The sequence below is a fragment of the Abramis brama genome, assembly GCF_963993115.1.
Source record: "Abramis brama genome assembly, chromosome: 1".
NCBI classification, from domain to species: Eukaryota; Metazoa; Chordata; class Actinopteri; order Cypriniformes; family Leuciscidae; genus Abramis; species Abramis brama.
The window spans coordinates 70,945,676-71,017,764 of record NC_139963.1 but is presented as its reverse complement, the minus strand read 5'-3'; the positions used below and the strand labels follow the sequence as shown (position 1 = coordinate 71,017,764).

Sequence of the window (72,089 nt, the reverse complement as noted above, 5' to 3'; positions counted from 1 at the left end):
CTGACACGTATACAATAATGCAGTTTCTGTAATTCCATCTGATGTTAGTGTTTTTATGACATTGTGCTATGATTGACTAAATCTTCCTGTTGGACAGCTATGTTACATATGTTAGTGTTTTGAAAAATGATTTGATTTGGAGACATGTTTGCAGTGTTCTGGTAGGCATAGTGTATTATTGTATTTAGAAAATTAGTGTTGGAGTTTAGTTTACAGTGTGTGATTTTGAGCATGAAATAAACTGTTTTGCCAATTGTGTGTTGCAGGTGTGTTGGTGCGTTAAGAGTTTAGGAAAGTTGTTAAAAGTACTGAAAAAACTGTACTTGTCTTTGAAGGCAGAAGTACAAATTTCTGAGGGAATGATTCTTCTATGGCAGGGATAGGCAACTCCGGTCCTGGAGGGCCACTGTCCTGCAGAGTTTAGCTTCAGCCCTGATAAAAACTCACCTGTCTGTATCTATCTAGTAATCCTGAAAACACTGATTGCCTTGTTCAGGTGTGTTTAATTAGGGTTGGAGCTAAACTCTGCAGGACAGTGGCCCTCCAGGACCGGAGTTGCCTATCCCTGTTCTATGGCATCGATGTTAAAATCCCCTTTTAGTAGATTGAATGCAGGTAAGGTGGGACACTTGTCATTTAGATAGATACAGTACCTAGATGTTTATTTCTTTTTATTACTTTTGTTAACCTTAAGGTCCGACTTTAATATTTCATTTTGAATACAGTTGATATGTGTTATTTGCAAGGTATATACCAATAAACATTTTGAGATCATGCACTCCTGACAAATTTTTTTTCAGGTAATGTGACCCATCCCTAATTTATCAAAAATGGATCTTAAAAACACATGATTTATTAACACATCACACAAACATATACCACAGCATATTTAACAGACCCAAAAGCACATAGATGGGCTATGATGAGTAATACTCATCAGTTCACTCAATGCATGTGTAAAGTTCAAAACAACTAGAACATGTTGTGTTGACATGAAATTGAATGAAATTTGAATTTCAAATATCTTAATGAACTCTACAACATATTACAAATGGAACTACAACACATGCAACAACAAATAGGCTAACAAAAATTCAATAAGAGGAACATTTTAAATGGTAACCATATTGTAAAACTTTTTTTCTGTCTGTTGTCTCTAAACACTGGAGATGAACTTAAATTGTGTCCACATTTTAAAGCGTTATATTCTGCATCTACATTTTAATAATAATAATAATTTGTTACATTTATATAGCGCTTTTCTGGGTACTCAAAGCGCTTTACATGGAAGGGGTGCAGCATCCATATTGGGCCAGAACGCCCACCACACACCAGCTTAATGGTGGAGAGGAGACAGTGATGAAGCCAATCAGTATATGGGGATGATTAGGAGGCCGTGATGGACAGAGGCCAAGGGGCAAATTTGGCCAGGATGCCGGGGTTACACCCCTACTCTTTTTCGAAGGACATCCTAGGACTTTTAATGACCACAGAGAGTCAGGACCTCGGTTTAACGTCTCATTGGAAGGATGGTGCTCTTTGACAGTATAGTGTCCCGATCACTACACTGGGGCGCTAGGACCCACATAGACCACGGGTGAGCACCCCCTGCTGGCCTCACTAACACCTCTTCCAGCAGCAACCTGGTTTTCTCAGGAGGTCTCCCATCCAGGTACTAACCAGGCTTGCTAACCTCTTACAATAACAAAGGTGTAGGTTGATGACGCATAAGCGTAATTATGGAACTTGTCGTCATTGCCAATGAGAGACAGATATCAGAGTCACATGCGAGTCCTGCGGATATAAAGGAATAAGGACATTTCATTCTACTGATCTACCCGCAAGTGTTGAATTAATACTCACAAATACCCCTTTTCCACCAGCATGAACCAGGTGCCAGTTCAGAGCCAGAGCTACAGTATTGCCAGTCCGGAGTTGGTTCGTCTGACGAGCTCTCTAAGATCCGGTTTGCCTTTCCACAAGGTCACTGTATACATCTCATGTTGCCCAGCAATGCTAGCGTGGCAGCGCCAAACACAAACACACCAGGCTTGTTCGAGATGGTTCGGCTTCTCGCAGACCGATCGGCTCATGACATCAAAGCACGGCGAAAGCAATCCAAAAGCACAAGGACTCGTATGCTCTCCAAACACTCCTGCAGCTCCGATTGGTCCGTGCCGCTCCGATGCATCTCGAACAAGCCTTCCATCAACAATGGAGGTCATTGCGTTACTATTGATGCTCATGGCTTTGCGAACCTACATCGGCATCCAAACACGGCGAATCCAACGTGTTCGTGCAGCTAGACCATAATTTGCATAGACGGAGATTACAATCAAGCTGTTATTAGCTTGATTAGCTGCTATTTGAGAAATGGCGGTCACAAGTTTCTGTTCGTCTTGTTGGTCACGGTAACCCCGTCCCCAGGCCCTGACGCAAGCGGTTCTTACTTCTAGACCAGCAATGTTTTGGTGCTACTTAAGAACCACTTTTCCTGGTTCAGAGCTGGTGCTCTGGGTGTCGAAAAACAAAGAACCCATTTGAAACTAGGCTCTAGCTCTGAACCAGCACCAGCACTGCCTTGGTGGAAAAGGGTTAACAAGTCAGTTTATTTGGTGAATTAAACTTGTGAGGTAACGCAGAGCTGTTTCACTTGGTCTACACTATCACACTAAACTGCATTTGAGTGTGTTGAAAGTTATTATTCTATGCGTTTGTTTGTCTGTATGAGACTAGCAGTAAGCTAGATGAACATTAGAATAACATACTGATCATATTCTAACATTTCATCATGTTGAGCTATATGACATTGATTAGTTTTATGTACATTTGCTCAGCTGTCTAATAAAGTACATGCAAGACGCCTCTGTCAAGTTGAAGTTTGTGGCATCTTCTCCTTTTGTCCCAAAGTCTACTTGCCATGGTCCATAATGTTTGAGCGAAAGTGAACATGGACGAGCAATTATTAGGGGTTCAAGCACAAAGTGCTAAAACTTTTGAACTTTTACATTTGGACGGCTACAACAGGGTCATTTAGAAAATGGGCGTGGCAAAATTCACTCGAAAGCCTATAAATCCTAAACGAAAACTCAGAACTTAACGAAAATTGGTGAGCATATGTGAAATAACATTGTAAACAAGCATGCACAATTTTATGGAGATCGGACCATAGGTGGCGCTATAACTGTTAAAAAAGCTTTGAAAACCATATTTTTCCTATGTTAAATTGGCTGGAAATGGTCTTTTCCATGTATGACGTCAGTGGTTAAATGGTTGCCAAATAAAACTTAAGCTGTTTCTCAATTTGCGTTCTTGTCTGTACTTGTGTTCTTGTGGACTTGTGAAACGTCATCAGTCGCTGCCCAAGTACTGTTCCAATTCAAAGTTCACATCTAGCCAAGTCCAGTTCAAATCCCCGGATGTGTTCTTGATCCGCCCCTTTTACCGAGGATGCATCAAGAGGTGACTTGTGCGGACTTGACAAGCCAGGTATCCCAGAATGCATCTCACACCACCAACCAGCAAGCGTCAATAGCAGAGGAGAAACCCCGCGTAATTTAAAAATACTGCTATAAATGTGTCACGAAATGTAGTTTTAAGAGTATTTCAGGCGAGAATGTAGTTGTTTAAAGCTCAAATCTTTGGTTTATTTATAAAGATAGCGCCTATTTGAAAATTTGATCTGACGTTTTCGGAGTTGTCGAGAACCAGGAAATCGGACGCTCGGCGCTCGTACCCCGCCGAGAACAGCCTTTCCTCGGCTTCTGCTGCTGACTTGCCGCTGTCTCGGATGTCTCTAGTCTAGTGGTATAACCTTTTACAGTCTATGGGTATAACATGAGATTTAAATCGTCTTGTGTATATCCAACAGGCGATTTATTTATTTTATTTGTCTCATTAATGTATTATTTGTTCCCTGGCAAAACGTTTTAGCTGAGGGCAAAGTGAAGTTATAGCTTTATTTAACGTTAGTCTATATAACTATGTAGCCTAGAGAGCTGACTTATGTTTGACTGAATCGTTGGCTTTATTATTGTATAGCTTCTTATACCTTTTAGGCTACTTACACTTTTAGAATGGCTATTATTGATCATTAAAACTGACATTTAGCAAAAAAGGTTATGTGATTTTATTTTATATATTTAAAACATAAAATATTTTATTATAATAGCCTACATGTTGCCTTCATTCTCTTCACTGTACAGGATATACATATATGACACAACCCTGTCTCTTTTTGCTAAATGTTCGTTTTAATGATCAATATTATAATGTTTTTTATTCATCATATTTTTAAAATGAAAACAAAAAGAGTCAGGGTTGTGCTTTATATTTCGTGTTGTTGTAAATATGCAGTGAAGATAATCAATTGCGTTGCCTGAACCTCATTTGTGTGGCCATTATGTTAAAGATCTTTTTTAAATGAAAATGAAAAGAGGCAAAGTGGTGGTTTATAACATATTGTTTTATTTGTAGCCTATAAAGAGATAACCGGAGTGGCCAGAGCAAGCTGAGTGACGCTATCAAGTACGCCGCTGTTCCATTTGCAGAATTATCGGACTTGCGTCCTCCCGTCCTCGGGAGTTCGTTCTCCTGAGTCAAACTTGTCAGTCCGAACTACCAAGGACTCAAGTCCAAACTTTGTGTACTCGGTATTGAGAAACGTCTTTAATGTCTTTTTATGCATTTGTGCTTAAAGGCCTTAAATGCTTGAACCCCGATAAATGCTGCTTGCAGCTTTGATTTAAAATGGGAATTTCTCTGAAATTAAAAATCTTTGGGAACTTTTGGGATACTGGAAGTACACAACTGCAGGAAATATATATCATACTTTGCAAGTGATTTTTGGTTATTTTATTACAAAAATCTTACATATTCTAGCTTTAAACACCTTACAAGAAAACCAAGACATTTTGCATTTTGATTCCCTGTTAACTGTAGTAACAAACTGTCAGAATAATATACCCATTTGTTGACATTTAGCGAGAAACCTTATAATTTCAAAAATAAAATCTTATGTCAGAGGTGATGTCTACCTTGAACAATAAAGGTGTCCTCCCTTGAGATCTAGCCACACCCTCCAGTGTCATATTGCATCAACCTAAACCATTGTATCATTTAAAGAAATAGTGTATCTTTAATTAAAGGCCATTGTCATGCTCTGAAAGTGTTAACCCATTGAGCACAGTAAATCAAACTAAACAACCCATTTTGCCTGCATTCACCCTACATTTTTTTTAAGAGTGCATTTACTATTGGAAGCTTTGGCCAAAAAGCCTCTGAAAAGACCAAGAAAGAAAACATGGGAATGTTCAGGTTCTGAAATATACTTTAATGTAGGACACATACAAAGAATACACAAGGAAAATCATGATTATCCTATTTTAATCTGCTCTTCCACCATATCCGACTCCCTCATCTTTGACTCTCAGTGCCTTCCTCCACATGGTTTCTTGGGGGGCACTTCAGTCTTCTGCCACAGACTTGGAGTAGTAATACCAATCACACCGAGAGCAATTATCGGTCCAGCATTCCCACTGAGTTTACTCTCCTCATCTGAACCCATTCCCAGATCATCCTCCTTCTCATGAACCGCCACCGCACGTCCCAGAATGGAATAAGGCCCAAAGAGCTTGGCGTCTGGAAGCGTCAGGAACTGCCTTATAACTCCTTTCTCGGAAGCAAAGTTGCCCAGGTCTCCAGGATGATGAGGGTGGTCAACGCCGTTTGGATTATAATGAGGACCAACAGTGATGCTGCCTTGACTGAGGTCTCCATACTGATGGATGTGCATGGCACGCTCTTGACGATCGATGGCAGGCAAACCACGGAGGTTGATTTTCACTTCTAAATCTCCATTGGGGAAGACCTGCTTGAAGAGGATTTGCCCAAAGATCTTTGGCTGGTTACGTGGCAAATTGGGGCTGGGAGTTACTTCACAAGTGGCATAGATGGTGTTGTCGAACTCCACGACTTCCGGCTGTGGAGCTTCGGCAGGCAAACACTCCTCCGTGTGGAACTCTCCTCCTTGTATATGCAGCACCAGCAATATCAGAGGGAATATTAGGATGATTTTCTCCATGTTGATCTTTAAAGCCTACAATGAAAAGTGGATTCAGTGAAATCATGCCATTGGTTTAAGAACGTAATATTTTTGATAAAAGGTCAAAGCTTTGTTGCAGGGAGCTTTGAGAATAGAAGTTGCATTAGGTAAAATAGCACAACCAGATTAGTTTGCAACGGATAACCATACAAGAACCCAGACAGCAACCAGATCTGGCCCACATCTGGGCCGTGTGTAATCCATGTGTACCAGATGTGGGCCGACACCATGTTGCTGTCTAGAAAAGTCTAATTTTTAAATTGCTATGTACCCTTGTGAAAATAATAATAATAATAATAATTAAAAAAAAAAAAACTTATTTGTATTGGATGTGTACCTGTAGTATCTTGAATGTACAATAACAATAATAAATAAAACTTGCAGATAACACTGATGAATTATAAAAAGCCACTTAAGTGTACATACATATACTTTCATAAGCGTCACACCTGCCAGCCAAAGTTCCCATGATACAAACCAATGACATACAGGTGGATGCAATCACACTAAAATGAGTCCAGGCAAAGGTTCATGGAAATGGAAAAGGTCTAGGGAGAAGTGCCCTCTGGTGGCCATGATAGGGCTTCTGCTGGCAGGAGTGACATTAAGTACATGTACACTTTAAAAAAAAATAATAATAATAATAATGCCAAACTAAGAGTTTCACTTTAAAGTATATTATGTTTTGAAAATCTTTTTGTTGTGCTTTAAAAGTACACTTAATTTGAGCTGTTGTTGCCTACATGTTATTTAATATTAAATATAAAAGTTAAGATTTTCTGATTCTGATATTTTTCACAAGGACAGGTAAAATAAAAGATAATATCTATACTTTTGCTTAAACTAAACTTTTTTTAGTTGTACTAAATCAAGTCAGTTGAAGGAGAAATTGGAATGGAGAAAACAAAAACAAAACAAGCCTAAAACAGCAAAGGTGCACTACCGTACAGCTGAAAAGTTGTCCTCAATCCGTGTGGAGCCTGAATATTGCAGTCACAAAAATACTACAACACTTAATCCGTGTGCAGTCCTGACCTGGGGTTGAAAGAATGTTCCTTTTGGTTGCTCTTATAGGAACTCATGTTGAGCTACAAGTTAACCATGATAGTCTGTTAGTCACTAATTAAGTTCACCTGTGTTTCATTTAGCTCCCTTTGTTTGCCTGTTTAAATATAGCACTCAGTTTATTCAGTTCTTTGTCTTGCACAATGTGTTCTCCAGTGTTTTGTGTTTATTAAAAGAAGTACTGCTATAGTTTTTTTTTTACGATTGCTATGACAGATTTTTCAATACTTTTAACAATTTTCCAAAACTCTTAACACAGTTAGCACTACATCCGTCTATGTAACCTATACTATTAACACATTTCTCGTTGCTTTAACACAAAATGCATACAATTAACACAAATTTAAAATGCTTGAACTTCTTTTACACACAAGCTCAAACAAGACCAAAACAATGGATTTTTACTGCCAAATTTACCGATGCTTTAAACAATGTGTGTCAGAACAGATAACACCATGTTCTGAACCTAACAGGCTAAAGTCAAGGTAAACAGCTGTTTATATTGTGAATTGAAACCCAAATATATCCCCTGTATTTTATCCTATTGTTACTGAGAAACAATTATGCAATAATATAAATCACAGCTGATTCCCATCTAGGAAACACACTCAGGTGTTGAGGTTCTTTCAATCGCATGATCATATGGTATACTGTAACCGAACATTCTATAAAGCACTCTGAGATGGGTCTTTTTTTATTGAATTTCTGCAGCAAAAGACCTACAGTAAACCCAACAAAACAAAAATGTAGAGAGGCTTCAAAAGAAACTGCAGTGCAAAACACAATCTATGATCAATACAATATACTGTCTGTTGTATAAGGGCATACCTGACACGTATACAATAATGCAGTTTCTGTAATTCCATCTGATGTTAGTGTTTTTATGACATTGTGCTATGATTGACTAAATCTTCCTGTTGGACAGCTATGTTACATATGTTAGTGTTTTGAAAAATGATTTGATTTGGAGACATGTTTGCAGTGTTCTGGTAGGCATAGTGTATTATTGTATTTAGAAAATTAGTGTTGGAGTTTAGTTTACAGTGTGTGATTTTGAGCATGAAATAAACTGTTTTGCCAATTGTGTGTTGCAGGTGTGTTGGTGCGTTAAGAGTTTAGGAAAGTTGTTAAAAGTACTGAAAAAACTGTACTTGTCTTTGAAGGCAGAAGTACAAATTTCTGAGGGAATGATTCTTCTATGGCAGGGATAGGCAACTCCGGTCCTGGAGGGCCACTGTCCTGCAGAGTTTAGCTTCAGCCCTGATAAAAACTCACCTGTCTGTATCTATCTAGTAATCCTGAAAACACTGATTGCCTTGTTCAGGTGTGTTTAATTAGGGTTGGAGCTAAACTCTGCAGGACAGTGGCCCTCCAGGACCGGAGTTGCCTATCCCTGTTCTATGGCATCGATGTTAAAATCCCCTTTTAGTAGATTGAATGCAGGTAAGGTGGGACACTTGTCATTTAGATAGATACAGTACCTAGATGTTTATTTCTTTTTATTACTTTTGTTAACCTTAAGGTCCGACTTTAATATTTCATTTTGAATACAGTTGATATGTGTTATTTGCAAGGTATATACCAATAAACATTTTGAGATCATGCACTCCTGACAAATTTTTTTTCAGGTAATGTGACCCATCCCTAATTTATCAAAAATGGATCTTAAAAACACATGATTTATTAACACATCACACAAACATATACCACAGCATATTTAACAGACCCAAAAGCACATAGATGGGCTATGATGAGTAATACTCATCAGTTCACTCAATGCATGTGTAAAGTTCAAAACAACTAGAACATGTTGTGTTGACATGAAATTGAATGAAATTTGAATTTCAAATATCTTAATGAACTCTACAACATATTACAAATGGAACTACAACACATGCAACAACAAATAGGCTAACAAAAATTCAATAAGAGGAACATTTTAAATGGTAACCATATTGTAAAACTTTTTTTCTGTCTGTTGTCTCTAAACACTGGAGATGAACTTAAATTGTGTCCACATTTTAAAGCGTTATATTCTGCATCTACATTTTAATAATAATAATAATTTGTTACATTTATATAGCGCTTTTCTGGGTACTCAAAGCGCTTTACATGGAAGGGGTGCAGCATCCATATTGGGCCAGAACGCCCACCACACACCAGCTTAATGGTGGAGAGGAGACAGTGATGAAGCCAATCAGTATATGGGGATGATTAGGAGGCCGTGATGGACAGAGGCCAAGGGGCAAATTTGGCCAGGATGCCGGGGTTACACCCCTACTCTTTTTCGAAGGACATCCTAGGACTTTTAATGACCACAGAGAGTCAGGACCTCGGTTTAACGTCTCATTGGAAGGATGGTGCTCTTTGACAGTATAGTGTCCCGATCACTACACTGGGGCGCTAGGACCCACATAGACCACGGGTGAGCACCCCCTGCTGGCCTCACTAACACCTCTTCCAGCAGCAACCTGGTTTTCTCAGGAGGTCTCCCATCCAGGTACTAACCAGGCTTGCTAACCTCTTACAATAACAAAGGTGTAGGTTGATGACGCATAAGCGTAATTATGGAACTTGTCGTCATTGCCAATGAGAGACAGATATCAGAGTCACATGCGAGTCCTGCGGATATAAAGGAATAAGGACATTTCATTCTACTGATCTACCCGCAAGTGTTGAATTAATACTCACAAATACCCCTTTTCCACCAGCATGAACCAGGTGCCAGTTCAGAGCCAGAGCTACAGTATTGCCAGTCCGGAGTTGGTTCGTCTGACGAGCTCTCTAAGATCCGGTTTGCCTTTCCACAAGGTCACTGTATACATCTCATGTTGCCCAGCAATGCTAGCGTGGCAGCGCCAAACACAAACACACCAGGCTTGTTCGAGATGGTTCGGCTTCTCGCAGACCGATCGGCTCATGACATCAAAGCACGGCGAAAGCAATCCAAAAGCACAAGGACTCGTATGCTCTCCAAACACTCCTGCAGCTCCGATTGGTCCGTGCCGCTCCGATGCATCTCGAACAAGCCTTCCATCAACAATGGAGGTCATTGCGTTACTATTGATGCTCATGGCTTTGCGAACCTACATCGGCATCCAAACACGGCGAATCCAACGTGTTCGTGCAGCTAGACCATAATTTGCATAGACGGAGATTACAATCAAGCTGTTATTAGCTTGATTAGCTGCTATTTGAGAAATGGCGGTCACAAGTTTCTGTTCGTCTTGTTGGTCACGGTAACCCCGTCCCCAGGCCCTGACGCAAGCGGTTCTTACTTCTAGACCAGCAATGTTTTGGTGCTACTTAAGAACCACTTTTCCTGGTTCAGAGCTGGTGCTCTGGGTGTCGAAAAACAAAGAACCCATTTGAAACTAGGCTCTAGCTCTGAACCAGCACCAGCACTGCCTTGGTGGAAAAGGGTTAACAAGTCAGTTTATTTGGTGAATTAAACTTGTGAGGTAACGCAGAGCTGTTTCACTTGGTCTACACTATCACACTAAACTGCATTTGAGTGTGTTGAAAGTTATTATTCTATGCGTTTGTTTGTCTGTATGAGACTAGCAGTAAGCTAGATGAACATTAGAATAACATACTGATCATATTCTAACATTTCATCATGTTGAGCTATATGACATTGATTAGTTTTATGTACATTTGCTCAGCTGTCTAATAAAGTACATGCAAGACGCCTCTGTCAAGTTGAAGTTTGTGGCATCTTCTCCTTTTGTCCCAAAGTCTACTTGCCATGGTCCATAATGTTTGAGCGAAAGTGAACATGGACGAGCAATTATTAGGGGTTCAAGCACAAAGTGCTAAAACTTTTGAACTTTTACATTTGGACGGCTACAACAGGGTCATTTAGAAAATGGGCGTGGCAAAATTCACTCGAAAGCCTATAAATCCTAAACGAAAACTCAGAACTTAACGAAAATTGGTGAGCATATGTGAAATAACATTGTAAACAAGCATGCACAATTTTATGGAGATCGGACCATAGGTGGCGCTATAACTGTTAAAAAAGCTTTGAAAACCATATTTTTCCTATGTTAAATTGGCTGGAAATGGTCTTTTCCATGTATGACGTCAGTGGTTAAATGGTTGCCAAATAAAACTTAAGCTGTTTCTCAATTTGCGTTCTTGTCTGTACTTGTGTTCTTGTGGACTTGTGAAACGTCATCAGTCGCTGCCCAAGTACTGTTCCAATTCAAAGTTCACATCTAGCCAAGTCCAGTTCAAATCCCCGGATGTGTTCTTGATCCGCCCCTTTTACCGAGGATGCATCAAGAGGTGACTTGTGCGGACTTGACAAGCCAGGTATCCCAGAATGCATCTCACACCACCAACCAGCAAGCGTCAATAGCAGAGGAGAAACCCCGCGTAATTTAAAAATACTGCTATAAATGTGTCACGAAATGTAGTTTTAAGAGTATTTCAGGCGAGAATGTAGTTGTTTAAAGCTCAAATCTTTGGTTTATTTATAAAGATAGCGCCTATTTGAAAATTTGATCTGACGTTTTCGGAGTTGTCGAGAACCAGGAAATCGGACGCTCGGCGCTCGTACCCCGCCGAGAACAGCCTTTCCTCGGCTTCTGCTGCTGACTTGCCGCTGTCTCGGATGTCTCTAGTCTAGTGGTATAACCTTTTACAGTCTATGGGTATAACATGAGATTTAAATCGTCTTGTGTATATCCAACAGGCGATTTATTTATTTTATTTGTCTCATTAATGTATTATTTGTTCCCTGGCAAAACGTTTTAGCTGAGGGCAAAGTGAAGTTATAGCTTTATTTAACGTTAGTCTATATAACTATGTAGCCTAGAGAGCTGACTTATGTTTGACTGAATCGTTGGCTTTATTATTGTATAGCTTCTTATACCTTTTAGGCTACTTACACTTTTAGAATGGCTATTATTGATCATTAAAACTGACATTTAGCAAAAAAGGTTATGTGATTTTATTTTATATATTTAAAACATAAAATATTTTATTATAATAGCCTACATGTTGCCTTCATTCTCTTCACTGTACAGGATATACATATATGACACAACCCTGTCTCTTTTTGCTAAATGTTCGTTTTAATGATCAATATTATAATGTTTTTTATTCATCATATTTTTAAAATGAAAACAAAAAGAGTCAGGGTTGTGCTTTATATTTCGTGTTGTTGTAAATATGCAGTGAAGATAATCAATTGCGTTGCCTGAACCTCATTTGTGTGGCCATTATGTTAAAGATCTTTTTTAAATGAAAATGAAAAGAGGCAAAGTGGTGGTTTATAACATATTGTTTTATTTGTAGCCTATAAAGAGATAACCGGAGTGGCCAGAGCAAGCTGAGTGACGCTATCAAGTACGCCGCTGTTCCATTTGCAGAATTATCGGACTTGCGTCCTCCCGTCCTCGGGAGTTCGTTCTCCTGAGTCAAACTTGTCAGTCCGAACTACCAAGGACTCAAGTCCAAACTTTGTGTACTCGGTATTGAGAAACGTCTTTAATGTCTTTTTATGCATTTGTGCTTAAAGGCCTTAAATGCTTGAACCCCGATAAATGCTGCTTGCAGCTTTGATTTAAAATGGGAATTTCTCTGAAATTAAAAATCTTTGGGAACTTTTGGGATACTGGAAGTACACAACTGCAGGAAATATATATCATACTTTGCAAGTGATTTTTGGTTATTTTATTACAAAAATCTTACATATTCTAGCTTTAAACACCTTACAAGAAAACCAAGACATTTTGCATTTTGATTCCCTGTTAACTGTAGTAACAAACTGTCAGAATAATATACCCATTTGTTGACATTTAGCGAGAAACCTTATAATTTCAAAAATAAAATCTTATGTCAGAGGTGATGTCTACCTTGAACAATAAAGGTGTCCTCCCTTGAGATCTAGCCACACCCTCCAGTGTCATATTGCATCAACCTAAACCATTGTATCATTTAAAGAAATAGTGTATCTTTAATTAAAGGCCATTGTCATGCTCTGAAAGTGTTAACCCATTGAGCACAGTAAATCAAACTAAACAACCCATTTTGCCTGCATTCACCCTACATTTTTTTTAAGAGTGCATTTACTATTGGAAGCTTTGGCCAAAAAGCCTCTGAAAAGACCAAGAAAGAAAACATGGGAATGTTCAGGTTCTGAAATATACTTTAATGTAGGACACATACAAAGAATACACAAGGAAAATCATGATTATCCTATTTTAATCTGCTCTTCCACCATATCCGACTCCCTCATCTTTGACTCTCAGTGCCTTCCTCCACATGGTTTCTTGGGGGGCACTTCAGTCTTCTGCCACAGACTTGGAGTAGTAATACCAATCACACCGAGAGCAATTATCGGTCCAGCATTCCCACTGAGTTTACTCTCCTCATCTGAACCCATTCCCAGATCATCCTCCTTCTCATGAACCGCCACCGCACGTCCCAGAATGGAATAAGGCCCAAAGAGCTTGGCGTCTGGAAGCGTCAGGAACTGCCTTATAACTCCTTTCTCGGAAGCAAAGTTGCCCAGGTCTCCAGGATGATGAGGGTGGTCAACGCCGTTTGGATTATAATGAGGACCAACAGTGATGCTGCCTTGACTGAGGTCTCCATACTGATGGATGTGCATGGCACGCTCTTGACGATCGATGGCAGGCAAACCACGGAGGTTGATTTTCACTTCTAAATCTCCATTGGGGAAGACCTGCTTGAAGAGGATTTGCCCAAAGATCTTTGGCTGGTTACGTGGCAAATTGGGGCTGGGAGTTACTTCACAAGTGGCATAGATGGTGTTGTCGAACTCCACGACTTCCGGCTGTGGAGCTTCGGCAGGCAAACACTCCTCCGTGTGGAACTCTCCTCCTTGTATATGCAGCACCAGCAATATCAGAGGGAATATTAGGATGATTTTCTCCATGTTGATCTTTAAAGCCTACAATGAAAAGTGGATTCAGTGAAATCATGCCATTGGTTTAAGAACGTAATATTTTTGATAAAAGGTCAAAGCTTTGTTGCAGGGAGCTTTGAGAATAGAAGTTGCATTAGGTAAAATAGCACAACCAGATTAGTTTGCAACGGATAACCATACAAGAACCCAGACAGCAACCAGATCTGGCCCACATCTGGGCCGTGTGTAATCCATGTGTACCAGATGTGGGCCGACACCATGTTGCTGTCTAGAAAAGTCTAATTTTTAAATTGCTATGTACCCTTGTGAAAATAATAATAATAATAATAATTAAAAAAAAAAAAACTTATTTGTATTGGATGTGTACCTGTAGTATCTTGAATGTACAATAACAATAATAAATAAAACTTGCAGATAACACTGATGAATTATAAAAAGCCACTTAAGTGTACATACATATACTTTCATAAGCGTCACACCTGCCAGCCAAAGTTCCCATGATACAAACCAATGACATACAGGTGGATGCAATCACACTAAAATGAGTCCAGGCAAAGGTTCATGGAAATGGAAAAGGTCTAGGGAGAAGTGCCCTCTGGTGGCCATGATAGGGCTTCTGCTGGCAGGAGTGACATTAAGTACATGTACACTTTAAAAAAAAAAAATAATAATAATAATGCCAAACTAAGAGTTTCACTTTAAAGTATATTATGTTTTGAAAATCTTTTTGTTGTGCTTTAAAAGTACACTTAATTTGAGCTGTTGTTGCCTACATGTTATTTAATATTAAATATAAAAGTTAAGATTTTCTGATTCTGATATTTTTCACAAGGACAGGTAAAATAAAAGATAATATCTATACTTTTGCTTAAACTAAACTTTTTTTAGTTGTACTAAATCAAGTCAGTTGAAGGAGAAATTGGAATGGAGAAAACAAAAACAAAACAAGCCTAAAACAGCAAAGGTGCACTACCGTACAGCTGAAAAGTTGTCCTCAATCCGTGTGGAGCCTGAATATTGCAGTCACAAAAATACTACAACACTTAATCCGTGTGCAGTCCTGACCTGGGGTTGAGAGAATGTTCCTTTTGGTTGCTCTTATAGGAACTCATGTTGAGCTACAAGTTAACCATGATAGTCTGTTAGTCACTAATTAAGTTCACCTGTGTTTCATTTAGCTCCCTTTGTTTGCCTGTTTAAATATAGCACTCAGTTTATTCAGTTCTTTGTCTTGCACAATGTGTTCTCCAGTGTTTTGTGTTTATTAAAAGAAGTACTGCTATAGTTTTTTTTTTACGATTGCTATGACAGATTTTTCAATACTTTTAACAATTTTCCAAAACTCTTAACACAGTTAGCACTACATCCGTCTATGTAACCTATACTATTAACACATTTCTCGTTGCTTTAACACAAAATGCATACAATTAACACAAATTTAAAATGCTTGAACTTCTTTTACACACAAGCTCAAACAAGACCAAAACAATGGATTTTTACTGCCAAATTTACCGATGCTTTAAACAATGTGTGTCAGAACAGATAACACCATGTTCTGAACCTAACAGGCTAAAGTCAAGGTAAACAGCTGTTTATATTGTGAATTGAAACCCAAATATATCCCCTGTATTTTATCCTATTGTTACTGAGAAACAATTATGCAATAATATAAATCACAGCTGATTCCCATCTAGGAAACACACTCAGGTGTTGAGGTTCTTTCAATCGCATGATCATATGGTATACTGTAACCGAACATTCTATAAAGCACTCTGAGATGGGTCTTTTTTTATTGAATTTCTGCAGCAAAAGACCTACAGTAAACCCAACAAAACAAAAATGTAGAGAGGCTTCAAAAGAAACTGCAGTGCAAAACACAATCTATGATCAATACAATATACTGTCTGTTGTATAAGGGCATACCTGACACGTATACAATAATGCAGTTTCTGTAATTCCATCTGATGTTAGTGTTTTTATGACATTGTGCTATGATTGACTAAATCTTCCTGTTGGACAGCTATGTTACATATGTTAGTGTTTTGAAAAATGATTTGATTTGGAGACATGTTTGCAGTGTTCTGGTAGGCATAGTGTATTATTGTATTTAGAAAATTAGTGTTGGAGTTTAGTTTACAGTGTGTGATTTTGAGCATGAAATAAACTGTTTTGCCAATTGTGTGTTGCAGGTGTGTTGGTGCGTTAAGAGTTTAGGAAAGTTGTTAAAAGTACTGAAAAAACTGTACTTGTCTTTGAAGGCAGAAGTACAAATTTCTGAGGGAATGATTCTTCTATGGCAGGGATAGGCAACTCCGGTCCTGGAGGGCCACTGTCCTGCAGAGTTTAGCTTCAGCCCTGATAAAAACTCACCTGTCTGTATCTATCTAGTAATCCTGAAAACACTGATTGCCTTGTTCAGGTGTGTTTAATTAGGGTTGGAGCTAAACTCTGCAGGACAGTGGCCCTCCAGGACCGGAGTTGCCTATCCCTGTTCTATGGCATCGATGTTAAAATCCCCTTTTAGTAGATTGAATGCAGGTAAGGTGGGACACTTGTCATTTAGATAGATACAGTACCTAGATGTTTATTTCTTTTTATTACTTTTGTTAACCTTAAGGTCCGACTTTAATATTTCATTTTGAATACAGTTGATATGTGTTATTTGCAAGGTATATACCAATAAACATTTTGAGATCATGCACTCCTGACAAATTTTTTTTCAGGTAATGTGACCCATCCCTAATTTATCAAAAATGGATCTTAAAAACACATGATTTATTAACACATCACACAAACATATACCACAGCATATTTAACAGACCCAAAAGCACATAGATGGGCTATGATGAGTAATACTCATCAGTTCACTCAATGCATGTGTAAAGTTCAAAACAACTAGAACATGTTGTGTTGACATGAAATTGAATGAAATTTGAATTTCAAATATCTTAATGAACTCTACAACATATTACAAATGGAACTACAACACATGCAACAACAAATAGGCTAACAAAAATTCAATAAGAGGAACATTTTAAATGGTAACCATATTGTAAAACTTTTTTTCTGTCTGTTGTCTCTAAACACTGGAGATGAACTTAAATTGTGTCCACATTTTAAAGCGTTATATTCTGCATCTACATTTTAATAATAATAATAATTTGTTACATTTATATAGCGCTTTTCTGGGTACTCAAAGCGCTTTACATGGAAGGGGTGCAGCATCCATATTGGGCCAGAACGCCCACCACACACCAGCTTAATGGTGGAGAGGAGACAGTGATGAAGCCAATCAGTATATGGGGATGATTAGGAGGCCGTGATGGACAGAGGCCAAGGGGCAAATTTGGCCAGGATGCCGGGGTTACACCCCTACTCTTTTTCGAAGGACATCCTAGGACTTTTAATGACCACAGAGAGTCAGGACCTCGGTTTAACGTCTCATTGGAAGGATGGTGCTCTTTGACAGTATAGTGTCCCGATCACTACACTGGGGCGCTAGGACCCACATAGACCACGGGTGAGCACCCCCTGCTGGCCTCACTAACACCTCTTCCAGCAGCAACCTGGTTTTCTCAGGAGGTCTCCCATCCAGGTACTAACCAGGCTTGCTAACCTCTTACAATAACAAAGGTGTAGGTTGATGACGCATAAGCGTAATTATGGAACTTGTCGTCATTGCCAATGAGAGACAGATATCAGAGTCACATGCGAGTCCTGCGGATATAAAGGAATAAGGACATTTCATTCTACTGATCTACCCGCAAGTGTTGAATTAATACTCACAAATACCCCTTTTCCACCAGCATGAACCAGGTGCCAGTTCAGAGCCAGAGCTACAGTATTGCCAGTCCGGAGTTGGTTCGTCTGACGAGCTCTCTAAGATCCGGTTTGCCTTTCCACAAGGTCACTGTATACATCTCATGTTGCCCAGCAATGCTAGCGTGGCAGCGCCAAACACAAACACACCAGGCTTGTTCGAGATGGTTCGGCTTCTCGCAGACCGATCGGCTCATGACATCAAAGCACGGCGAAAGCAATCCAAAAGCACAAGGACTCGTATGCTCTCCAAACACTCCTGCAGCTCCGATTGGTCCGTGCCGCTCCGATGCATCTCGAACAAGCCTTCCATCAACAATGGAGGTCATTGCGTTACTATTGATGCTCATGGCTTTGCGAACCTACATCGGCATCCAAACACGGCGAATCCAACGTGTTCGTGCAGCTAGACCATAATTTGCATAGACGGAGATTACAATCAAGCTGTTATTAGCTTGATTAGCTGCTATTTGAGAAATGGCGGTCACAAGTTTCTGTTCGTCTTGTTGGTCACGGTAACCCCGTCCCCAGGCCCTGACGCAAGCGGTTCTTACTTCTAGACCAGCAATGTTTTGGTGCTACTTAAGAACCACTTTTCCTGGTTCAGAGCTGGTGCTCTGGGTGTCGAAAAACAAAGAACCCATTTGAAACTAGGCTCTAGCTCTGAACCAGCACCAGCACTGCCTTGGTGGAAAAGGGTTAACAAGTCAGTTTATTTGGTGAATTAAACTTGTGAGGTAACGCAGAGCTGTTTCACTTGGTCTACACTATCACACTAAACTGCATTTGAGTGTGTTGAAAGTTATTATTCTATGCGTTTGTTTGTCTGTATGAGACTAGCAGTAAGCTAGATGAACATTAGAATAACATACTGATCATATTCTAACATTTCATCATGTTGAGCTATATGACATTGATTAGTTTTATGTACATTTGCTCAGCTGTCTAATAAAGTACATGCAAGACGCCTCTGTCAAGTTGAAGTTTGTGGCATCTTCTCCTTTTGTCCCAAAGTCTACTTGCCATGGTCCATAATGTTTGAGCGAAAGTGAACATGGACGAGCAATTATTAGGGGTTCAAGCACAAAGTGCTAAAACTTTTGAACTTTTACATTTGGACGGCTACAACAGGGTCATTTAGAAAATGGGCGTGGCAAAATTCACTCGAAAGCCTATAAATCCTAAACGAAAACTCAGAACTTAACGAAAATTGGTGAGCATATGTGAAATAACATTGTAAACAAGCATGCACAATTTTATGGAGATCGGACCATAGGTGGCGCTATAACTGTTAAAAAAGCTTTGAAAACCATATTTTTCCTATGTTAAATTGGCTGGAAATGGTCTTTTCCATGTATGACGTCAGTGGTTAAATGGTTGCCAAATAAAACTTAAGCTGTTTCTCAATTTGCGTTCTTGTCTGTACTTGTGTTCTTGTGGACTTGTGAAACGTCATCAGTCGCTGCCCAAGTACTGTTCCAATTCAAAGTTCACATCTAGCCAAGTCCAGTTCAAATCCCCGGATGTGTTCTTGATCCGCCCCTTTTACCGAGGATGCATCAAGAGGTGACTTGTGCGGACTTGACAAGCCAGGTATCCCAGAATGCATCTCACACCACCAACCAGCAAGCGTCAATAGCAGAGGAGAAACCCCGCGTAATTTAAAAATACTGCTATAAATGTGTCACGAAATGTAGTTTTAAGAGTATTTCAGGCGAGAATGTAGTTGTTTAAAGCTCAAATCTTTGGTTTATTTATAAAGATAGCGCCTATTTGAAAATTTGATCTGACGTTTTCGGAGTTGTCGAGAACCAGGAAATCGGACGCTCGGCGCTCGTACCCCGCCGAGAACAGCCTTTCCTCGGCTTCTGCTGCTGACTTGCCGCTGTCTCGGATGTCTCTAGTCTAGTGGTATAACCTTTTACAGTCTATGGGTATAACATGAGATTTAAATCGTCTTGTGTATATCCAACAGGCGATTTATTTATTTTATTTGTCTCATTAATGTATTATTTGTTCCCTGGCAAAACGTTTTAGCTGAGGGCAAAGTGAAGTTATAGCTTTATTTAACGTTAGTCTATATAACTATGTAGCCTAGAGAGCTGACTTATGTTTGACTGAATCGTTGGCTTTATTATTGTATAGCTTCTTATACCTTTTAGGCTACTTACACTTTTAGAATGGCTATTATTGATCATTAAAACTGACATTTAGCAAAAAAGGTTATGTGATTTTATTTTATATATTTAAAACATAAAATATTTTATTATAATAGCCTACATGTTGCCTTCATTCTCTTCACTGTACAGGATATACATATATGACACAACCCTGTCTCTTTTTGCTAAATGTTCGTTTTAATGATCAATATTATAATGTTTTTTATTCATCATATTTTTAAAATGAAAACAAAAAGAGTCAGGGTTGTGCTTTATATTTCGTGTTGTTGTAAATATGCAGTGAAGATAATCAATTGCGTTGCCTGAACCTCATTTGTGTGGCCATTATGTTAAAGATCTTTTTTAAATGAAAATGAAAAGAGGCAAAGTGGTGGTTTATAACATATTGTTTTATTTGTAGCCTATAAAGAGATAACCGGAGTGGCCAGAGCAAGCTGAGTGACGCTATCAAGTACGCCGCTGTTCCATTTGCAGAATTATCGGACTTGCGTCCTCCCGTCCTCGGGAGTTCGTTCTCCTGAGTCAAACTTGTCAGTCCGAACTACCAAGGACTCAAGTCCAAACTTTGTGTACTCGGTATTGAGAAACGTCTTTAATGTCTTTTTATGCATTTGTGCTTAAAGGCCTTAAATGCTTGAACCCCGATAAATGCTGCTTGCAGCTTTGATTTAAAATGGGAATTTCTCTGAAATTAAAAATCTTTGGGAACTTTTGGGATACTGGAAGTACACAACTGCAGGAAATATATATCATACTTTGCAAGTGATTTTTGGTTATTTTATTACAAAAATCTTACATATTCTAGCTTTAAACACCTTACAAGAAAACCAAGACATTTTGCATTTTGATTCCCTGTTAACTGTAGTAACAAACTGTCAGAATAATATACCCATTTGTTGACATTTAGCGAGAAACCTTATAATTTCAAAAATAAAATCTTATGTCAGAGGTGATGTCTACCTTGAACAATAAAGGTGTCCTCCCTTGAGATCTAGCCACACCCTCCAGTGTCATATTGCATCAACCTAAACCATTGTATCATTTAAAGAAATAGTGTATCTTTAATTAAAGGCCATTGTCATGCTCTGAAAGTGTTAACCCATTGAGCACAGTAAATCAAACTAAACAACCCATTTTGCCTGCATTCACCCTACATTTTTTTTAAGAGTGCATTTACTATTGGAAGCTTTGGCCAAAAAGCCTCTGAAAAGACCAAGAAAGAAAACATGGGAATGTTCAGGTTCTGAAATATACTTTAATGTAGGACACATACAAAGAATACACAAGGAAAATCATGATTATCCTATTTTAATCTGCTCTTCCACCATATCCGACTCCCTCATCTTTGACTCTCAGTGCCTTCCTCCACATGGTTTCTTGGGGGGCACTTCAGTCTTCTGCCACAGACTTGGAGTAGTAATACCAATCACACCGAGAGCAATTATCGGTCCAGCATTCCCACTGAGTTTACTCTCCTCATCTGAACCCATTCCCAGATCATCCTCCTTCTCATGAACCGCCACCGCACGTCCCAGAATGGAATAAGGCCCAAAGAGCTTGGCGTCTGGAAGCGTCAGGAACTGCCTTATAACTCCTTTCTCGGAAGCAAAGTTGCCCAGGTCTCCAGGATGATGAGGGTGGTCAACGCCGTTTGGATTATAATGAGGACCAACAGTGATGCTGCCTTGACTGAGGTCTCCATACTGATGGATGTGCATGGCACGCTCTTGACGATCGATGGCAGGCAAACCACGGAGGTTGATTTTCACTTCTAAATCTCCATTGGGGAAGACCTGCTTGAAGAGGATTTGCCCAAAGATCTTTGGCTGGTTACGTGGCAAATTGGGGCTGGGAGTTACTTCACAAGTGGCATAGATGGTGTTGTCGAACTCCACGACTTCCGGCTGTGGAGCTTCGGCAGGCAAACACTCCTCCGTGTGGAACTCTCCTCCTTGTATATGCAGCACCAGCAATATCAGAGGGAATATTAGGATGATTTTCTCCATGTTGATCTTTAAAGCCTACAATGAAAAGTGGATTCAGTGAAATCATGCCATTTGGTTTAAGAACGTAATATTTTTGATAAAAGGTCAAAGCTTTGTTGCAGGGAGCTTTGAGAATAGAAGTTGCATTAGGTAAAATAGCACAACCAGATTAGTTTGCAACGGATAACCATACAAGAACCCAGACAGCAACCAGATCTGGCCCACATCTGGGCCGTGTGTAATCCATGTGTACCAGATGTGGGCCGACACCATGTTGCTGTCTAGAAAAGTCTAATTTTTAAATTGCTATGTACCCTTGTGAAAATAATAATAATAATAATAAAAAAAAAAAAAACTTATTTGTATTGGATGTGTACCTGTAGTATCTTGAATGTACAATAACAATAATAAATAAAACTTGCAGATAACACTGATGAATTATAAAAAGCCACTTAAGTGTACATACATATACTTTCATAAGCGTCACACCTGCCAGCCAAAGTTCCCATGATACAAACCAATGACATACAGGTGGATGCAATCACACTAAAATGAGTCCAAGCAAAGGTTCATGGAAATGGAAAAGGTCTAGGGAGAAGAGCCCTCTGGTGGCCATGATAGGGCTTCTGCTGGCAGGAGTGACATTAAGTACATGTACACTTTAAAAAAAAAAAATAATAATAATGCCAAACTAAGAGTTTCACTTTAAAGTATATTATGTTTTGAAAATCTTTTTGTTGTGCTTTAAAAGTACACTTAATTTGAGCTGTTGTTGCCTACATGTTATTTAATATTAAATATAAAAGTTAAGATTTTCTGATTCTGATATTTTTCACAAGGACAGGTAAAATAAAAGATAATATCTATACTTTTGCTTAAACTAAACTTTTTTTAGTTGTACTAAATCAAGTCAGTTGAAGGAGAAATTGGAATGGAGAAAACAAAAACAAAACAAGCCTAAAACAGCAAAGGTGCACTACCGTACAGCTGAAAAGTTGTCCTCAATCCGTGTGGAGCCTGAATATTGCAGTCACAAAAATACTACAACACTTAATCCGTGTGCAGTCCTGACCTGGGGTTGAGAGAATGTTCCTTTTGGTTGCTCTTATAGGAACTCATGTTGAGCTACAAGTTAACCATGATAGTCTGTTAGTCACTAATTAAGTTCACCTGTGTTTCATTTAGCTCCCTTTGTTTGCCTGTTTAAATATAGCACTCAGTTTATTCAGTTCTTTGTCTTGCACAATGTGTTCTCCAGTGTTTTGTGTTTATTAAAAGAAGTACTGCTATAGTTTTTTTTTTACGATTGCTATGACAGATTTTTCAATACTTTTAACAATTTTCCAAAACTCTTAACACAGTTAGCACTACATCCGTCTATGTAACCTATACTATTAACACATTTCTCGTTGCTTTAACACAAAATGCATACAATTAACACAAATTTAAAATGCTTGAACTTCTTTTACACACAAGCTCAAACAAGACCAAAACAATGGATTTTTACTGCCAAATTTACCGATGCTTTAAACAATGTGTGTCAGAACAGATAACACCATGTTCTGAACCTAACAGGCTAAAGTCAAGGTAAACAGCTGTTTATATTGTGAATTGAAACCCAAATATATCCCCTGTATTTTATCCTATTGTTACTGAGAAACAATTATGCAATAATATAAATCACAGCTGATTCCCATCTAGGAAACACACTCAGGTGTTGAGGTTCTTTCAATCGCATGATCATATGGTATACTGTAACCGAACATTCTATAAAGCACTCTGAGATGGGTCTTTTTTTATTGAATTTCTGCAGCAAAAGACCTACAGTAAACCCAACAAAACAAAAATGTAGAGAGGCTTCAAAAGAAACTGCAGTGCAAAACACAATCTATGATCAATACAATATACTGTCTGTTGTATAAGGGCATACCTGACACGTATACAATAATGCAGTTTCTGTAATTCCATCTGATGTTAGTGTTTTTATGACATTGTGCTATGATTGACTAAATCTTCCTGTTGGACAGCTATGTTACATATGTTAGTGTTTTGAAAAATGATTTGATTTGGAGACATGTTTGCAGTGTTCTGGTAGGCATAGTGTATTATTGTATTTAGAAAATTAGTGTTGGAGTTTAGTTTACAGTGTGTGATTTTGAGCATGAAATAAACTGTTTTGCCAATTGTGTGTTGCAGGTGTGTTGGTGCGTTAAGAGTTTAGGAAAGTTGTTAAAAGTACTGAAAAAACTGTACTTGTCTTTGAAGGCAGAAGTACAAATTTCTGAGGGAATGATTCTTCTATGGCAGGGATAGGCAACTCCGGTCCTGGAGGGCCACTGTCCTGCAGAGTTTAGCTTCAGCCCTGATAAAAACTCACCTGTCTGTATCTATCTAGTAATCCTGAAAACACTGATTGCCTTGTTCAGGTGTGTTTAATTAGGGTTGGAGCTAAACTCTGCAGGACAGTGGCCCTCCAGGACCGGAGTTGCCTATCCCTGTTCTATGGCATCGATGTTAAAATCCCCTTTTAGTAGATTGAATGCAGGTAAGGTGGGACACTTGTCATTTAGATAGATACAGTACCTAGATGTTTATTTCTTTTTATTACTTTTGTTAACCTTAAGGTCCGACTTTAATATTTCATTTTGAATACAGTTGATATGTGTTATTTGCAAGGTATATACCAATAAACATTTTGAGATCATGCACTCCTGACAAATTTTTTTTCAGGTAATGTGACCCATCCCTAATTTATCAAAAATGGATCTTAAAAACACATGATTTATTAACACATCACACAAACATATACCACAGCATATTTAACAGACCCAAAAGCACATAGATGGGCTATGATGAGTAATACTCATCAGTTCACTCAATGCATGTGCACTGTAAAACATGAGAGCCCCATTAAGTTATATGAACTTACTCCTTGTCTTTAACTCCAATTGCGATGGTAAGTTGTAGAAATTGAACTCAAGTGTATAAGTTTTCTAAAATTAAACTTAAAGTTATACATTATGTTGACTACCTGTGATTTTTGTCTGGCTTGTAAAGTTCATTTAACTCGTGGCTGTAAGTTACGTTGGGGGAGGGGTGATACAGAGCAAATACCGCGAAACACAGAGAGAAGTTATCGCCATTTTGAGTTGACGCAGCTGCCAGCAGAGCCATTACGTGAATTCGTGCTGAAAAACAAAATATCCGTGGAAGGTAAGTTTTTCTTTTTAATTTGTAATTATAAATGAAGGACATTACATTTTAATTCTTGTAAGCAGCACATTGACCGTTCTCTGCGAATTTAATGACAGCATGGTGTTTTCCCTCACCAGTTCACCTTTTACCAGAACACCAAATGGTAAAATAATTTAATTTATAACTTTGGTTCATAGCTTATACCGTATTTTTTGTTAGTTGGTGGGTGTGTAGTAAACGCGTAGCTGCTATAACGTAACGTTACTGGAGCGGAAAATCATTGTTTGCCTTTGAACAAATGTCCGTTGCCAGCTAAGTTAGTTAACTTACAAACATTACACAGCTTACAGTTAATTTCTGGGCAATCTAAGTGGAAATCACATGGTGATGATCGTGTTTGAGGGGTTAGGCCTATATGTCTAGTGTAAGGTTAGGACTTAATATGAATTAAACAATCCGAAAATACTGCAGGGTTTTTCCGGCCTAGAAAATTAATATGGCAGGCGCTCGCTCGCAGCTACCTGTACACCTCTCGGTTGTTGAATTTGTGCGCGAGTACTTTAATCATGCCAGCTGAAGGTTCATTTTTGCGCGTTAGAGACGAATATTGACATTGCTTAATTCAAGTTCATGGAAACTCGTCTTCTCTCCGCTGCGGCTGTCGATAATTCTCTAACGTTGCTATAAGTTAACTTACAGCATTCAAACGGCGCGTCGCGTTCGGTAAGTTAACGACATTCAGCATGTTAAAACTATGCCATGATATATTCATAATACAAGGTTCGAAATTGTGACCATTTGGTCGCATATGCTCCCGAAATTTAATCTGTGCGACCTAAAAATATATTTGGGAGCGAGTGCAAATAGCTGCTAATGGTTGTGGCACGACCTGTTTTCAGGGAGCTGATTATCACGCGAAATTTAAAAGGCTTAATAAGAGAGATGATGAAATAAGGTTTTTAATAAGGCATTTATTTATTTTTTGGTCGGCCGCGAAAGCGAATTTAATCCCGCCAAGGCCTGTTTTGATCGGTAAGTGACAGATGACTGACTGCTGCTCTTGTGACAGCCGGGCGCATTACTGAAAGAACGAGCGACTCCAGAGAGAGAGAGCCCCGGCCTCGCGCGCGCCCTCTCACCGTCTTCAAACTGTCTTGCTCTCTCTCTCTTGATTTTTAAAATGTTACTGGATTTATTTGTATCTTTGTAGAGATTAGTAATGCAGTGCAAAGGTGCTTAAAATATTACCTTCCATCTATATAATAAAACTGGGTATATTAGATTTTAAGTATTACACTGACCTTAATTGAGAACGTGCAATACATTTTTTCTTAATTTTCTTCTTCTTCTTCCTCTTGACAGATTTCAAGAATGTTCCCTTAATGAAGTGGAAATGTAAGTTTTGTGCATTCTCTACTAATCATCAGGGAAGAATACTACAGCACTACAAAAAGTTTCATGGGCATCATCGGAGGAGTTCAGGCCTCACCTGGCTGTATTCATAAAGACTGTTTAAAAACTTTTCAAACCCAAGCCGAACTTAAAAATTCGTGATCCAGACCTGCAGCTTCTTGATGAACTGATGAATGCAACATTCTCTCAGCGAAGAAAGGAAATCATTGGTGACGAGCCGCTCATCTCTGTAGTCAGGGACAGATGGCCTGCACTCTTCAATGAGAGACAGGTAACCAGTGCCAACTCAGACATTCACAGCAATATAAATTACAAGGAAATTATGTATTTCCTTAAATGGGTAGTGACATGGCTGATTTAAATGAATTTGAGGTTCACATATGCCTGTGAAATAATTTTCATCTGTATTTGCTGTCCCTAACTACTCTGTCGCTCTTTTCCCTCTCTCAATCTTTGCTGTCTTATGTGTCTGTTTCAGATAAGTGGAGAGTTCAATAGACTAGTCACCACCGATCTACTGCAGTCATTCTTAAATGGACTAGATGCCTTGGTGCCAAGTCTTTTAGAGCTGTACAAAGTAGCTGTATCTTCAAGCAGGAGGTTGAGCCTTAGCAGTGTTATGCAGTGCCTTGATAAGGAGGTATGAATAACAATGAACTAATTATTTTACATTTGATTACTTAATTCAATTTTGGTTTCTAAAAAATACTGATAGGCCTACCTGAAAATCACTGATTATTTCATTATTATTATTAAATTATTTGTTCTTTTTTAATTAATAACTGTTTACTTTTTTAATAATCTTTGAAATTGATATTTGACCCTAATCAATATTTACTAACATAGGGATTCTAATTTGTATAATGCCAGTCACTCTGTCTTGTTTACAATTGTTCGTAGGACACAAATCAGAACAGAAGAACAGCTGCCTTACTTGGTCTTCCACACTTCTTTACAGAGGATACTTCGGATATAATCAAGATGTGTGATGTAAGAAAATATATTTACACATTGTTAACGCACTTATGATACTGAATTCATTGCAGAGTAGTAGGGATGGAGAAAAAAATTATTCACTTAACTGTCATGATTTTGTTTTTGTGATATATATTTTTTTAAAAATAAATAAATAAATTAATTAGCTTAATTTTAGTCTTTGTTTATAATAAATAATTGCTCATACAGTGGCTTTTAGCCTAATTTGTGCTTCTCCAGTGGCTTGTTTTGACTGGCATCCCAGCCTTTTAGAGCATATATTGAAATGAAGTAAAATCATGACCTGCTCAGTCACCTGCTTAGTGCAATTGTTATTCTTTTATTGGACCATTTCTATAATATTATAGACCAAATCTATTACATGCTTTTTGAATTAGGATTGATACTGTCCATTTGTTTAAAGGTTCATGGTGAAACCCTGGATGTCATTATGAAGGGAATGCGTGTTGGACTACTGATTGGACACAAAGGTGTCCTGAATGATGCATTTCCTCTTGATGTCTCCAACGTGGCTGTGGTGGTAGAAAAGACAATTGTTCTCCATAATCTCAGAGACATACCCACTGGCTTTGCTCTGTTAATGGGCACAATCTACTGCCTTAACCTTGAATATCCCAGCAGTATGAGGTACTCCTTCGAATTCCTGCAGAAAGTAATCATGAAGATTAAAACTGACCACTGTTCTGCCAAGATACATGGACTTCGAAACAAACTGCTGAGATATCATTTATAGACTGGTCTCAAACCATACATCGGAGGGAACATGTTACATTTGCAGTCTTTGTCTTCAGTTACTTGACACTGTTCAAATTTGATATTACCGACCATTTCAAGTAAAACCCAAGTACTGCTGAAAAATCTCAGAATTATAAATGTTTAGATGTGTTTTTAATGCAAGGTTGTTAATTTTGAGAATTTCTGAAGCTTTTGCTGAGGGGACACTTATTGTTACTTTGCATTCTGTTCTTTAATTTAGCTGATTATAAGTGTTTAACTGCTGGTGTTGTCATTTAAAATTGCAAAGACTCTTTGTTATAAGAAAGTATGTGAAAGATGAAATTGTTGTGGAATTTTGTAACATAATGAAACCGTTTAATAATAATTCCTTACTTAGAACCTGTTTTCCTGACATAAATTGTATCATAAAACCAATGTTAAATTTATGCAACATTGAACTATTTACAATAAAAATATTTTTGAGCAGATGATTTGTTGATTATGAGTTTTCAATAATGTAACCTAGTAAGTTGTCTTAACTTGGAGAATCAAGTTGAAACAACGAATGTTCATAATGTAACCTAGTAAGTTGTCTTAACTTGGAGAATCAAGTTGAAACAACATTTGACAAAGTTGTTTAAACTCAGAGAATCAAGTTGAAACAACGAATGTTCATTAGCTAGTTAACTTGTAAAACACAACATTTTGAGTTGAAACAAAGAATATATTTAAGTTGAGTTAACTCATGTTTTTAAGGCAGCAGGTGAACTTTCGTTTCTAAGTTTAACAGACTTGAAATGTTTTACAGTGTGTAAAGTTCAAAACAACTAGAACATGTTGTGTTGACATGAAATTGAATGAAATTTGAATTTCAAATATCTTAATGAACTCTACAACATATTACAAATGGAACTACAACACATGCAACAACAAATAGGCTAACAAAAATTCAATAAGAGGAACATTTTAAATGGTAACCATATTGTAAAACTTTTTTTCTGTCTGTTGTCTCTAAACACTGGAGATGAACTTAAATTGTGTCCACATTTTAAAGCGTTATATTCTGCATCTACATTTTAATAATAATAATAATTTGTTACATTTATATAGCGCTTTTCTGGGTACTCAAAGCGCTTTACATGGAAGGGGTGCAGCATCCATATTGGGCCAGAACGCCCACCACACACCAGCTTAATGGTGGAGAGGAGACAGTGATGAAGCCAATCAGTATATGGGGATGATTAGGAGGCCGTGATGGACAGAGGCCAAGGGGCAAATTTGGCCAGGATGCCGGGGTTACACCCCTACTCTTTTTCGAAGGACATCCTAGGACTTTTAATGACCACAGAGAGTCAGGACCTCGGTTTAACGTCTCATTGGAAGGATGGTGCTCTTTGACAGTATAGTGTCCCGATCACTACACTGGGGCGCTAGGACCCACATAGACCACGGGTGAGCACCCCCTGCTGGCCTCACTAACACCTCTTCCAGCAGCAACCTGGTTTTCTCAGGAGGTCTCCCATCCAGGTACTAACCAGGCTTGCTAACCTCTTACAATAACAAAGGTGTAGGTTGATGACGCATAAGCGTAATTATGGAACTTGTCGTCATTGCCAATGAGAGACAGATATCAGAGTCACATGCGAGTCCTGCGGATATAAAGGAATAAGGACATTTCATTCTACTGATCTACCCGCAAGTGTTGAATTAATACTCACAAATACCCCTTTTCCACCAGCATGAACCAGGTGCCAGTTCAGAGCCAGAGCTACAGTATTGCCAGTCCGGAGTTGGTTCGTCTGACGAGCTCTCTAAGATCCGGTTTGCCTTTCCACAAGGTCACTGTATACATCTCATGTTGCCCAGCAATGCTAGCGTGGCAGCGCCAAACACAAACACACCAGGCTTGTTCGAGATGGTTCGGCTTCTCGCAGACCGATCGGCTCATGACATCAAAGCACGGCGAAAGCAATCCAAAAGCACAAGGACTCGTATGCTCTCCAAACACTCCTGCAGCTCCGATTGGTCCGTGCCGCTCCGATGCATCTCGAACAAGCCTTCCATCAACAATGGAGGTCATTGCGTTACTATTGATGCTCATGGCTTTGCGAACCTACATCGGCATCCAAACACGGCGAATCCAACGTGTTCGTGCAGCTAGACCATAATTTGCATAGACGGAGATTACAATCAAGCTGTTATTAGCTTGATTAGCTGCTATTTGAGAAATGGCGGTCACAAGTTTCTGTTCGTCTTGTTGGTCACGGTAACCCCGTCCCCAGGCCCTGACGCAAGCGGTTCTTACTTCTAGACCAGCAATGTTTTGGTGCTACTTAAGAACCACTTTTCCTGGTTCAGAGCTGGTGCTCTGGGTGTCGAAAAACAAAGAACCCATTTGAAACTAGGCTCTAGCTCTGAACCAGCACCAGCACTGCCTTGGTGGAAAAGGGTTAACAAGTCAGTTTATTTGGTGAATTAAACTTGTGAGGTAACGCAGAGCTGTTTCACTTGGTCTACACTATCACACTAAACTGCATTTGAGTGTGTTGAAAGTTATTATTCTATGCGTTTGTTTGTCTGTATGAGACTAGCAGTAAGCTAGATGAACATTAGAATAACATACTGATCATATTCTAACATTTCATCATGTTGAGCTATATGACATTGATTAGTTTTATGTACATTTGCTCAGCTGTCTAATAAAGTACATGCAAGACGCCTCTGTCAAGTTGAAGTTTGTGGCATCTTCTCCTTTTGTCCCAAAGTCTACTTGCCATGGTCCATAATGTTTGAGCGAAAGTGAACATGGACGAGCAATTATTAGGGGTTCAAGCACAAAGTGCTAAAACTTTTGAACTTTTACATTTGGACGGCTACAACAGGGTCATTTAGAAAATGGGCGTGGCAAAATTCACTCGAAAGCCTATAAATCCTAAACGAAAACTCAGAACTTAACGAAAATTGGTGAGCATATGTGAAATAACATTGTAAACAAGCATGCACAATTTTATGGAGATCGGACCATAGGTGGCGCTATAACTGTTAAAAAAGCTTTGAAAACCATATTTTTCCTATGTTAAATTGGCTGGAAATGGTCTTTTCCATGTATGACGTCAGTGGTTAAATGGTTGCCAAATAAAACTTAAGCTGTTTCTCAATTTGCGTTCTTGTCTGTACTTGTGTTCTTGTGGACTTGTGAAACGTCATCAGTCGCTGCCCAAGTACTGTTCCAATTCAAAGTTCACATCTAGCCAAGTCCAGTTCAAATCCCCGGATGTGTTCTTGATCCGCCCCTTTTACCGAGGATGCATCAAGAGGTGACTTGTGCGGACTTGACAAGCCAGGTATCCCAGAATGCATCTCACACCACCAACCAGCAAGCGTCAATAGCAGAGGAGAAACCCCGCGTAATTTAAAAATACTGCTATAAATGTGTCACGAAATGTAGTTTTAAGAGTATTTCAGGCGAGAATGTAGTTGTTTAAAGCTCAAATCTTTGGTTTATTTATAAAGATAGCGCCTATTTGAAAATTTGATCTGACGTTTTCGGAGTTGTCGAGAACCAGGAAATCGGACGCTCGGCGCTCGTACCCCGCCGAGAACAGCCTTTCCTCGGCTTCTGCTGCTGACTTGCCGCTGTCTCGGATGTCTCTAGTCTAGTGGTATAACCTTTTACAGTCTATGGGTATAACATGAGATTTAAATCGTCTTGTGTATATCCAACAGGCGATTTATTTATTTTATTTGTCTCATTAATGTATTATTTGTTCCCTGGCAAAACGTTTTAGCTGAGGGCAAAGTGAAGTTATAGCTTTATTTAACGTTAGTCTATATAACTATGTAGCCTAGAGAGCTGACTTATGTTTGACTGAATCGTTGGCTTTATTATTGTATAGCTTCTTATACCTTTTAGGCTACTTACACTTTTAGAATGGCTATTATTGATCATTAAAACTGACATTTAGCAAAAAAGGTTATGTGATTTTATTTTATATATTTAAAACATAAAATATTTTATTATAATAGCCTACATGTTGCCTTCATTCTCTTCACTGTACAGGATATACATATATGACACAACCCTGTCTCTTTTTGCTAAATGTTCGTTTTAATGATCAATATTATAATGTTTTTTATTCATCATATTTTTAAAATGAAAACAAAAAGAGTCAGGGTTGTGCTTTATATTTCGTGTTGTTGTAAATATGCAGTGAAGATAATCAATTGCGTTGCCTGAACCTCATTTGTGTGGCCATTATGTTAAAGATCTTTTTTAAATGAAAATGAAAAGAGGCAAAGTGGTGGTTTATAACATATTGTTTTATTTGTAGCCTATAAAGAGATAACCGGAGTGGCCAGAGCAAGCTGAGTGACGCTATCAAGTACGCCGCTGTTCCATTTGCAGAATTATCGGACTTGCGTCCTCCCGTCCTCGGGAGTTCGTTCTCCTGAGTCAAACTTGTCAGTCCGAACTACCAAGGACTCAAGTCCAAACTTTGTGTACTCGGTATTGAGAAACGTCTTTAATGTCTTTTTATGCATTTGTGCTTAAAGGCCTTAAATGCTTGAACCCCGATAAATGCTGCTTGCAGCTTTGATTTAAAATGGGAATTTCTCTGAAATTAAAAATCTTTGGGAACTTTTGGGATACTGGAAGTACACAACTGCAGGAAATATATATCATACTTTGCAAGTGATTTTTGGTTATTTTATTACAAAAATCTTACATATTCTAGCTTTAAACACCTTACAAGAAAACCAAGACATTTTGCATTTTGATTCCCTGTTAACTGTAGTAACAAACTGTCAGAATAATATACCCATTTGTTGACATTTAGCGAGAAACCTTATAATTTCAAAAATAAAATCTTATGTCAGAGGTGATGTCTACCTTGAACAATAAAGGTGTCCTCCCTTGAGATCTAGCCACACCCTCCAGTGTCATATTGCATCAACCTAAACCATTGTATCATTTAAAGAAATAGTGTATCTTTAATTAAAGGCCATTGTCATGCTCTGAAAGTGTTAACCCATTGAGCACAGTAAATCAAACTAAACAACCCATTTTGCCTGCATTCACCCTACATTTTTTTTAAGAGTGCATTTACTATTGGAAGCTTTGGCCAAAAAGCCTCTGAAAAGACCAAGAAAGAAAACATGGGAATGTTCAGGTTCTGAAATATACTTTAATGTAGGACACATACAAAGAATACACAAGGAAAATCATGATTATCCTATTTTAATCTGCTCTTCCACCATATCCGACTCCCTCATCTTTGACTCTCAGTGCCTTCCTCCACATGGTTTCTTGGGGGGCACTTCAGTCTTCTGCCACAGACTTGGAGTAGTAATACCAATCACACCGAGAGCAATTATCGGTCCAGCATTCCCACTGAGTTTACTCTCCTCATCTGAACCCATTCCCAGATCATCCTCCTTCTCATGAACCGCCACCGCACGTCCCAGAATGGAATAAGGCCCAAAGAGCTTGGCGTCTGGAAGCGTCAGGAACTGCCTTATAACTCCTTTCTCGGAAGCAAAGTTGCCCAGGTCTCCAGGATGATGAGGGTGGTCAACGCCGTTTGGATTATAATGAGGACCAACAGTGATGCTGCCTTGACTGAGGTCTCCATACTGATGGATGTGCATGGCACGCTCTTGACGATCGATGGCAGGCAAACCACGGAGGTTGATTTTCACTTCTAAATCTCCATTGGGGAAGACCTGCTTGAAGAGGATTTGCCCAAAGATCTTTGGCTGGTTACGTGGCAAATTGGGGCTGGGAGTTACTTCACAAGTGGCATAGATGGTGTTGTCGAACTCCACGACTTCCGGCTGTGGAGCTTCGGCAGGCAAACACTCCTCCGTGTGGAACTCTCCTCCTTGTATATGCAGCACCAGCAATATCAGAGGGAATATTAGGATGATTTTCTCCATGTTGATCTTTAAAGCCTACAATGAAAAGTGGATTCAGTGAAATCATGCCATTGGTTTAAGAACGTAATATTTTTGATAAAAGGTCAAAGCTTTGTTGCAGGGAGCTTTGAGAATAGAAGTTGCATTAGGTAAAATAGCACAACCAGATTAGTTTGCAACGGATAACCATACAAGAACCCAGACAGCAACCAGATCTGGCCCACATCTGGGCCGTGTGTAATCCATGTGTACCAGATGTGGGCCGACACCATGTTGCTGTCTAGAAAAGTCTAATTTTTAAATTGCTATGTACCCTTGTGAAAATAATAATAATAATAATTAAAAAAAAAAAAAACTTATTTGTATTGGATGTGTACCTGCACTGTAAAAAATCCAACTCACAAAAAGTTAGACTAATTATTATATTTAAGTTAACTGGACAATTAAATGCAAAAATGTTGGCTTAACTAGTGAAAAGTCGTTGGTTCAACAATTGTTGAACCAACATAGTATTAGTTGTAAATTCGATTTGTAAATGCGAGTTAACAAGCATACAAGTTGGGTTGGAAGTTGGAGCATGCGCACTGTAACGACCACGAAGTTGGCGCATGTGCAGTGAAGCGCGCGCGAACACCAAACAGTGGAAAGACGAAGGAGCCATTTTGATCATCAGCGTGCGAGACCTACGGATTTACTTGCATCCAACTGCATCCAACGTGTTTCTTCTCAAAGTCATAATTTTATGTAAGTAATAAGTAGAATATATGCATTATTTTGAAGTTGTTTGTAAAATTAGTATGTATTATTGATCGCAAAGCCCTGTTAACGTATGCATGGTATGATTTTTTTTTCTACGAGCAAGATTAACTGTTAAACAAGTCTCCTAACTTCAGCATTCAGCATGTAAAATGTTTATAATAGAATCTGAGGTAATCGTTTTGAGTTAAGAAGTTCGAAATCGCCACTTATTTTAAACTAACTTTATTTAGTTTGGGATTTTTTGCAATAACGTGACACCAAAGAAATATTTTAAAGTCGACTCTTTATCTTGAATTTATAGGCTAATGTTATTCACACACGCGTTGCCGTGGGCTAATATAAATTTCCCATTTCAGACAACTCAAAGTCAGTGAAAATCTGCACATTGTGTCCTTGTGCCCTTTGCCTGGCTAGGCATTCTCACGTGTTTCTACTCATCGGAATCGACAAGACTGCTAAGTTAACGGCTCATTTAAAGTAAGTATCATTTTATGGAGTTGATTTTGATTTGATATTAACAGATAACGTTATATGCACATAAAATCAATGAATTTGCAAATGTATTCTGCTCTCCACAAACATGCATGTCAACTTGTGTCTGTAATTAATTTGATCTAATTCAAAGTAACGTTACCACAAATTGTATTAACAAACATGTCTTTTTTTGTAACAGTCTCATCCGCAAACCGTCCTGGAAGGTCTCCCAGTGTTTCTCAGAGAAGACTCTTCAGCACTTTTTAGAACATGCCAGGTGAGTCATGTTTCATTACTTGTACATCATCTTGCCATGGTAATGGGAATTTTTGTGTTAAAGGGATGGTTCTGAGTAATTTCAACCTTAGGGTCACCCAGGTGGGTGTTTGACTCATGGTCATAGTGCAAAGGACTCTAGGTTGAAATTACTCTGAACAACCTCTTTAAAGGAGAACTCCAATTAATTTTAACATGGAGATATTTTTTATTTTATTTTTTTGTAAATTTGGAGTGAACAACGTCAAAAATCAGTGTTGCCTACACGTGTTATCCTCTTTTTAAAATTTGCACCCTGTTGACTTAAATGGGACTAGTTTTAAACCTGCTTTTAGCCTCTTAACATCCTTGATATGACATTTCAAGTGCCCAGCCATTATGAGTGATTCCTTCAAGAGGGAGTACGGTGAATATGACTGACTGCATTAGATGTAAAAGATATGAATAAAAGTGATGTTAATTCAGCCAGCACACATCGTGTTTACATCCTGTTTTCGGTCGACTGTTCGACAGTACCCAACAGTGTACACTGTTCTATGTACTGTAAAATTATCTCAATGTTAAAATTGACTGAAGTTCTCCTTTAACAACAAACAGATTGTTTTGATTATTCATTAGTTATTGATTTAAAGTATATTTTTGCAAATACACCATGATTCAGTCAATGATTTTGTATGCAATTTGTAAATCTCTAATATTTTGAATTTTAATGAAACTGAAAATATACCATCTTGGTTATTATAATTGCTTTTTTGTGATGTAGCTTATTCAGGGCAGTACTAAATTGAAAAAATAGCCAATTGTATTTTGTGTATTTATGTACTTAATAAAATTATTAACATCTTGCAGATTCTGCAGGTGGGATTGCAAAATTTAGAGCACATCAATTACTTAATAGTTCCTTTTTTTGTTGTTGTTGTTGTTGGTGTCAAGTGATACTGATTTATTCTTTTTTTATTATTATTATTATCATCAGGACAAGACTCCAGAGGACAGACAGACCAGAGGGATGAAGGTGGGAATCCTTATTGTAATTGAAGATGATGCCTGCCCCAGCACACTGCCCAGTGTCATCAAATTTTCCGTTGTGTTGGAGGAGGTAATTGTACTGAAAGATGCTGCAGATTTGCAGTCTGCACTTGCTTACCTCTTCGGCCTTCTGTTTGCCTTGGATTTTGAGTACCCGAAGCAACTAAAATACACTTTCGAGGTTATTGAGAAGGTGTTCATGGAGATGGGCAGCACTCATTGTTCTCCTAGGGTAATGTCCCTAAAAAATAAGCTATTACTGTGATGTTGCATTTATCTTAAGCATTTAAGATGAAAGTACATAGGTTTTTTTTGTATTTTTTGAAATGTGCTTGCATTTTGTTTGAATTTTTTTTTTTTACTGTAAACTTGATTGTGATAAACATTGTGCCACTCTTTCAGCACTTTAAGGCCAAACGTTAACCTGCACTTGCATATACTTGTTCGGCTTTCTGTTTGCCGTTGATTTTGAGTACCCAGAGAAACTGAAATACTCTTTTGAGGTTATTGAAGGTGTTCATGGAGATGAGCTCTCATTGTTCTGCTAGTACCTCAAAACTAAGATTTTACTGTGACTTGTATTTAAACTGTAAACTTGAGGTTGTGAAAAACATTGTGCCACTGTTTCAGCAATTTAAGCCCAAACGTTGAAGGAACACGCCAACTTTTTAGGCCATTAGCTTATTCACAGTATACCCCAGAGTTAAATAAGTCCATACATGCCCTTCTCATCTCTGTGTGTGCTGTAACTCTGTCTGACGATCCCACTGCCAGCCTAGCTTAGCACAAAGACTGGAGGCAAATGGCTCCAGCTAGCATACTGCTCCCAATATGTGACAAAAAAAAAAAAAAGACCTTGTTATTTATACTAGCTGTAACTATACAAATCTTAACATGTAAATAGGAAAATGTTGGTGTTATTTTGTCACTTATTTGGGATTGGTATGCTAGTTTGAATCATTTACCTCCAGTCTGTGTGCGAAGCTAGGCTAGTGGTGGGTGCGTCAGACAGAGTTACGGCATGCACAGAGATGAAAAGGGTGTGTATGGACTTATCTAACTCTGGGGAAACAGTAAATAAGCTAAAGTCCCAAAAAGTCAGCGTGCTGCTTTAACTTGCACTTACATTGCTCATTTGTGTTTCATGTTAACAATTTTAAATGTTACGCATAGAACGTGTCAATGTGATAACACTTTGAATGTTAAAGAAAGTGTTTTTTCTGCATTTTGTTTTATTACTTTAAGAATAAGTATAGCTGTTGAACATTGTTTTTTGCAGAAATAAAACTTTCAACAAAATTTCAAGAATGTAGTAGTTTTATTTTTTTAAACCTGTAATGTTTAAAAACACATTTTTAGTCCACTTAACATACTTTATTAAGTTAAGTTAACATAACATTAAAAGTTGAAATTTTAGAATTTTCTAAGTTTTTTTAACTACAAAAACTCAATCAGCTGAACAAAAGATCTTAAGTTGGGAGAAATGTGACTTTACTTAGTGAATTGAGTTAAGTGAACTACTTGATTTAAAAGTTGAGTAAACTCAAAAAAGCCATGCAGCAAGTTGCCTCGAAATTTTAAGTTAAGTCAACTTTTTTTTTTTTACAGTGTGTAGTATCTTGAATGTACAATAACAATAATAAATAAAACTTGCAGATAACACTGATGAATTATAAAAAGCCACTTAAGTGTACATACATATACTTTCATAAGCGTCACACCTGCCAGCCAAAGTTCCCATGATACAAACCAATGACATACAGGTGGATGCAATCACACTAAAATGAGTCCAGGCAAAGGTTCATGGAAATGGAAAAGGTCTAGGGAGAAGAGCCCTCTGGTGGCCATGATAGGGCTTCTGCTGGCAGGAGTGACATTAAGTACATGTACACTTTAAAAAAAAAAAATAATAATAATGCCAAACTAAGAGTTTCACTTTAAAGTATATTATGTTTTGAAAATCTTTTTGTTGTGCTTTAAAAGTACACTTAATTTGAGCTGTTGTTGCCTACATGTTATTTAATATTAAATATAAAAGTTAAGATTTTCTGATTCTGATATTTTTCACAAGGACAGGTAAAATAAAAGATAATATCTATACTTTTGCTTAAACTAAACTTTTTTTAGTTGTACTAAATCAAGTCAGTTGAAGGAGAAATTGGAATGGAGAAAACAAAAACAAAACAAGCCTAAAACAGCAAAGGTGCACTACCGTACAGCTGAAAAGTTGTCCTCAATCCGTGTGGAGCCTGAATATTGCAGTCACAAAAATACTACAACACTTAATCCGTGTGCAGTCCTGACCTGGGGTTGAGAGAATGTTCCTTTTGGTTGCTCTTATAGGAACTCATGTTGAGCTACAAGTTAACCATGATAGTCTGTTAGTCACTAATTAAGTTCACCTGTGTTTCATTTAGCTCCCTTTGTTTGCCTGTTTAAATATAGCACTCAGTTTATTCAGTTCTTTGTCTTGCACAATGTGTTCTCCAGTGTTTTGTGTTTATTAAAAGAAGTACTGCTATAGTTTTTTTTTTACGATTGCTATGACAGATTTTTCAATACTTTTAACAATTTTCCAAAACTCTTAACACAGTTAGCACTACATCCGTCTATGTAACCTATACTATTAACACATTTCTCGTTGCTTTAACACAAAATGCATACAATTAACACAAATTTAAAATGCTTGAACTTCTTTTACACACAAGCTCAAACAAGACCAAAACAATGGATTTTTACTGCCAAATTTACCGATGCTTTAAACAATGTGTGTCAGAACAGATAACACCATGTTCTGAACCTAACAGGCTAAAGTCAAGGTAAACAGCTGTTTATATTGTGAATTGAAACCCAAATATATCCCCTGTATTTTATCCTATTGTTACTGAGAAACAATTATGCAATAATATAAATCACAGCTGATTCCCATCTAGGAAACACACTCAGGTGTTGAGGTTCTTTCAATCGCATGATCATATGGTATACTGTAACCGAACATTCTATAAAGCACTCTGAGATGGGTCTTTTTTTATTGAATTTCTGCAGCAAAAGACCTACAGTAAACCCAACAAAACAAAAATGTAGAGAGGCTTCAAAAGAAACTGCAGTGCAAAACACAATCTATGATCAATACAATATACTGTCTGTTGTATAAGGGCATACCTGACACGTATACAATAATGCAGTTTCTGTAATTCCATCTGATGTTAGTGTTTTTATGACATTGTGCTATGATTGACTAAATCTTCCTGTTGGACAGCTATGTTACATATGTTAGTGTTTTGAAAAATGATTTGATTTGGAGACATGTTTGCAGTGTTCTGGTAGGCATAGTGTATTATTGTATTTAGAAAATTAGTGTTGGAGTTTAGTTTACAGTGTGTGATTTTGAGCATGAAATAAACTGTTTTGCCAATTGTGTGTTGCAGGTGTGTTGGTGCGTTAAGAGTTTAGGAAAGTTGTTAAAAGTACTGAAAAAACTGTACTTGTCTTTGAAGGCAGAAGTACAAATTTCTGAGGGAATGATTCTTCTATGGCAGGGATAGGCAACTCCGGTCCTGGAGGGCCACTGTCCTGCAGAGTTTAGCTTCAGCCCTGATAAAAACTCACCTGTCTGTATCTATCTAGTAATCCTGAAAACACTGATTGCCTTGTTCAGGTGTGTTTAATTAGGGTTGGAGCTAAACTCTGCAGGACAGTGGCCCTCCAGGACCGGAGTTGCCTATCCCTGTTCTATGGCATCGATGTTAAAATCCCCTTTTAGTAGATTGAATGCAGGTAAGGTGGGACACTTGTCATTTAGATAGATACAGTACCTAGATGTTTATTTCTTTTTATTACTTTTGTTAACCTTAAGGTCCGACTTTAATATTTCATTTTGAATACAGTTGATATGTGTTATTTGCAAGGTATATACCAATAAACATTTTGAGATCATGCACTCCTGACAAATTTTTTTTCAGGTAATGTGACCCATCCCTAATTTATCAAAAATGGATCTTAAAAACACATGATTTATTAACACATCACACAAACATATACCACAGCATATTTAACAGACCCAAAAGCACATAGATGGGCTATGATGAGTAATACTCATCAGTTCACTCAATGCATGTGTAAAGTTCAAAACAACTAGAACATGTTGTGTTGACATGAAATTGAATGAAATTTGAATTTCAAATATCTTAATGAACTCTACAACATATTACAAATGGAACTACAACACATGCAACAACAAATAGGCTAACAAAAATTCAATAAGAGGAACATTTTAAATGGTAACCATATTGTAAAACTTTTTTTCTGTCTGTTGTCTCTAAACACTGGAGATGAACTTAAATTGTGTCCACATTTTAAAGCGTTATATTCTGCATCTACAGATGGTGCCCAACCAGAATGCCTATTACCGCCGCGCCAGCCGCCGCGGCGAAATCACCGCGGCGAAAATAAACCAGCCGCATTTCAAAGTCGTTCCCGAAATGACCGCCAGGTGGCGCAAAGGGACATTGTGCAAATCAGCAGCAATTGCCGTATTTTAAAATGTAAGTGGGTTAAATATAAAACCCTAAGCCTAATAGGCATATTTTTCATATATATAAATAGGCCTATAAGACTACGACAGAATAGAACTAAAGATAGAATCAATTTTAGAACTGAAAAAATAGAATCAAAAGTTAAAAATAGAAACGATATTAGGAGCAATGACGCTGAATATTTTTACTATTCTATTGAGGAATTAGATAAATGAAGAGCTCTCGTGAGCGATACAATTGCATAGTAATTTATAGTGATTTCAAAAGCAGTCCTTAAAAAAAAAAAATACATGGAGTAGTGTGGCATAAATTTTGAGAGATTACGCGGAACGCGTTTTAGTTAAGATCCTGGTTTCAATGCCCTTAATCTATATTGGCTTGGCTACTGCTTTAAAAAAATGTCACAACGCGTTTTGAGATTGTTTTGAATTAAACATTGAAGTTTAAAATGTAGTGTTTTGGCACACCAGGCCGAGTGGCGTTACGCATTGTTCAAAAATCAGGTTTTATTCTGGCATGTTGAATTGGCGTTAGAATTTTTTTTTTTTGATTTATTTGATTTATGAATTTAGATTTCGTTAGATTTTTTTTTTCTCATAACAGCTAAAATAACTTAATATATGCCTTGTCTTAATATGACCTACTTAATATAGGCAATAGGCATATAATAGCCTATATAATAAATTAGCAAAACTTGGCCACTAAATATTTAATTTTCAATTAGGCCTATTTGAATTATCACAATTAAAGTTTTAATTTTATTAAATTGAACAAGCGCAACAATCAGCATTTAATCAAATATTCTAAAAGATGTATTATTAATAATAATGTTATTTCAACATAATATTTCGTTATATCATAATATCGTTTTGTCGACATAATATGTGTGCGTGCAACAAGCAAGTTGTGTATTTAAATCCGGTGATGCGTGCATTGATTTTTATCAATAAACTAGTGTTTTCTTGACGATCGCCATATTTGTAGTGAACGCACCTAGAGATAAATGCACATAAAGACATAATCTGATTATCAGAGAGTAGCCTTTTCTTTTCGTTTTGAATTATTTCGTTTGAAGGCATTTCAAGCTTTGTGTATTTGATGTATTTATCATGTCTGTGTGAGGCATACGCTGAGTTTCGTTAAGTTAGGATGAGATGCGCTCCAGCTGACGTGCAACGCAAGTGACCGCGCGGGCGCCTCCATGATTAGTGTCTGTTATATTTGCTTCTCTTACTTATAAGAGTTATAGGCAACTTACAGGCAATTGGTTGATGAAAAATTGGTTAAAATTAAGATACAATTTATAGAAAACGAAATTCACTTTAAAGAAAGGTTTTCTACTGAACAAAACTTAAAGTCCACATGAATTCAAAATTGACCATATTTACTTTGTTTGCCTAAATTGTTAGTTTTGTGGTGAACAATTCATCCATGCAAGTCAATCCACACAAAAAATTTTTTTGGCTTTGTAATCTTTAATCAAAATCTGAAAATGCCCCTCCCCTCTGCATTGGAGGACCTTCCCTGATGACGTATGTTTGACGGCTTGGTTTGGGAAACGCTTAACCACTCCCCTCAAACCGTTAGTCTGCTATGAGCGAGAGATGGAGAGGAGGAGCGCTAGAGTAAAACCCTGCCCTCTGTTCAATATTCCTTTTCACTGGGAAATACGTCACAGCACTGGAGAAAAGTCGTTTGCAACTTCCGGTTCACGCGGACTTTAATGAAGTGGTCAAAATCATGTCTGACCCACTCCATATCCATCTCTCGATATAGCCTAATGCATCCTATCTTAGGCTACTCGTGCTGTTCACTTTTCATATTCAACATAGATGGAAAAAAAATAATTAAATGAAACCTTGTAACGAATTCACACTGTAGGGTAGACTGTGTACAGTTGAGACACCTTAAATAAGTTGCGTTCGCAGCAAGCACAAGTTGTGATTTTTGCTGTGCACTTGCATATTAGTGTCAGCTGGGAAGGAAATATATAACAGACCTCTTGGAACTTTAATTGAATACATAGCGTTGGTAAAGCATACTGAAATTACATCCCTACAAATTTATTAGGCCCTACTGAAAATAAATGTATCGAATTTAAGCAAAGTAGCCTAAATGTTAAGACTGTAAGCCCTTTGCTTTTTACTTAGCCTATAAAGGACTCTTACAGCCGACTTTGTGTTAATATAATTTGTAGAGGATTTTTTTTAACTCAAACACTAACACTGAAATAAATGAAACTAAATTATTATAATTTTTTGGCACAGACCACGACGAGTGGCGCTATGCATTGTTCCAAAGCCAGGTTTTATTCTGGCATGTTGAATTAGTGTTCGACAAACGCGGCGGCGCGTTCATTTGAATGAAGAGCGCTTCTCGCTCGTGTGAGCGAACACACACTGGAACGTTAGGCCATGTCGCAACGAGTGAATCGTGGCCGAGTGGTTGAACTTACGTTATGATCATTTAGATGACACGGGATCGAATCCCGAACTAACTTAGACTATTGATATTTTTATATTAGCCTATTAATGCATTTTATAGTCTATTGTTGATGCAGAGAGATTTGTCTAGTTCTAAAACATAGTTTTTTGCTTATAGCCTATTTACTAAATAAAATCACCATGCATTTCCATTTTACACTAAGGAACAAATATTATACAATGACTTTACTTCTGTAGCCTATAATAATTCCAATCGTAATTTCAAAAGCAGTTCTGTTAATATATAGGCCTATATATATATATATATATATATATATATATATATATATATATATATATATATGACGTTTAAACGACAAACAATAAAATCAGAACCAGTATTTGCGTTCATGGTTCCAGTGGCAGTAATGCATCCACGGCTTTTCAAAATGTCACAAAGCGTTTTGAGATTGTTTTGAATGAAATATTGAAGTTTATAATGAAGTGTTTTGGCACACCACAACGAGTGGCAAACTCTTTGTTTTGTTTTGCAAACTCAGCTAGCCTGTGGGGGGTTTGGAGAAGGCAATAGTTGCTTTATCGTGGGGGTGCAGGACAGAGGTGTTAATGTTCCGTCTTTCATATGGAGAGTGTCGGAGCCAGCCTGATGAGCAGGCAAAGGCAAAGTTATTTTAAGGTTTAATCTCAAAATCTCCAAAAGTCCATAGCCTATATACAGTAGGCCCTATATCTTATTAAATTATATATTGTAGTTTTATTGATTGTATTTAAAGGTTTTCCACACACAATTTCAATTTAGCAGATACAGAGCTATTTAATTCGCGACCCACCTCGTTTTATTGTAGGTGAATTCAGCAAGGCATGTTGTATCTTTGAAGGAACAAAAGCTATTTGTTACAGTTTTTTCTTTCGTGATTTGTGTGGATGACACACAGCGACATATACAGTATTATCAGCTGTATGGTGTTTTTTACGCTGAAATGCTTAATTTCGAAAAAGACCCGCCGCGCGCAGTGAGGGAGACCAAACTTACTAAAAAAATATCCAGCGCGAGAGAGGCAAAGAAAAACGCCTGTTCTTAATTTATGTTGCTTTGAACTTTTTTTTCGTTTTGTACCGTTTTCATTTTTTAATTTAGCTGCAATTTCTTTGACAATAAATGTAAAATGTTTCTTATTTTGCATCGCAAAGGGAATAAACTCTATCGAATCGATGCAACCCTGTTTAAATAAAACTGTCCCGACACTTTATTCATACCTTGAAATGTGCGATGGGTTTTCAAACTTAATTAATTTTCTTTTTCTTTTACATTTTCATTGTTTATTTTTTAATTGAAAGCAATACTGTATTGAAAGTATTTTTCTGATTTGTTCGATCTGTTTTGGAAAATGTCTACCGTTGCTATGGCCGGGTATTACTGTCAGTCATCTCAATCTCGTGAATGATTCACACACACAAAAAAACATAATTTAGCAGATTAAAGACGAGCTTCATCATCTTCATTTTCTGGTGCAATCGGCTGACAGTCTTCCTTCATCAGATATGTCATAGCGTGCAGCGGCTCAACTGGAATGTAGCAAATTTATGTTAATGTACAATTGATAATTAAACAAGATGATTGACTTTAATAAACAGATGCATATTTAAGCATCATGAACGGAAAAACATAAACACTGTCGGCTATACTGAGATTCGATCTCAGATCGTTTGAAGCTCCGAGAGTCTATTGTTAATGCATTGACCACAGATATCGTCTGAATAGCCTAGGTCTACTATTTTCTCTGTTTTAAAAGTAAAAAAAAAAAAAAAAAATTATGTCAAAAAATAAAAAAAGTGTTTTTACAAGACCTTGTGCTGTTTATTTATTTATTATTATTATTATTATTATTATGCAGATGTTAATTCAGCCATTCTGTTGGAAAAAGATTGTCCCTAATGTAAAATGGAAATGAATGGTAATTTTATTTTAAAAATATAAAATATTTAATAGCCTATAGGCTATAGGAGAAAAAAACAATATGGTGTAGCAATATTTTAGAACTATCAAATCAAATTAATAATAAAAAAGTAGCCCATGTTTGTTCGGGATTTGAAACGTAAGTTATAGCCTACCACTCGGCCACGAATTTGTTTTGTTTTATTTTGTTTGAAATGTATTTTTACATATTTTGCTTTCGTTAATGTTAACCAATTCTGAGCATAATAGGCCTATATTTTTTCCCTAAAAGTTTGTTTTATTCTCTGCTTTGTTTGTTTATATTTTAACATATTCAATCAGTCTCATTTTTGTTCAAATAATGATTTTTTTTTAATTTTTTTTTTTTTTTTTTTTTAAATAAACAGATAGGAAGCTTACCTTTTAAAATGCCGCAGTTGCTGCTGTTTTGCCCTGTCACTTGCCCGGTATAGCCTATAGTAATTTCGCGAACGACTTTGAAATTCGACTGGTTTATTTTTGCTGCGGCATTAGTAATAGGCATTGTGGTTGATTATTTATTAAAGAATTCAACTGATAATCATAACAACGTAAGCCTAATTCTGAATATAAGAAATAATGCTTAAACCGACTAACATCGGTTAGCCTAGTAACTGCAAGTCCTGAAAATGTTTTAATTTTACGGTAAATTATTTTAATTTATTTCACTGTTATGTTTCAGTTAATAAATCTACAAACACATTAAAATAACACGAAGTAAATGACAAGTAACCTATTGACATAGCCTTTCTAAATTATAGAAAAACTGGGCACACGATGTTAACGTGTGTCTACTTTGTTTAAATTAAATGAATTTGAATTCGTTTAACCACAATATTTATCTTAAATTTATCTGTGACCTCAGCTCAGATTACTGCCGCGGCAGATTACGGCATTAAAGAGAATAAACTGACACTTTTCAAAGTCTGTGATTACAGCGCCACTCAGCGGTAAAAGGCAGCAAATACACATCCCAATTTTGCCGCCGCGGGAACGGCGGCGGTAAAAGTCGCATTCTGGTTGGGCACCATCTGTACATTTTAATAATAATAATAATTTGTTACATTTATATAGCGCTTTTCTGGGTACTCAAAGCGCTTTACATGGAAGGGGTGCAGCATCCATATTGGGCCAGAACGCCCACCACACACCAGCTTAATGGTGGAGAGGAGACAGTGATGAAGCCAATCAGTATATGGGGATGATTAGGAGGCCGTGATGGACAGAGGCCAAGGGGCAAATTTGGCCAGGATGCCGGGGTTACACCCCTACTCTTTTTCGAAGGACATCCTAGGACTTTTAATGACCACAGAGAGTCAGGACCTCGGTTTAACGTCTCATTGGAAGGATGGTGCTCTTTGACAGTATAGTGTCCCGATCACTACACTGGGGCGCTAGGACCCACATAGACCACGGGTGAGCACCCCCTGCTGGCCTCACTAACACCTCTTCCAGCAGCAACCTGGTTTTCTCAGGAGGTCTCCCATCCAGGTACTAACCAGGCTTGCTAACCTCTTACAATAACAAAGGTGTAGGTTGATGACGCATAAGCGTAATTATGGAACTTGTCGTCATTGCCAATGAGAGACAGATATCAGAGTCACATGCGAGTCCTGCGGATATAAAGGAATAAGGACATTTCATTCTACTGATCTACCCGCAAGTGTTGAATTAATACTCACAAATACCCCTTTTCCACCAGCATGAACCAGGTGCCAGTTCAGAGCCAGAGCTACAGTATTGCCAGTCCGGAGTTGGTTCGTCTGACGAGCTCTCTAAGATCCGGTTTGCCTTTCCACAAGGTCACTGTATACATCTCATGTTGCCCAGCAATGCTAGCGTGGCAGCGCCAAACACAAACACACCAGGCTTGTTCGAGATGGTTCGGCTTCTCGCAGACCGATCGGCTCATGACATCAAAGCACGGCGAAAGCAATCCAAAAGCACAAGGACTCGTATGCTCTCCAAACACTCCTGCAGCTCCGATTGGTCCGTGCCGCTCCGATGCATCTCGAACAAGCCTTCCATCAACAATGGAGGTCATTGCGTTACTATTGATGCTCATGGCTTTGCGAACCTACATCGGCATCCAAACACGGCGAATCCAACGTGTTCGTGCAGCTAGACCATAATTTGCATAGACGGAGATTACAATCAAGCTGTTATTAGCTTGATTAGCTGCTATTTGAGAAATGGCGGTCACAAGTTTCTGTTCGTCTTGTTGGTCACGGTAACCCCGTCCCCAGGCCCTGACGCAAGCGGTTCTTACTTCTAGACCAGCAATGTTTTGGTGCTACTTAAGAACCACTTTTCCTGGTTCAGAGCTGGTGCTCTGGGTGTCGAAAAACAAAGAACCCATTTGAAACTAGGCTCTAGCTCTGAACCAGCACCAGCACTGCCTTGGTGGAAAAGGGTTAACAAGTCAGTTTATTTGGTGAATTAAACTTGTGAGGTAACGCAGAGCTGTTTCACTTGGTCTACACTATCACACTAAACTGCATTTGAGTGTGTTGAAAGTTATTATTCTATGCGTTTGTTTGTCTGTATGAGACTAGCAGTAAGCTAGATGAACATTAGAATAACATACTGATCATATTCTAACATTTCATCATGTTGAGCTATATGACATTGATTAGTTTTATGTACATTTGCTCAGCTGTCTAATAAAGTACATGCAAGACGCCTCTGTCAAGTTGAAGTTTGTGGCATCTTCTCCTTTTGTCCCAAAGTCTACTTGCCATGGTCCATAATGTTTGAGCGAAAGTGAACATGGACGAGCAATTATTAGGGGTTCAAGCACAAAGTGCTAAAACTTTTGAACTTTTACATTTGGACGGCTACAACAGGGTCATTTAGAAAATGGGCGTGGCAAAATTCACTCGAAAGCCTATAAATCCTAAACGAAAACTCAGAACTTAACGAAAATTGGTGAGCATATGTGAAATAACATTGTAAACAAGCATGCACAATTTTATGGAGATCGGACCATAGGTGGCGCTATAACTGTTAAAAAAGCTTTGAAAACCATATTTTTCCTATGTTAAATTGGCTGGAAATGGTCTTTTCCATGTATGACGTCAGTGGTTAAATGGTTGCCAAATAAAACTTAAGCTGTTTCTCAATTTGCGTTCTTGTCTGTACTTGTGTTCTTGTGGACTTGTGAAACGTCATCAGTCGCTGCCCAAGTACTGTTCCAATTCAAAGTTCACATCTAGCCAAGTCCAGTTCAAATCCCCGGATGTGTTCTTGATCCGCCCCTTTTACCGAGGATGCATCAAGAGGTGACTTGTGCGGACTTGACAAGCCAGGTATCCCAGAATGCATCTCACACCACCAACCAGCAAGCGTCAATAGCAGAGGAGAAACCCCGCGTAATTTAAAAATACTGCTATAAATGTGTCACGAAATGTAGTTTTAAGAGTATTTCAGGCGAGAATGTAGTTGTTTAAAGCTCAAATCTTTGGTTTATTTATAAAGATAGCGCCTATTTGAAAATTTGATCTGACGTTTTCGGAGTTGTCGAGAACCAGGAAATCGGACGCTCGGCGCTCGTACCCCGCCGAGAACAGCCTTTCCTCGGCTTCTGCTGCTGACTTGCCGCTGTCTCGGATGTCTCTAGTCTAGTGGTATAACCTTTTACAGTCTATGGGTATAACATGAGATTTAAATCGTCTTGTGTATATCCAACAGGCGATTTATTTATTTTATTTGTCTCATTAATGTATTATTTGTTCCCTGGCAAAACGTTTTAGCTGAGGGCAAAGTGAAGTTATAGCTTTATTTAACGTTAGTCTATATAACTATGTAGCCTAGAGAGCTGACTTATGTTTGACTGAATCGTTGGCTTTATTATTGTATAGCTTCTTATACCTTTTAGGCTACTTACACTTTTAGAATGGCTATTATTGATCATTAAAACTGACATTTAGCAAAAAAGGTTATGTGATTTTATTTTATATATTTAAAACATAAAATATTTTATTATAATAGCCTACATGTTGCCTTCATTCTCTTCACTGTACAGGATATACATATATGACACAACCCTGTCTCTTTTTGCTAAATGTTCGTTTTAATGATCAATATTATAATGTTTTTTATTCATCATATTTTTAAAATGAAAACAAAAAGAGTCAGGGTTGTGCTTTATATTTCGTGTTGTTGTAAATATGCAGTGAAGATAATCAATTGCGTTGCCTGAACCTCATTTGTGTGGCCATTATGTTAAAGATCTTTTTTAAATGAAAATGAAAAGAGGCAAAGTGGTGGTTTATAACATATTGTTTTATTTGTAGCCTATAAAGAGATAACCGGAGTGGCCAGAGCAAGCTGAGTGACGCTATCAAGTACGCCGCTGTTCCATTTGCAGAATTATCGGACTTGCGTCCTCCCGTCCTCGGGAGTTCGTTCTCCTGAGTCAAACTTGTCAGTCCGAACTACCAAGGACTCAAGTCCAAACTTTGTGTACTCGGTATTGAGAAACGTCTTTAATGTCTTTTTATGCATTTGTGCTTAAAGGCCTTAAATGCTTGAACCCCGATAAATGCTGCTTGCAGCTTTGATTTAAAATGGGAATTTCTCTGAAATTAAAAATCTTTGGGAACTTTTGGGATACTGGAAGTACACAACTGCAGGAAATATATATCATACTTTGCAAGTGATTTTTGGTTATTTTATTACAAAAATCTTACATATTCTAGCTTTAAACACCTTACAAGAAAACCAAGACATTTTGCATTTTGATTCCCTGTTAACTGTAGTAACAAACTGTCAGAATAATATACCCATTTGTTGACATTTAGCGAGAAACCTTATAATTTCAAAAATAAAATCTTATGTCAGAGGTGATGTCTACCTTGAACAATAAAGGTGTCCTCCCTTGAGATCTAGCCACACCCTCCAGTGTCATATTGCATCAACCTAAACCATTGTATCATTTAAAGAAATAGTGTATCTTTAATTAAAGGCCATTGTCATGCTCTGAAAGTGTTAACCCATTGAGCACAGTAAATCAAACTAAACAACCCATTTTGCCTGCATTCACCCTACATTTTTTTTAAGAGTGCATTTACTATTGGAAGCTTTGGCCAAAAAGCCTCTGAAAAGACCAAGAAAGAAAACATGGGAATGTTCAGGTTCTGAAATATACTTTAATGTAGGACACATACAAAGAATACACAAGGAAAATCATGATTATCCTATTTTAATCTGCTCTTCCACCATATCCGACTCCCTCATCTTTGACTCTCAGTGCCTTCCTCCACATGGTTTCTTGGGGGGCACTTCAGTCTTCTGCCACAGACTTGGAGTAGTAATACCAATCACACCGAGAGCAATTATCGGTCCAGCATTCCCACTGAGTTTACTCTCCTCATCTGAACCCATTCCCAGATCATCCTCCTTCTCATGAACCGCCACCGCACGTCCCAGAATGGAATAAGGCCCAAAGAGCTTGGCGTCTGGAAGCGTCAGGAACTGCCTTATAACTCCTTTCTCGGAAGCAAAGTTGCCCAGGTCTCCAGGATGATGAGGGTGGTCAACGCCGTTTGGATTATAATGAGGACCAACAGTGATGCTGCCTTGACTGAGGTCTCCATACTGATGGATGTGCATGGCACGCTCTTGACGATCGATGGCAGGCAAACCACGGAGGTTGATTTTCACTTCTAAATCTCCATTGGGGAAGACCTGCTTGAAGAGGATTTGCCCAAAGATCTTTGGCTGGTTACGTGGCAAATTGGGGCTGGGAGTTACTTCACAAGTGGCATAGATGGTGTTGTCGAACTCCACGACTTCCGGCTGTGGAGCTTCGGCAGGCAAACACTCCTCCGTGTGGAACTCTCCTCCTTGTATATGCAGCACCAGCAATATCAGAGGGAATATTAGGATGATTTTCTCCATGTTGATCTTTAAAGCCTACAATGAAAAGTGGATTCAGTGAAATCATGCCATTGGTTTAAGAACGTAATATTTTTGATAAAAGGTCAAAGCTTTGTTGCAGGGAGCTTTGAGAATAGAAGTTGCATTAGGTAAAATAGCACAACCAGATTAGTTTGCAACGGATAACCATACAAGAACCCAGACAGCAACCAGATCTGGCCCACATCTGGGCCGTGTGTAATCCATGTGTACCAGATGTGGGCCGACACCATGTTGCTGTCTAGAAAAGTCTAATTTTTAAATTGCTATGTACCCTTGTGAAAATAATAATAATAATAATTAAAAAAAAAAAAACTTATTTGTATTGGATGTGTACCTGTAGTATCTTGAATGTACAATAACAATAATAAATAAAACTTGCAGATAACACTGATGAATTATAAAAAGCCACTTAAGTGTACATACATATACTTTCATAAGCGTCACACCTGCCAGCCAAAGTTCCCATGATACAAACCAATGACATACAGGTGGATGCAATCACACTAAAATGAGTCCAGGCAAAGGTTCATGGAAATGGAAAAGGTCTAGGGAGAAGAGCCCTCTGGTGGCCATGATAGGGCTTCTGCTGGCAGGAGTGACATTAAGTACATGTACACTTTAAAAAAAAAAAATAATAATAATGCCAAACTAAGCGTTTCACTTTAAAGTATATTATGTTTTGAAAATCTTTTTGTTGTGCTTTAAAAGTACACTTAATTTGAGCTGTTGTTGCCTACATGTTATTTAATATTAAATATAAAAGTTAAGATTTTCTGATTCTGATATTTTTCACAAGGACAGGTAAAATAAAAGATAATATCTATACTTTTGCTTAAACTAAACTTTTTTTAGTTGTACTAAATCAAGTCAGTTGAAGGAGAAATTGGAATGGAGAAAACAAAAACAAAACAAGCCTAAAACAGCAAAGGTGCACTACCGTACAGCTGAAAAGTTGTCCTCAATCCGTGTGGAGCCTGAATATTGCAGTCACAAAAATACTACAACACTTAATCCGTGTGCAGTCCTGACCTGGGGTTGAGAGAATGTTCCTTTTGGTTGCTCTTATAGGAACTCATGTTGAGCTACAAGTTAACCATGATAGTCTGTTAGTCACTAATTAAGTTCACCTGTGTTTCATTTAGCTCCCTTTGTTTGCCTGTTTAAATATAGCACTGGCTGCGTTCGAAACCGCATACTCAATGAGTAGGTACTTAATTTCAATAAGTACTTACTTAACGAGCGCTAAAAGAGTAGGTACTTTATAGCCAGATCTCGTTGAGTATGAATGAGAACCGGACATCTGCCATGTTGACGTTATCATGTGACCTACGACGCGTTATCACAAGCGCAACAACTTAAAAGATTTTGACTTAAAAGACTTAAACGACACGTTTAATTAATCTGTCTGTAAATATCATGATATTGATTAAACTTGCTCCTTTTGTGGACTTTTTGAAGAAACTGCTGCCCATTTATTTTGTGAGTACATTTAGGGTTGATTTAAGTTCTTATACCCTACTAATGTGACCCACCGTTTTATCCTTAACGATATTTATTTTTATTACGAAATCCCAAAATTGTCATCTCTTAAATGTTGTTAATTTCTTTATTTTATATCCAAATATTTTCATCCATAAGCAAAAGTGGCTTACTGCTTTATGTTTTCCTCTTTTTCTTGTTAAATTTAACTCTCGTTTCATCCCTCAGGCCTATAAATAACAGAAAATGCATTTTTTAAATGTATTATATAATTAATTATTTAAGAAAATATATATTTAGATATTCAACCTTATAGGTTTTTTCCTGTGTATAAAATCTCATGTTTGCAAACCCATGAATGATATATATATATATATATATATATACATATATATAGGCCTATAGATAGATAGATATATATACACATATACCTCATAACATCAGTAACTCGACAGCCCTACCTAGAACGGTTTTCCTCAGCGTTTGTAATGTCTGCACAAAGGGCTGCTGTGCGAAGATTGGAGAAAACTGTTGATTTTATACTCGAAAAATTTAAGTATCATTATTAAAAATTAATATTACCCCAGAACGAATTGCATTGCTATCCCACCCCAAAACATACAATAATAACAACGATAAATGCTGACCAATTAATTATATTACTTTTTACTGAAAATGATATAATTCAATAAAACAAACAAAATGTAATGTATTTCATTTGAAATAGCTATGCATGAATACACTCTAGATGTGTATATAGCGAACATACCTACATTTTCATTCAAACAATAAATAAAGCATGAATTAATTGTATTTTATTTACTGACAACAATGAGAAATATTAATAAATTAGTTAAAGAATGAATCAAAGTCACCATCACACAATAAACAAATGCATATACAAGTCAACACATGAAACAAAGCTTTATTCAAACTACAATCATGTATGTAGACTACAGGCGCTGAACCCCACATCCTTCTGCCGTCTCAACACAGCGGTTCCTATTCTGCGGCTTTATTCTGATGGATCAGCTGACCGCCAGAGGTGAGCCGTGCCTTCGTGCCGGAGGTTGTTGCGTGATGTGTTGTGCTTCACAATCTGAGGCAATAAGGGCAGGTGGAGTGATGGAGGGTCTCATGAGGGCAGGTGGAGGGTCTCATGAGGGCAGGTGGAGTGATGGAGGGTCTCATCCATGGCACCATCTCCAGGATTCAGCTCTGGGCTCCTCATCCTCAGTACTCACACCAGTCTGCTGACATTTCAGATGCTGCAAAAATGCACAAACATAACACAAAAGCAGTCATTATTTTTAGAAGACAAAAATGCATTTTTTCCACAAATGCCGCCATCATCTTTCCTTGCAGGTCCTGCTCCACCACAACAGCTGTGCAGCAAATGCACAGAAATCAAGAATCAGAAAAGTGCTGTAGTAGCTCAGTTTGAAATTACAATAATTTAAATAAACTACAACTTAATATTTAAATAGTTGTTGTTATTCATTTCTGTAATGTCACAAAGCCTTTGATGGCAGCATTCAGCTTCATGAGACTCACATACCTCTGTGATTTATGAGCTCAACACTACATTTACATGTTGAGGTTGTTTTAACTTTTTATCCTACATAAATGTTCCTTAATTTATCAACAGTACTAATGGACAAATAAAATAGATAACTTATGTTTAGTTACTTTATAGATTGGTTCTACATAATAGCACACATCACTCAGATGCCTATTTCATGTCTATTAGACGTAGTAATCTGCAATTCTTATAGAAGAGTTTCTTGCCAGATATTAAATAGACATTTAGTAATTGTATTTAAGATGTATACGGTTTAAAATGTATGCAAATCCACTTTGGAGACGTATGTGTCCTTACTGGAGCTTCTCTGTTAGCTATATGTAAGCTGCTCATCCTATCCCATAATAAAATGTGATTTACAGCAAAATCACAAATATATAGCGTCTTTACACCTTCAACAATTCAACAGTTTACTGTACAGTAGTTCAACACATGCGATCATTTGATTTGTAAAACTCACATTTGAAAACAGTCTCGTCCGTCATCCTTTCCGTCACGTTCGAGTATGACCTATCCTTCTTCTTCTTTTTTATGACGTATCCTCTCGCGTGGCCTCCTGGGATAGAAGAGTATCCATCGGTTGAGCACTCAAAAATCTGTCCAGAATCAGTAAGCCATCCGGGAACTTCTCGCCTACTCTTTTATGAATATCGATGTTTCGAACGTACTGCTTCCTTCACGTACTGTTTTCGCCTACTATATAGTAGGAAAGTAGGCATATTCGAACGCACTTAAGTCCGAATCTCGCGATAATTAGTACGTCGCCCAGGTAATTCTCGCCTACTCTTTTGGATTCGTACATACTTTTTCGCTCGCCTACTCTTTTTCCCATACTAAATAGTAGGGAAGTATGCGGTTTCGAACGCAGCCACTCAGTTTATTCAGTTCTTTGTCTTGCACAATGTGTTCTCCAGTGTTTTGTGTTTATTAAAAGAAGTACTGCTATAGTTTTTTTTTTACGATTGCTATGACAGATTTTTCAATACTTTTAACAATTTTCCAAAACTCTTAACACAGTTAGCACTACATCCGTCTATGTAACCTATACTATTAACACATTTCTCGTTGCTTTAACACAAAATGCATACAATTAACACAAATTTAAAATGCTTGAACTTCTTTTACACACAAGCTCAAACAAGACCAAAACAATGGATTTTTACTGCCAAATTTACCGATGCTTTAAACAATGTGTGTCAGAACAGATAACACCATGTTCTGAACCTAACAGGCTAAAGTCAAGGTAAACAGCTGTTTATATTGTGAATTGAAACCCAAATATATCCCCTGTATTTTATCCTATTGTTACTGAGAAACAATTATGCAATAATATAAATCACAGCTGATTCCCATCTAGGAAACACACTCAGGTGTTGAGGTTCTTTCAATCGCATGATCATATGGTATACTGTAACCGAACATTCTATAAAGCACTCTGAGATGGGTCTTTTTTTATTGAATTTCTGCAGCAAAAGACCTACAGTAAACCCAACAAAACAAAAATGTAGAGAGGCTTCAAAAGAAACTGCAGTGCAAAACACAATCTATGATCAATACAATATACTGTCTGTTGTATAAGGGCATACCTGACACGTATACAATAATGCAGTTTCTGTAATTCCATCTGATGTTAGTGTTTTTATGACATTGTGCTATGATTGACTAAATCTTCCTGTTGGACAGCTATGTTACATATGTTAGTGTTTTGAAAAATGATTTGATTTGGAGACATGTTTGCAGTGTTCTGGTAGGCATAGTGTATTATTGTATTTAGAAAATTAGTGTTGGAGTTTAGTTTACAGTGTGTGATTTTGAGCATGAAATAAACTGTTTTGCCAATTGTGTGTTGCAGGTGTGTTGGTGCGTTAAGAGTTTAGGAAAGTTGTTAAAAGTACTGAAAAAACTGTACTTGTCTTTGAAGGCAGAAGTACAAATTTCTGAGGGAATGATTCTTCTATGGCAGGGATAGGCAACTCCGGTCCTGGAGGGCCACTGTCCTGCAGAGTTTAGCTTCAGCCCTGATAAAAACTCACCTGTCTGTATCTATCTAGTAATCCTGAAAACACTGATTGCCTTGTTCAGGTGTGTTTAATTAGGGTTGGAGCTAAACTCTGCAGGACAGTGGCCCTCCAGGACCGGAGTTGCCTATCCCTGTTCTATGGCATCGATGTTAAAATCCCCTTTTAGTAGATTGAATGCAGGTAAGGTGGGACACTTGTCATTTAGATAGATACAGTACCTAGATGTTTATTTCTTTTTATTACTTTTGTTAACCTTAAGGTCCGACTTTAATATTTCATTTTGAATACAGTTGATATGTGTTATTTGCAAGGTATATACCAATAAACATTTTGAGATCATGCACTCCTGACAAATTTTTTTTCAGGTAATGTGACCCATCCCTAATTTATCAAAAATGGATCTTAAAAACACATGATTTATTAACACATCACACAAACATATACCACAGCATATTTAACAGACCCAAAAGCACATAGATGGGCTATGATGAGTAATACTCATCAGTTCACTCAATGCATGTGTAAAGTTCAAAACAACTAGAACATGTTGTGTTGACATGAAATTGAATGAAATTTGAATTTCAAATATCTTAATGAACTCTACAACATATTACAAATGGAACTACAACACATGCAACAACAAATAGGCTAACAAAAATTCAATAAGAGGAACATTTTAAATGGTAACCATATTGTAAAACTTTTTTTCTGTCTGTTGTCTCTAAACACTGGAGATGAACTTAAATTGTGTCCACATTTTAAAGCGTTATATTCTGCATCTACATTTTAATAATAATAATAATTTGTTACATTTATATAGCGCTTTTCTGGGTACTCAAAGCGCTTTACATGGAAGGGGTGCAGCATCCATATTGGGCCAGAACGCCCACCACACACCAGCTTAATGGTGGAGAGGAGACAGTGATGAAGCCAATCAGTATATGGGGATGATTAGGAGGCCGTGATGGACAGAGGCCAAGGGGCAAATTTGGCCAGGATGCCGGGGTTACACCCCTACTCTTTTTCGAAGGACATCCTAGGACTTTTAATGACCACAGAGAGTCAGGACCTCGGTTTAACGTCTCATTGGAAGGATGGTGCTCTTTGACAGTATAGTGTCCCGATCACTACACTGGGGCGCTAGGACCCACATAGACCACGGGTGAGCACCCCCTGCTGGCCTCACTAACACCTCTTCCAGCAGCAACCTGGTTTTCTCAGGAGGTCTCCCATCCAGGTACTAACCAGGCTTGCTAACCTCTTACAATAACAAAGGTGTAGGTTGATGACGCATAAGCGTAATTATGGAACTTGTCGTCATTGCCAATGAGAGACAGATATCAGAGTCACATGCGAGTCCTGCGGATATAAAGGAATAAGGACATTTCATTCTACTGATCTACCCGCAAGTGTTGAATTAATACTCACAAATACCCCTTTTCCACCAGCATGAACCAGGTGCCAGTTCAGAGCCAGAGCTACAGTATTGCCAGTCCGGAGTTGGTTCGTCTGACGAGCTCTCTAAGATCCGGTTTGCCTTTCCACAAGGTCACTGTATACATCTCATGTTGCCCAGCAATGCTAGCGTGGCAGCGCCAAACACAAACACACCAGGCTTGTTCGAGATGGTTCGGCTTCTCGCAGACCGATCGGCTCATGACATCAAAGCACGGCGAAAGCAATCCAAAAGCACAAGGACTCGTATGCTCTCCAAACACTCCTGCAGCTCCGATTGGTCCGTGCCGCTCCGATGCATCTCGAACAAGCCTTCCATCAACAATGGAGGTCATTGCGTTACTATTGATGCTCATGGCTTTGCGAACCTACATCGGCATCCAAACACGGCGAATCCAACGTGTTCGTGCAGCTAGACCATAATTTGCATAGACGGAGATTACAATCAAGCTGTTATTAGCTTGATTAGCTGCTATTTGAGAAATGGCGGTCACAAGTTTCTGTTCGTCTTGTTGGTCACGGTAACCCCGTCCCCAGGCCCTGACGCAAGCGGTTCTTACTTCTAGACCAGCAATGTTTTGGTGCTACTTAAGAACCACTTTTCCTGGTTCAGAGCTGGTGCTCTGGGTGTCGAAAAACAAAGAACCCATTTGAAACTAGGCTCTAGCTCTGAACCAGCACCAGCACTGCCTTGGTGGAAAAGGGTTAACAAGTCAGTTTATTTGGTGAATTAAACTTGTGAGGTAACGCAGAGCTGTTTCACTTGGTCTACACTATCACACTAAACTGCATTTGAGTGTGTTGAAAGTTATTATTCTATGCGTTTGTTTGTCTGTATGAGACTAGCAGTAAGCTAGATGAACATTAGAATAACATACTGATCATATTCTAACATTTCATCATGTTGAGCTATATGACATTGATTAGTTTTATGTACATTTGCTCAGCTGTCTAATAAAGTACATGCAAGACGCCTCTGTCAAGTTGAAGTTTGTGGCATCTTCTCCTTTTGTCCCAAAGTCTACTTGCCATGGTCCATAATGTTTGAGCGAAAGTGAACATGGACGAGCAATTATTAGGGGTTCAAGCACAAAGTGCTAAAACTTTTGAACTTTTACATTTGGACGGCTACAACAGGGTCATTTAGAAAATGGGCGTGGCAAAATTCACTCGAAAGCCTATAAATCCTAAACGAAAACTCAGAACTTAACGAAAATTGGTGAGCATATGTGAAATAACATTGTAAACAAGCATGCACAATTTTATGGAGATCGGACCATAGGTGGCGCTATAACTGTTAAAAAAGCTTTGAAAACCATATTTTTCCTATGTTAAATTGGCTGGAAATGGTCTTTTCCATGTATGACGTCAGTGGTTAAATGGTTGCCAAATAAAACTTAAGCTGTTTCTCAATTTGCGTTCTTGTCTGTACTTGTGTTCTTGTGGACTTGTGAAACGTCATCAGTCGCTGCCCAAGTACTGTTCCAATTCAAAGTTCACATCTAGCCAAGTCCAGTTCAAATCCCCGGATGTGTTCTTGATCCGCCCCTTTTACCGAGGATGCATCAAGAGGTGACTTGTGCGGACTTGACAAGCCAGGTATCCCAGAATGCATCTCACACCACCAACCAGCAAGCGTCAATAGCAGAGGAGAAACCCCGCGTAATTTAAAAATACTGCTATAAATGTGTCACGAAATGTAGTTTTAAGAGTATTTCAGGCGAGAATGTAGTTGTTTAAAGCTCAAATCTTTGGTTTATTTATAAAGATAGCGCCTATTTGAAAATTTGATCTGACGTTTTCGGAGTTGTCGAGAACCAGGAAATCGGACGCTCGGCGCTCGTACCCCGCCGAGAACAGCCTTTCCTCGGCTTCTGCTGCTGACTTGCCGCTGTCTCGGATGTCTCTAGTCTAGTGGTATAACCTTTTACAGTCTATGGGTATAACATGAGATTTAAATCGTCTTGTGTATATCCAACAGGCGATTTATTTATTTTATTTGTCTCATTAATGTATTATTTGTTCCCTGGCAAAACGTTTTAGCTGAGGGCAAAGTGAAGTTATAGCTTTATTTAACGTTAGTCTATATAACTATGTAGCCTAGAGAGCTGACTTATGTTTGACTGAATCGTTGGCTTTATTATTGTATAGCTTCTTATACCTTTTAGGCTACTTACACTTTTAGAATGGCTATTATTGATCATTAAAACTGACATTTAGCAAAAAAGGTTATGTGATTTTATTTTATATATTTAAAACATAAAATATTTTATTATAATAGCCTACATGTTGCCTTCATTCTCTTCACTGTACAGGATATACATATATGACACAACCCTGTCTCTTTTTGCTAAATGTTCGTTTTAATGATCAATATTATAATGTTTTTTATTCATCATATTTTTAAAATGAAAACAAAAAGAGTCAGGGTTGTGCTTTATATTTCGTGTTGTTGTAAATATGCAGTGAAGATAATCAATTGCGTTGCCTGAACCTCATTTGTGTGGCCATTATGTTAAAGATCTTTTTTAAATGAAAATGAAAAGAGGCAAAGTGGTGGTTTATAACATATTGTTTTATTTGTAGCCTATAAAGAGATAACCGGAGTGGCCAGAGCAAGCTGAGTGACGCTATCAAGTACGCCGCTGTTCCATTTGCAGAATTATCGGACTTGCGTCCTCCCGTCCTCGGGAGTTCGTTCTCCTGAGTCAAACTTGTCAGTCCGAACTACCAAGGACTCAAGTCCAAACTTTGTGTACTCGGTATTGAGAAACGTCTTTAATGTCTTTTTATGCATTTGTGCTTAAAGGCCTTAAATGCTTGAACCCCGATAAATGCTGCTTGCAGCTTTGATTTAAAATGGGAATTTCTCTGAAATTAAAAATCTTTGGGAACTTTTGGGATACTGGAAGTACACAACTGCAGGAAATATATATCATACTTTGCAAGTGATTTTTGGTTATTTTATTACAAAAATCTTACATATTCTAGCTTTAAACACCTTACAAGAAAACCAAGACATTTTGCATTTTGATTCCCTGTTAACTGTAGTAACAAACTGTCAGAATAATATACCCATTTGTTGACATTTAGCGAGAAACCTTATAATTTCAAAAATAAAATCTTATGTCAGAGGTGATGTCTACCTTGAACAATAAAGGTGTCCTCCCTTGAGATCTAGCCACACCCTCCAGTGTCATATTGCATCAACCTAAACCATTGTATCATTTAAAGAAATAGTGTATCTTTAATTAAAGGCCATTGTCATGCTCTGAAAGTGTTAACCCATTGAGCACAGTAAATCAAACTAAACAACCCATTTTGCCTGCATTCACCCTACATTTTTTTTAAGAGTGCATTTACTATTGGAAGCTTTGGCCAAAAAGCCTCTGAAAAGACCAAGAAAGAAAACATGGGAATGTTCAGGTTCTGAAATATACTTTAATGTAGGACACATACAAAGAATACACAAGGAAAATCATGATTATCCTATTTTAATCTGCTCTTCCACCATATCCGACTCCCTCATCTTTGACTCTCAGTGCCTTCCTCCACATGGTTTCTTGGGGGGCACTTCAGTCTTCTGCCACAGACTTGGAGTAGTAATACCAATCACACCGAGAGCAATTATCGGTCCAGCATTCCCACTGAGTTTACTCTCCTCATCTGAACCCATTCCCAGATCATCCTCCTTCTCATGAACCGCCACCGCACGTCCCAGAATGGAATAAGGCCCAAAGAGCTTGGCGTCTGGAAGCGTCAGGAACTGCCTTATAACTCCTTTCTCGGAAGCAAAGTTGCCCAGGTCTCCAGGATGATGAGGGTGGTCAACGCCGTTTGGATTATAATGAGGACCAACAGTGATGCTGCCTTGACTGAGGTCTCCATACTGATGGATGTGCATGGCACGCTCTTGACGATCGATGGCAGGCAAACCACGGAGGTTGATTTTCACTTCTAAATCTCCATTGGGGAAGACCTGCTTGAAGAGGATTTGCCCAAAGATCTTTGGCTGGTTACGTGGCAAATTGGGGCTGGGAGTTACTTCACAAGTGGCATAGATGGTGTTGTCGAACTCCACGACTTCCGGCTGTGGAGCTTCGGCAGGCAAACACTCCTCCGTGTGGAACTCTCCTCCTTGTATATGCAGCACCAGCAATATCAGAGGGAATATTAGGATGATTTTCTCCATGTTGATCTTTAAAGCCTACAATGAAAAGTGGATTCAGTGAAATCATGCCATTGGTTTAAGAACGTAATATTTTTGATAAAAGGTCAAAGCTTTGTTGCAGGGAGCTTTGAGAATAGAAGTTGCATTAGGTAAAATAGCACAACCAGATTAGTTTGCAACGGATAACCATACAAGAACCCAGACAGCAACCAGATCTGGCCCACATCTGGGCCGTGTGTAATCCATGTGTACCAGATGTGGGCCGACACCATGTTGCTGTCTAGAAAAGTCTAATTTTTAAATTGCTATGTACCCTTGTGAAAATAATAATAATAATAATTAAAAAAAAAAAAACTTATTTGTATTGGATGTGTACCTGTAGTATCTTGAATGTACAATAACAATAATAAATAAAACTTGCAGATAACACTGATGAATTATAAAAAGCCACTTAAGTGTACATACATATACTTTCATAAGCGTCACACCTGCCAGCCAAAGTTCCCATGATACAAACCAATGACATACAGGTGGATGCAATCACACTAAAATGAGTCCAGGCAAAGGTTCATGGAAATGGAAAAGGTCTAGGGAGAAGAGCCCTCTGGTGGCCATGATAGGGCTTCTGCTGGCAGGAGTGACATTAAGTACATGTACACTTTAAAAAAAAATAATAATAATAATGCCAAACTAAGAGTTTCACTTTAAAGTATATTATGTTTTGAAAATCTTTTTGTTGTGCTTTAAAAGTACACTTAATTTGAGCTGTTGTTGCCTACATGTTATTTAATATTAAATATAAAAGTTAAGATTTTCTGATTCTGATATTTTTCACAAGGACAGGTAAAATAAAAGATAATATCTATACTTTTGCTTAAACTAAACTTTTTTTAGTTGTACTAAATCAAGTCAGTTGAAGGAGAAATTGGAATGGAGAAAACAAAAACAAGCCTAAAACAGCAAAGGTGCACTACCGTACAGCTGAAAAGTTGTCCTCAATCCGTGTGGAGCCTGAATATTGCAGTCACAAAAATACTACAACACTTAATCCGTGTGCAGTCCTGACCTGGGGTTGAGAGAATGTTCCTTTTGGTTGCTCTTATAGGAACTCATGTTGAGCTACAAGTTAACCATGATAGTCTGTTAGTCACTAATTAAGTTCACCTGTGTTTCATTTAGCTCCCTTTGTTTGCCTGTTTAAATATAGCACTCAGTTTATTCAGTTCTTTGTCTTGCACAATGTGTTCTCCAGTGTTTTGTGTTTATTAAAAGAAGTACTGCTATAGTTTTTTTTTTACGATTGCTATGACAGATTTTTCAATACTTTTAACAATTTTCCAAAACTCTTAACACAGTTAGCACTACATCCGTCTATGTAACCTATACTATTAACACATTTCTCGTTGCTTTAACACAAAATGCATACAATTAACACAAATTTAAAATGCTTGAACTTCTTTTACACACAAGCTCAAACAAGACCAAAACAATGGATTTTTACTGCCAAATTTACCAATGCTTTAAACAATGTGTGTCAGAACAGATAACACCATGTTCTGAACCTAACAGGCTAAAGTCAAGGTAAACAGCTGTTTATATTGTGAATTGAAACCCAAATATATCCCCTGTATTTTATCCTATTGTTACTGAGAAACAATTATGCAATAATATAAATCACAGCTGATTCCCATCTAGGAAACACACTCAGGTGTTGAGGTTCTTTCAATCGCATGATCATATGGTATACTGTAACCGAACATTCTATAAAGCACTCTGAGATGGGTCTTTTTTTATTGAATTTCTGCAGCAAAAGACCTACAGTAAACCCAACAAAACAAAAATGTAGAGAGGCTTCAAAAGAAACTGCAGTGCAAAACACAATCTATGATCAATACAATATACTGTCTGTTGTATAAGGGCATACCTGACACGTATACAATAATGCAGTTTCTGTAATTCCATCTGATGTTAGTGTTTTTATGACATTGTGCTATGATTGACTAAATCTTCCTGTTGGACAGCTATGTTACATATGTTAGTGTTTTGAAAAATGATTTGATTTGGAGACATGTTTGCAGTGTTCTGGTAGGCATAGTGTATTATTGTATTTAGAAAATTAGTGTTGGAGTTTAGTTTACAGTGTGTGATTTTGAGCATGAAATAAACTGTTTTGCCAATTGTGTGTTGCAGGTGTGTTGGTGCGTTAAGAGTTTAGGAAAGTTGTTAAAAGTACTGAAAAAACTGTACTTGTCTTTGAAGGCAGAAGTACAAATTTCTGAGGGAATGATTCTTCTATGGCAGGGATAGGCAACTCCGGTCCTGGAGGGCCACTGTCCTGCAGAGTTTAGCTTCAGCCCTGATAAAAACTCACCTGTCTGTATCTATCTAGTAATCCTGAAAACACTGATTGCCTTGTTCGGGTGTGTTTAATTAGGGTTGGAGCTAAACTCTGCAGGACAGTGGCCCTCCAGGACCGGAGTTGCCTATCCCTGTTCTATGGCATCGATGTTAAAATCCCCTTTTAGTAGATTGAATGCAGGTAAGGTGGGACACTTGTCATTTAGATAGATACAGTACCTAGATGTTTATTTCTTTTTATTACTTTTGTTAACCTTAAGGTCCGACTTTAATATTTCATTTTGAATACAGTTGATATGTGTTATTTGCAAGGTATATACCAATAAACATTTTGAGATCATGCACTCCTGACAAATTTTTTTTCAGGTAATGTGACCCATCCCTAATTTATCAAAAATGGATCTTAAAAACACATGATTTATTAACACATCACACAAACATATACCACAGCATATTTAACAGACCCAAAAGCACATAGATGGGCTATGATGAGTAATACTCATCAGTTCACTCAATGCATGTGTAAAGTTCAAAACAACTAGAACATGTTGTGTTGACATGAAATTGAATGAAATTTGAATTTCAAATATCTTAATGAACTCTACAACATATTACAAATGGAACTACAACACATGCAACAACAAATAGGCTAACAAAAATTCAATAAGAGGAACATTTTAAATGGTAACCATATTGTAAAACTTTTTTTCTGTCTGTTGTCTCTAAACACTGGAGATGAACTTAAATTGTGTCCACATTTTAAAGCGTTATATTCTGCATCTACATTTTAATAATAATAATAATTTGTTACATTTATATAGCGCTTTTCTGGGTACTCAAAGCGCTTTACATGGAAGGGGTGCAGCATCCATATTGGGCCAGAACGCCCACCACACACCAGCTTAATGGTGGAGAGGAGACAGTGATGAAGCCAATCAGTATATGGGGATGATTAGGAGGCCGTGATGGACAGAGGCCAAGGGGCAAATTTGGCCAGGATGCCGGGGTTACACCCCTACTCTTTTTCGAAGGACATCCTAGGACTTTTAATGACCACAGAGAGTCAGGACCTCGGTTTAACGTCTCATTGGAAGGATGGTGCTCTTTGACAGTATAGTGTCCCGATCACTACACTGGGGCGCTAGGACCCACATAGACCACGGGTGAGCACCCCCTGCTGGCCTCACTAACACCTCTTCCAGCAGCAACCTGGTTTTCTCAGGAGGTCTCCCATCCAGGTACTAACCAGGCTTGCTAACCTCTTACAATAACAAAGGTGTAGGTTGATGACGCATAAGCGTAATTATGGAACTTGTCGTCATTGCCAATGAGAGACAGATATCAGAGTCACATGCGAGTCCTGCGGATATAAAGGAATAAGGACATTTCATTCTACTGATCTACCCGCAAGTGTTGAATTAATACTCACAAATACCCCTTTTCCACCAGCATGAACCAGGTGCCAGTTCAGAGCCAGAGCTACAGTATTGCCAGTCCGGAGTTGGTTCGTCTGACGAGCTCTCTAAGATCCGGTTTGCCTTTCCACAAGGTCACTGTATACATCTCATGTTGCCCAGCAATGCTAGCGTGGCAGCGCCAAACACAAACACACCAGGCTTGTTCGAGATGGTTCGGCTTCTCGCAGACCGATCGGCTCATGACATCAAAGCACGGCGAAAGCAATCCAAAAGCACAAGGACTCGTATGCTCTCCAAACACTCCTGCAGCTCCGATTGGTCCGTGCCGCTCCGATGCATCTCGAACAAGCCTTCCATCAACAATGGAGGTCATTGCGTTACTATTGATGCTCATGGCTTTGCGAACCTACATCGGCATCCAAACACGGCGAATCCAACGTGTTCGTGCAGCTAGACCATAATTTGCATACACTGATAAAAATTCTCTGCTTGATTTACTTAAAAAATATGATGAATTCTTTTGCATAATTTTATTACGTAGATCCAACAAGACTAGTCTTTGTACAAACTACTTAATTTTTCTGTTTGTTGAAATAAAATTTGCACATAAAGTTAACTTAATTTTAGCATTGATCTAGTCATTTTTGTGTGTGTGTGATCTACACAACTTTAAGAATTCTAAATGTGTATTTTTGATTGAATCCAACTTAATTTTTACATTTCAATATTACAAATTTCAAGTGGGATCTACTGTTTTCAAAATTTGTTAGTGTATTTTAAAGTTACATATACTCAGTTGCTAATTAGAATATCTGAGTACTTCTACTGAAAGTATAAATGCAAATAGTAATTATTTTACTACTATAGTAAAAGTTCAACACTGGTACTTGTAAACAGAATGCCAGTAGAATGTACTCATCAAATATGGAAATCTAGTTATTACATTACATAAAGCTGACATTTTGGCCATTTGATAGTAAAAACTGACAAGGTCAGTATAAAACAAAGTATAATAAAATATATCCACCTCACAGGTTGAGACATTGTGTACAATAGAAAATTGTGCTTCATGGTGGTGCTAGAGGAAAGCTCATTAAGTGAAAGTTGACAGGCTTTATTGTCTTCAGAAGAAACAATTCAGAGACATTTACAGAATATTTTCTATAAAATTGCGTTTTTCAGTCCTGTACAGTAACATACTCTTAAGACTTTAAAACAACACGCTTGCACATGTATGATCACATGTATGATCCCCGTGTGAAAATGGAGATCTTCTAAGAAACCTACATTTCAGTTTCTTTGGGTTTCTATTGAAAAAAACTCACATTGTGCAATATGGTTTCTGACTTCTTAACTGTCATCTTTCCTTCAACTGCACCTTTAACATTAACAGACTCACAAACATGGTCCCTATATGAAATAGGATTAGTGTAACTTGAGAAAGTGCATTGAAAAAAACCTGAGAAATTGAACAGTAAAACTTTACCAGAGGGACTTAACTCAAACCCTCTACATTCAACAATGTAAGGCCAGTAAGCTGATCATGAGATCATGAACTTTGGGGAACATTTTTTGGTTCCTGTCCTCTAGCTCCAGGAAGATCTTCTGGAAAGCCTACATTTCAGTTTCTTTGGGTAGGTTAGTAGCTTATCAAAATAAAATTACAATAAATTCACATTGTGCAAAATGTTTTCCATGAGTCATGCGTTTCTCACTTCTTCACAGTCATGTTTCCTTCAAATGCTCATTAACAGACTTACAAAACATGGCCCCTATATGAAAATGCAATAGTAGTTACTATTGAGAGTGCATTAGGAGAACCTGAGAAATTGAACTGTAAAACTTTAACAGAGGGACCTAACTCGAACTTCAACAATGTCTGTATCGCTTTTAGGCCAGTAAGCTGATCTTGAGATCGTGGATTTTGGAGGACATGTTTTTGTTAACATCCTCCAGCTCCAGGAAGATCTTCTGAAATACCTCAAAGGTGTATTTAAGTTTCTTTGGGTAGCTTAGTTCCAAGGCATAAATAAGGCCCATAAGGTAGGAGCAAGCATGTGCTACACTGGGAATGCAAAAAAGGACCTCTGCTCCCTCAATTGCTATTCCAGCTTTCTTCTCGAGACCTCCATCCCTGGCTTTGCTGACCACAAAGATGTTGAGTACAAATGAAGTGATGGCCTCTTGGATGGCTGCAGCATCGTCGTCATCACAAATCTGTGAAATAAACCAGAGAGAATTGAACCTACTTTGTTTGCTAATGTGAAGAATGCATTTAGCTCTTTGCTCTCCATCTGAACAAAAATCTGGGTGGGATTACGTGGTTGCTGCGGTGTTGTGATTTAAGCCATTTTTTTTACCCACATGGATTTGCCTACATTTATAAACAATAACAATCTTGTGTGAATTTAAAAATATTTATGTGGAGAGAGACACACACACACACACACACACACACACACACACACACACTGTGTGCAGAATTATTAGGCACGTTGATTTTCTGATCATATTTTATTCCCAGGAACATTTTGCCAATTGCAAACCATATTAAACTTAACTACTATTAATTTTGTATTTAATCATTTATAAGGGATATATAATTGTTCATGAAGGCTGGAAATGAAAAACGCCTTAAATTCAGGTGTGCAGAATTATTAGGCACGTTTTCTTTTACAGATAAAATAAGCCAAAAAGAGATTTAACTCAGACTTAAAATCATTAAATCCTCATGAGAAGAATGCAATACTAATGCAATACTAGAGATTTCAGTTAAGGCATGACCATTGGACAGTGAAATGCTCATTGGGTCAGCAGGTCAGACAAAAACCGGTGGAGAAGACAAGACACATGATAACTGCAAAAGAATGAAGAATTAAAGGATTAGTTCACCTCAAAGTTGACAATTGTGTCATCATTTACTCACCCTCAAGTTGTTTCAAACCTGTATGAATTTCTTTCTTCTGCTGAACACAAAGAAAGATATTTTGAAGAATGTCTGTAACTTGGGTCCCATTGACTTCCATAGTATATTTTTTTTCCTACTATGGAAGTCAATGGGACCCAAGTCTGTCTGTTTACCGACATTCTTCAAAATATCTTTCTTTGTGTTCAGCAGAAGAAAGAAATTCATACAGGTTTGAAACAACTTGAGGGTGAGTAAATGATGACACAATTGTCAACTTTGAGGTGAACTAATCCTTAAGGTGAAGAATGAAGTGTGAAACCATCAGGAACAGTTTAGTCTCCAGCGCCACCATTTTCCATAACTGTAGCCTACCTGGAGTCTCCAGAAGAGCACCCTGACACCTTGGACTTCTGGAGACTCCAGGTAGGCTACAGTTATGGAAAATGGTGGCTCTGGAGACTAAAGGGTTCCTGATGGTTTCACACTTAATTCTTTACCTTAATTCTTCATTCTTTTGCAGTTAACGTGTCTTTTCTTCTCCACCTGTTTTTGTCTGACCCTGCTGACCCAATGAGCATTTCACTGTCCAATGGTCATGCCTTAACTGCAATCTCTAGTATTGCATTAGTATTGCATCCTTCTCATGAGGATTTAATGATTTTAAGTCTGAGTTAAATCTCTTTTTGGCTTATTTTATCTGTAAAAGAAAACTTGCCTAATAATTCTGCACACCTGAATATAATTCTTTCATTTCCAGCCTTCATGAACAATTAAATATCACTTATAAATGATTTAATACAAATTTAATAGTACTTATTAAGATTAATATGGTTTGGAATTGGAAAAATGTTCCTGGGAATAAAATATGATCAGAAAATCAACGTGCCTAATAATCCTGCACACATTATATATATATATATATATATTAGGGGTGTAACGGTACGCAAAAATCACGGTTCGGTACGTACCTCGGTTTTAAAGTCACGGTTCGGTTTATTTTCGGTACAGTAAGGGAAAGAAATGCAAACATTAAACTGCAGGTTGTTTATTACTATAAACTTTTTTTTAACAATTTGTTTACACTTTTTTTAAACACTTTTTAATTAAATATAATAATATATATATATAAAATAAAAAAAGAATAAGAAATAAAATACTGCTGCAAAGTTCTCCACTAAATAAAATACTCTCAGTCTCAAACCAATATCACATAATAAATTTAATGAAAAATATAAATAAATAACTATGATTACAGTGCAGCATTACCAATCCCAGCTTGTAGGCCTGCTCATATTTAAAAATTAAGACTGGGAAAAAAATGAACTTTAATTGCACAATTTGCTGTAATTAATTGCAATTCCTCCAAGCTTGTAATCATCAATCATTAAACTTAGAATCACCTAATTAAATGAAACACCAGGGGAAAAAAGGAACAGAAAATAGTATTAAACATATATATCAATGTATTATTATTTTTCAATAATCAATCAACAATCAATTTAAGATTTTTTTTCCCATTTTTTTTTTACAAATTATCAAAATAAAATATATTCCTACAAAGCTATTATTACCAGAGCATGTCATTTTACCATTGTTGCCCATCATGGCTATACCAGCTCAGCAAACAGAAGTCTTCTACAGAGAAATTTCACCTTATTTGAGCGGACTTTGCTTTTCCAGTGCGTGATCGGTACATGATTGGAGTGTTTGGCCCGTTAACGACAGAGCAGAACGCGCAGCGCAAACACGGAGTCGAACATTGAACATTGAGCAGAGAGCGCAGCGCGCACACACACGGAACGGAGAGTGCGGCGGCGCACACGGAGCGGAAAAGCTTTTTTTTCGCTCTGCAGTCGATTTCATTGGTTTAGGTTACAGTGACGACGGGTAAAACCAGACGGGCTCTGGTAAAACTTTACAATCAGCTGCCATAGACAGTATGCAAACGTCAGCTGCCAGGGCGGGATTTGCGCTGAACGCGGAGACTTCCGCCACTTAATATGTTCGTGTGGAAACACGAAAATGTACCTATGTTCCGCACACAAAATATTGCATTCGGTCATTCGGTACACACGTGCACCGAACCGAAAGCCCTGTACCGAAACGGTCCGGTACGAATACACGTACCGTTACACCCCTAATATATATATATATAGGAATGTCCCCATCCGATCCACGTCATCGGTATCGTGCCGATACTGGCCCAGAACGCGAGATCGGAGGGGAGAAAAGAAATATGATCCGATACACATTAGGGGTGGAACGGTACATTTATTCGTATTGAACCGAAACAGTACGTGCGTCACAGTTCGGTGCATGGATTTACACGGAGAATACACAGTATAAAAATAAATAAAACTCACGTGCACATTAATTAATGTAATGCGGAACTACTGTTAGATACGCGCAAAGACACCTAAACCACCTTAGCTCTGAACGAACGTCTATTTCGCTTAAAACGCTCGCTTTACGCGCGTCCTATTCGCTTTGGTTCGTTCCGGGTTTTTTTTTTTTCATACAGGGCATCATTAAAACTGCAAAGTGTTTAGCCTACTTATATTTGTGTAAAACACAACATTGTGCTTCTGTCAAACTGTAAACTCTTGTCAAAATGTACCCTACAACTGTCACCCAACCAAAATCTCTCTCTCTCACACACTCACACACACACACTGTTTAAAAGCAAAAATTATCTCATCTTTTGGTCATTCATCATATTGCGTTGGTTTTCATTTCTTGTCCTAAAAAAAGAGCACTAATCTGGTTATTTTTAAGTTACACATTCTACATTGATTAAAAAATAAAATCAAATGTGTTTTTAATGGTAGTATTATTTTATACAGAAATAAATTATTTATAATTCAGATGAGAATAAAGTTAAAGTTAATTAACATTGTAAGGAAACAAATATATTGATCTGAAATCGCAAATTAATTTTAAATTCATTCAGGTATTACCAAACATATCTCAAGGTCTTTTGAATAAAGGGTGGC

At 37.9% G+C, this 72,089-nt stretch overlaps 6 protein-coding genes and 2 long non-coding RNA genes across 8 annotated transcripts; 1 reads left to right on the top strand and 7 right to left on the bottom strand.

The window, feature by feature from the left end:
* Window positions 1-5,314: 5,314 nt before the first annotated feature.
* Window positions 5,315-7,145, bottom strand: LOC311096321 (extracellular superoxide dismutase [Cu-Zn]-like). The gene is made up of 2 exons (XM_084135383.1): window positions 7,052-7,145; window positions 5,315-6,097 (listed from the first exon to the last, which is right to left on the bottom strand). Exon 2 carries the CDS (start codon window positions 6,080-6,082, stop codon window positions 5,429-5,431), a length of 654 nt encoding a protein of 217 aa, XP_083991509.1. The 5' UTR covers window positions 6,083-6,097; window positions 7,052-7,145; the 3' UTR covers window positions 5,315-5,428.
* A 6,165-nt stretch (window positions 7,146-13,310) lies between these two features.
* On the bottom strand, window positions 13,311-15,169 carry LOC311094274 (extracellular superoxide dismutase [Cu-Zn]-like). Its single transcript, XM_084132109.1, has 2 exons — window positions 15,048-15,169; window positions 13,311-14,093 (listed from the first exon to the last, which is right to left on the bottom strand). Exon 2 carries the CDS (start codon window positions 14,076-14,078, stop codon window positions 13,425-13,427), a length of 654 nt encoding a protein of 217 aa, XP_083988235.1. The 5' UTR covers window positions 14,079-14,093; window positions 15,048-15,169; the 3' UTR covers window positions 13,311-13,424.
* Window positions 15,170-21,306: 6,137 nt separating this feature from the next.
* LOC311089228 (extracellular superoxide dismutase [Cu-Zn]-like) lies at window positions 21,307-23,160 on the bottom strand. The gene is made up of 2 exons (XM_084123762.1): window positions 23,039-23,160; window positions 21,307-22,089 (listed from the first exon to the last, which is right to left on the bottom strand). The coding sequence occupies exon 2, from the start codon at window positions 22,072-22,074 to the stop codon at window positions 21,421-21,423; it is 654 nt and encodes a 217-aa protein (XP_083979888.1). The 5' UTR covers window positions 22,075-22,089; window positions 23,039-23,160; the 3' UTR covers window positions 21,307-21,420.
* A 10,383-nt stretch (window positions 23,161-33,543) lies between these two features.
* On the bottom strand, window positions 33,544-39,167 carry LOC311079373 (extracellular superoxide dismutase [Cu-Zn]-like). Its single transcript, XM_084108731.1, has 2 exons — window positions 39,046-39,167; window positions 33,544-34,326 (listed from the first exon to the last, which is right to left on the bottom strand). Exon 2 carries the CDS (start codon window positions 34,309-34,311, stop codon window positions 33,658-33,660), a length of 654 nt encoding a protein of 217 aa, XP_083964857.1. The 5' UTR covers window positions 34,312-34,326; window positions 39,046-39,167; the 3' UTR covers window positions 33,544-33,657.
* Window positions 34,915-38,120, top strand: LOC311079374. Its single transcript, XR_014605400.1, has 4 exons — window positions 34,915-35,034; window positions 35,406-35,526; window positions 35,723-35,800; window positions 36,776-38,120. It is a non-coding gene; the product is annotated as an uncharacterized lncRNA (long non-coding RNA).
* An 11,748-nt stretch (window positions 39,168-50,915) lies between the features above and the next one.
* On the bottom strand, window positions 50,916-52,768 carry LOC311096102 (extracellular superoxide dismutase [Cu-Zn]-like). The gene is made up of 2 exons (XM_084135074.1): window positions 52,647-52,768; window positions 50,916-51,698 (listed from the first exon to the last, which is right to left on the bottom strand). The coding sequence occupies exon 2, from the start codon at window positions 51,681-51,683 to the stop codon at window positions 51,030-51,032; it is 654 nt and encodes a 217-aa protein (XP_083991200.1). The 5' UTR covers window positions 51,684-51,698; window positions 52,647-52,768; the 3' UTR covers window positions 50,916-51,029.
* Window positions 52,769-53,981: 1,213 nt separating this feature from the next.
* On the bottom strand, window positions 53,982-55,629 carry LOC311079261. Its single transcript, XR_014605374.1, has 2 exons — window positions 55,226-55,629; window positions 53,982-54,451 (listed from the first exon to the last, which is right to left on the bottom strand). It is a non-coding gene; the product is annotated as an uncharacterized lncRNA (long non-coding RNA).
* Window positions 55,630-61,665: 6,036 nt separating this feature from the next.
* LOC311096299 (extracellular superoxide dismutase [Cu-Zn]-like) lies at window positions 61,666-63,513 on the bottom strand. Its single transcript, XM_084135365.1, has 2 exons — window positions 63,392-63,513; window positions 61,666-62,448 (listed from the first exon to the last, which is right to left on the bottom strand). Exon 2 carries the CDS (start codon window positions 62,431-62,433, stop codon window positions 61,780-61,782), a length of 654 nt encoding a protein of 217 aa, XP_083991491.1. The 5' UTR covers window positions 62,434-62,448; window positions 63,392-63,513; the 3' UTR covers window positions 61,666-61,779.
* Between the last annotated feature and the right edge of the window lie 8,576 nt (window positions 63,514-72,089).

Bases quoted from the DNA above. Each gene is read 5' to 3' on its own strand.
- LOC311089228 (XM_084123762.1), bottom strand. From the start codon at position 22,074: ATGGAGAAAATCATCCTAATATTCCCTCTGATATTGCTGGTGCTGCAT.
- LOC311096321 (XM_084135383.1), bottom strand. From the start codon at position 6,082: ATGGAGAAAATCATCCTAATATTCCCTCTGATATTGCTGGTGCTGCAT.
- LOC311079373 (XM_084108731.1), bottom strand. From the start codon at position 34,311: ATGGAGAAAATCATCCTAATATTCCCTCTGATATTGCTGGTGCTGCAT.
- LOC311094274 (XM_084132109.1), bottom strand. From the start codon at position 14,078: ATGGAGAAAATCATCCTAATATTCCCTCTGATATTGCTGGTGCTGCAT.
- LOC311096102 (XM_084135074.1), bottom strand. From the start codon at position 51,683: ATGGAGAAAATCATCCTAATATTCCCTCTGATATTGCTGGTGCTGCAT.
- LOC311096299 (XM_084135365.1), bottom strand. From the start codon at position 62,433: ATGGAGAAAATCATCCTAATATTCCCTCTGATATTGCTGGTGCTGCAT.